The sequence below is a fragment of the Neoarius graeffei genome, chromosome 16 (genome assembly GCF_027579695.1).
Source record: "Neoarius graeffei isolate fNeoGra1 chromosome 16, fNeoGra1.pri, whole genome shotgun sequence".
NCBI lineage: Eukaryota > Metazoa > Chordata > Actinopteri > Siluriformes > Ariidae > Neoarius > Neoarius graeffei.
Window position 1 is genome coordinate 56,982,011 of NC_083584.1, and position 72,089 is coordinate 57,054,099.

At 42.4% G+C, this 72,089-nt stretch overlaps 1 protein-coding gene across 1 annotated transcript; it reads right to left on the bottom strand.

The window, feature by feature from the left end:
- Positions 1-15,826: 15,826 nt before the first annotated feature.
- scn2b (sodium channel, voltage-gated, type II, beta) lies at positions 15,827-25,624 on the bottom strand. The gene is made up of 6 exons (XM_060942267.1): positions 25,336-25,624; positions 23,997-24,187; positions 22,557-22,767; positions 19,316-19,511; positions 18,575-18,640; positions 15,827-16,062 (listed from the first exon to the last, which is right to left on the bottom strand). The coding sequence occupies exons 1-5, from the start codon at positions 25,622-25,624 to the stop codon at positions 18,631-18,633; spliced, it is 897 nt and encodes a 298-aa protein (XP_060798250.1). The 3' UTR covers positions 15,827-16,062; positions 18,575-18,630.
- Positions 25,625-72,089: the final 46,465 nt, after the last annotated feature.

Genomic DNA, 72,089 nt, shown 5'->3' on the forward strand with positions numbered 1-72,089 from the left:
TATTCATACGGAAACAGCAGCCACATGGTGCAGTGACATGCTCAGTGTGAGAAAGAGAGGATGAGGCTATCAGTCTTCTCATTCAGGGAAGCTGCATGTATGCACGGTGGAGGAACTGTGAAGGCAGCGATGAAGCACATGCCCGTACGGTATCTGAAAAAAAAAAAACAGAACAGCAAGTGCTGCTGCAGAAGCCTGGGGGGTAGAGGAGGTAGGGGGTCTTTTAGCTTGATCGCTTCTCAAGAGGATCATCAACACTGCCGGCTTTAATGTTGGCATATTGTTGGTGACTCCTGGAGCTGGTTTCATCTGGAATAATAAAAAGGTTTTGTTGCTTCCTTCCACTGTTTCTGTCTCATTTACAAATCCACACTCTGACTTCTGCACACGCTGACATGCAAACTATAATCTGAATTCTCGCTGTTCTATTTTCCTTGAGTCACAATTCACACTAGTGCTTCCCTATGTAACCCATGATACCGTCCAATCAGCCTGAGAAGAAGGCAAACACAATTATTTCCCTTCCAAATGTTTTCCTGCAGGCTCAAGCTCCAAGGATGAGAATATCACATCTCCTAAGCATTGCTATAGATAGCAAATGAGTTCCGTGGTCTTGTCTGTCTCTTCCTTAATGTCTATTAATGTCTACGCACAGGATATAGATCAGGCTATAATATGACACTATGTAGCATGCGAATGGCAATACACTGTAGTTGACACTGAAGCATGATATCCTGAACAGCTGTCCCAAGCCCCAAACCCCAAGCTAAGCTATGATTGAAGGCAGATGAACGTGTCATATTCTCTGTTCCCACTCTCCTGATCCTCTGGAGAGACCATCTGGCTGCTGTAATGCAAGGTGATCAGGAGAGGACATGCTGAATGTAAATGCACTGAGCAGCCCAGGGAATCAAGGTGTCGCTCGAATTGACGTAAAGCACACAAGGGACAAATGCACATCATGTCCAAAGAATTATGGATGCTATATTTCAGTCTCAATGTCACTGCGAGTGTACACTCGTGAAATAATCAAGTACAACTCGATCTAGATGCACTGTGTGCTTTCGGGTCAGTAGGAACCTTGTTCAGTGGAAATTTTCCTGGTGAGCTTTACACGTAGTTAAAAGACGGCTGTACACAGAGTTGACATGCAGCACAGTTTTTCAGCACAGGAATTGCTGGAGTTGGGCTGCATTTGCCTCACAGAAGCCAAACCCTTCAGAGACTCCATGCCGCACTGCTGAGTGTGCAATGATGCATGCGAAAATAACAGCCAGCACACAACAATGATATGCACACAAAGTATATCCAAAGACGGTGCTAATTATAACATGAATGATGATTTTTTTTTTCCTGTTATAACTAGGTTTAGACAGCACAGTCTGGCATATGCAAGGTCTATAGCCCAGTTATGTCAGAAATGTGTGTGTGTGTGTGTGTGTGTGTGTGTGTGTAATATATCTGACTAAAACACAGTGAACTCATTTTTGGGATGGTGATTTGATGAACTATGTTTCTTATCAACTGTAGAGCACTGTGTGACAAAAATAGACACGCAAACACATAACGCTTGAGTTTGTGTCAGTGTGACCTTGATCTGGAATACTATATCAAGTGTGTGTGTGTGTGTGTGTGTGTGTGTGTGTGTGTGTGCACGTATTTTACAGGGTTTTAGGAGGGGTTGTTCCTTGAGCACATGCAGCATCTGTAATGTAATATTTCATATTAAGACATTCCTGCACAGATATAAAACAGGAATTGAGGAAAATAGACTGAAAGGGGAGGGAAGAGGTTCTGAGAAACCATGAGAGATGGACAGGGAAGCACAGGGAGAGGTATAGAAACAACTCGGTTGGCACAACTGAAGGATGAGTACAAGAATTTATTTGATGGCCCTTCAAGCCATTAGACAAAGAGCTTCTGAATTTAAGACCTGAACCTTCATGTATTAGAGAAATCAATTCACAAATTCTCAAAATAGATGACTGTATACCTCAAGGGAAAGGAAAACGATCAGTGCATGACATGATAAAGGACAAAATAAAGGTAAAAGGAAATGTAGAGTTAATGGCTGGACTCCCAGAGACTGCACTGAAAAGATATGGACAGAGAGAATATCTGCATTTAAATATATCTTATAGAGCGCAGGAGTGTCTCTCTCTGTCTACCTTCAGTCTCTCTCTCTCTCTCTCTCTCTCTCTCGCCCTCCCTCCTTCCTTCTACCCCTTTCTCCTCTCCCGTTCTCCCTCTTCCCTTCACTGGGCTAAACACACACAGCGCATCACACAAGGCCTGAGAGAGAATATAACGAGACAGATTCACCTCCTTCATTTCATTCATGTGAGAATTTAGAAAGTTTTCAGGAAATTATTATTATTATTATTATTATTACACAACTTGCTTTTTTTTGCCATAAAAATCAACAAATGTCCTGGACTCAGCAAAAGTAAGTAAACCTTTTCTCTCATGGCTGATGTGTGCATGTATAAAATATTCACGTAAAAATATCTGTAGGTAATTATAACAATCACGAGTAACAACTAGAGAGAGAGAGAGACATAAAATATAAATAAAATAATTGTCCACTAATATCATTAATCATCTTTGGTGACTAATTCAGTTTGGCTTGATTCTTTTATCATGTTTAAAACTGCCTTTTCTTGGTTGATTCTGACTAAAATGCGCATTAAATAAGCTCAAAAATAAAATAGCAAGTTGCAAAAGTAATAGAAGCCACGAATAACTAATCTGCTTCGAAGAAAAAAAGAAAACTGTGGAACGTGGTCATGTCAAGATATAGTAAAGTAAAAGGAAGCCAATCGGGGATGAAATATCTTTAAAAATGAGCACAGGACTTTGTGGAGTTGATGTATCTTGTTCTGATGAAGGTGTATTGTGCATTTAGTCAAAAACTAAACTCCTTCATGAGCAACATGACTGAGGGACAGTAATATAAGGACATCTTTCGGTTGTTTTTCCCCTCACTGGAATCGCAGTATTGTGCTTTATTTAACTAATCTGTGCTGAGTTTTCCAAAAGCATCTTCACGCTAAGAGCATCTTAACTCAGAGAGAGAGAGAGAGAGAGAGAGAGAGAGCATTCACTGTGCTGCTCGTTCAACCATTTCACCATGATCTTTGTCCTGTGATACTTTTGGGAAACTCTGCTGTTCAGATGACTTGCTCGATGTGATTTTTGCGCATTAAGGCTCGGTTGCTGTTCAGAACCAGTCCCACCTTTAATGTTAACTCGATTACCGAATGAGAATCATTCCCTTTGCACCCACGGTGTTCAGTGTTCATGAATTCGCAGGATGTTGTTGTTAATTGTACAATTTGTTCATCGCTGTTTGCATTTGTTCATCAATTTATTAATCAGTTTGTTCGATGTGGTTTATCGTATTGCAGCAGTTTTGCCCTTTTGACCCATCTGTCACCTCTTCAACAAACAACCTATAGAACACCTGACCTACTGTACATACCCCACCTGTCTCAGATTGATCCCATCAATTACAGTATATCTTCTTTGATAAGTACATTTGAGCATTTTTTTAAAATGATTGTGTTATTTTTTTGGACAGACCTTTCCCTCAGGAAATACAGAGGTCATAATGATTTTGGGCGGCACGGTGGTGTAGTGGTTAGCGCTGTCACCTCACAGCAAGAAGGTCCAGGTTCGAGCCCCGTGGCCGGCGAGGGTCTTTCTGTGCGGAGTTTGCATGTTCTCCCCGTGTCCGCGTGGGTTTCCTCCGGGTGCTCCGGTTTCCCCCACAGTCCAAAGACATGCAGGTTAGGTTAACTGGTGACTCTAAATTGAGCGTAGGTGTGAATGTGAGTGTGAATGGTTGTCTATGTGTCAGCCCTGTGATGACCTGGCGACTTGTCCAGGGTGTACCCCGCCTTTCGGCCGTAGTCAGCTGGGATAGGCTCCAGCTTGCCTGCGACCCTGTAGAAGGATAAAGCGGCTACAGATAATGAGATGAGATAATGATTTTGTTCCAGCTTAAAAATGATTATGTTCTCGATTCCTTTTGTCCACATCGTGATCGGGGCTGCAGTAGATCCATAACCTGCCCTAGGAACAGTGGGTATGAGGCAACTGTATACATTTTGATTAATCTGTCTTCGGAGGGAAAATGGTGTGGAGATTTCAAATCTAAAACGCAATATGCATCCATCATATCAGTAAAAGTGTACCACTGTGACTAATAATAATAATAATAATAATAAAGCAGGGCGGCACGGTGGTGTAGTGGTTAGCGCCGTTGCCTCACAGCAAGAAGGTCCGGGTTTGAGCCCTGTGGCTGGTGAGGGCCTTTCTGTGCGGAGTTTGCATGTTCTCCCCGTGTCCGCGTGGGTTTCCTCCGGGTGCTCCGGTTTCCCCCACAGTCCAAAGACATGCAGGTTAGGTTAACTGGTGACTCTAAATTGAGCGTAGGTGTGAATGTGAGTGTGAATGGTTGTCTGTGTCTATGTGTCGGCCCTGTGATGACCTGGCGACTTGTCCAGGGTGTACCCCGCCTTTCGCCCGTAGTCAGCTGGGATAGGCTCCAGCTTGCCTGCGACCCTGTAGAACAGGATAAAGCGGCTACAGATAATGAGATGAGATGAGATGAGATAATAAAGCAACTAAATAAATGCAAGACAGCAGAATAATTTACTTTATAATTTATTTTAATACTCTCTAGTGTACATTTTGTCCAGTGCGAAAGCAATGACCCACATGACCTGAACAAATTTCTGACACGTACACACTTTCTCATTCAGATAAAATGTACGCAGGGTGATGCAGTACAGTTTAAGCATAATGACAAAATCTTATACAATATACACACAATACGTGGAACATCACATTCACATAAGCACTGAAAAAAAAATCGATCAGAGATGTGCAATATCAGCAAACCGTGCATTATATGGGTTTTAAGGGACTACTTTTATACAGCTGTGTATCATATCTTTACTGCGTCATGTAATCATCCTGCTCCTTCATTCGTTCAGGTTCGGGTTCGGTGTGTGAATATTGACAAAATTAAGGCTCGGTGCCGTGACATTCTCTCTGAATTTTTTCTGCATTCACAAATCAGGTGGATTACTGTGAATTAATTCAGCAAGCTGCACTGTGGGTTTTATCGAAGCCATTCTGTGAATTGAAACATTCCATCGAAAATAAATCAAAGATCCAAATCATTAAAGAAGTTTACGAAAACGTGAAATATCAAGAGAAAGTAACACATTTAAAGCATAATGAAACCCTGCAGAATCTCGTGATCGATGAAGCCTGAAGATTATTCTGAACTGGGCTTGGAACCTGAACCACTTTAGTGCCACTGAGTGCAACTCGGCCCAATGTTAATGCGTAAACGTCGGATTTTAAAAGCAGCTACGCATGCTCGCCAACACTGCAGCGCACACACCGAGACATGACAAGTCCAATGATTGCATTCTCCATGAGAGTCACGCCACTGGAAGAATAATATAATACATGACGTACCTTTATAAGGCAGCCTGACACTCAGCCATTTCACTCACAAAGAGGTTTTATATATTTGCAGTTTTTATGCAGTTCTAATAAAAATAGTATGCTCTTCACTATGGATTTGGTTTTCAGAGCTTTGAACATTTACAAGACTGAAGAAAGATAGAATTGTTCCTAGTACAGGAATGTGCAGTTATTTTTTTCTTTCATCCAAATTTTATATGTCAGTTGCACTGGATTTTCTTAGTACACTTTTCTTTGGCGGTCCAAAGTCAAAATACGGTGATTCTGGAGGATACAGGTGTCTCTGATTTTATAGCAACTGTCATAGTCACGTTAGCAAGCTAGTTTTTTGTTTGTTTGTTTTGTGCTGATGTTCACCGAGAATAACTGCAACCACGGTCAAATTCCTTTTTATATATTACTTTCTTTTCTCTTTTTTTTTCACTTGGTGAATATTAGTTCTGTTTGTGGCCCGAAGCAAGAGATAGTGGCAGCCTGGAAGAGAAGGAATGGTTTGATCCCAACAATTGGAGACAGTGTTTACTGTACATCTAATATATATATATTAGTGCTGTCAAGCGATTAAAATATTTAATCGCGATTAATGTCGCGACTGTCATAGTTAACTTGCGATTAATCGCAATTTAATCGCACATTTTTGTCAATTGAAAAACCATTGTAATTCTCTTATCAGCATAAAAAAGTGAATGGGCTTGCTCACCGTTCGAACTATGGGGGTACTCGGGGGATCCGAGATCCCCTGAAACAGACATGAGATCCCTTGAAAACATGATTTGGGAAATGTTGGGGGGTCTCTAAAATATTGGCAAAATGATGTTTATTGACATAGCAATCGTGTGTAACGGGAAGCATTTGCATATCCGAAGTGAGCGCGCGATGGAGAGCCGCGCTCTGAGACAAGCGCAAGCACCCCCCCAAGGGAAAATAAGGGACCCCCCGAAAATATCGGCATAGTTCGAACACTGGTTGTACCAATGTTTTTTTTTTATTGCAAAGCATGACACGTCTTGTCACAGCCACTGCAAAGTGGGGCTGGAGCCGCCGATGGGAAAACGAAACTTAAGCCGAGCACCGTGGCGCTTCGGGGGAGGGCAGAGGACTCTGGCTGTGCGGGGCGTTGCATCATGTCACAGAGCGTTAATCTCGCGATAAAAAAATTATCGCTGTTAAAATTGAGTCAAGTTAACGCGTTAATAACGCGACATTTTTGACAGCACTAATATATATATATACTCTCTCTCTCATATATATATATATATATATATATATATATATATATAGGCATCATCTTGGTAAATGAGCCATATCAAGAAATTTATTGGCATTTCTTTCCTTCTCCTGTTGCATGAGGGTGAAAAGAAACAGCCATGAAAAGCTGTGTCTTGCAAAAGTATTCATCCCCCTTGGTGTTTTCCTATTTTATCACATTACAAGCTGGAATTAAAATGGATTTTTGGAGGGTTAGCACAATTTTATTTACTCCAAATTTCTGTCTTTTCATCTTAATTATTGTTTGTGTCACAATAAAACAACAATTTTCACGTTTAAAGTGGTAGGCATGTTGTGTAAATCAAATGGTGCTCATCTCATCTCATCTCATCTCATCTCATTATCTGTAGCCGCTTTATCCTTCTACAGGGTCGCAGGCAAGCTGGAGCCTATCCCAGCTGACTACGGGCGAAAGGCGGGGTACACCCTGGACAAGTCGCCAGGTCATCACAGGGCTCAAATGGTGCTAACCCTCCAAAAATCTATTTTAATTCCAGCTTGTAATGCGACAAAACAGGATAAATACCAAGGGGGATGAATATTTTTGCAAGACACTGTATATATGTAAACAAAATTCTCAATAATCCAGAAACACTATTCTTGGCTACGACAAAGTCGATTTTTATCTCAGGGGGGTTTTCTTTACTAAGAGCTGAGGCAGTATCTATTGTTGAAAGCAGAATAGAAATAAAATGTGTAAGTGTATACCAACTGTATGTTGGCTTTGATCAAATATAAGGGCACACACATAAAACTGCTGCATTCTCTATGACCACGAGCTTGAGTGTGAGTCAGTCCTACAGTATGTGACCCTCCGAACTGTCCGGGGCAGTGAAAATCTCCCGCCTACTTTCCACATGCCATGGAAACTATGATGTCATATTTGCAATAAATAATCCCCATGCAGCCAGTTTTCTCTTTAATGTTCTCACTTTATACACATATTAAACTGTGTATAATCTCTGATCTCTCACTGGGTTGGGTTCGGATTTGACGACTGCTTGTGCTGCTCGGATAGTTAAGTAGCTTTCTTTAACCAGACCATGCGCTGAGCCTGATACATTATGTCTGGGGCCTGTATTGTGACCTACTCAAGTGCCGACCTTTGAGCATAACAAGGAGCAATCTTTTGAGATCAGTTAATGACTTCCTTGCATGACTAAAATGAATGTTTCAACGGTTCTGCACACAGAGTGCCATTTATAACTCTGAGAATAGTCACTGTCTATTCCGCTTTGGAGCAGCACAATGGCTACGTTCACACTGCAGGCTGAAGTGACCCAAATCTGATCTTTTCGCCCATATGTGACCTGTATCTGATCTTTTATTGACAATATGAACGACATAGATCCCATTTTTTCAAATCCGACCCAGGCCGTTTGGATATGTGGTCCTAATTCCGATCCCTATCCGCTCTTTTCATATGCGACTTCAGTCTGAACCGCCAGGTCGCATTCATCTGACTTACACGTCATCAACAAGCCACAAACGTCACTATTCTGCGCTGAAGTAGGCGGCGGGTCTCTCAAAAAAAGTTACAACAACATGGCGCATAATCACGGGCGCAGATAGAGGGTGGGACTCGTCCCACCTAGATTTAAATTCACCTCGTTCGGTCCCCCCCACTTATAGGGAGGAAAAAAACGTCTATGCTGTCTTTCTTTGCATAAGGCAAACCTCACGGAAAAATCAAAGGACTAATTACCATTCGGTTTATTGAGGTGCACAGCAGTGTATACATAGTTGCAACAATTCACATAAAACAAAGACTGATATTCGGTTGGTTGAGCTGTGCAGACTGCACAGGTTGCGAGCTCGAGCTTGGTTGCTATGGTTACTAACAACAAGTTTGACAGGCATATCGAGGTTGGGGTTGGTTTGCTGGCAGCTTTGTCCCCCCAGTTTTTTGTCCCCCCCAGTTCAAAAAACGTATCTGCGCCCCTGCGCATGACATCAATGCGAGGGACGCTTCGGGCTGTGAAGGTTCTGAATCTTCTCAATGGAAGGGCGCAGAGGTTAGGGAGCTGATTTCCATTTGGGGGGATACAGCTATTCAAGCTAGATTGGATGGGTCATACCGCAACCGGGCGGTTTTACTTCCGTAAACACTGGCCATGCTCACTGCGTGTGACGTTGTCGTATCCTGCAATGCGCATGCGGAACACTTTTAGGTCGCTTTTCGTTCATACTGAGGATCACATACAAGTCGCATATATTTGTTAATGTGAACGACCTCACAAAAAAATCGGATTTCACAAAAAAATCGGAATTGAGCATTAAGCCTTGCAGTGTGAACGTAGCGAATGATGCTGCATCTACAGCCACATCTGGAAGTTCTTCTAAGCTGATGATGTCACATTTAACCTGCCATATGGTGCAACAATAAGTCAGGTAGGTCATGCCAACAGGCTCCAAATTAGCCAGACCAGTCAGTCTTTAAATGGCAGCGGCCTGAGTGGAATTGGATTCTGGTATACAACCAGTGACACTGAAGGCTCTCTTTTGTCTGGAAGAGTCACAAGAAAGAAACCCTTTCTGAGAGCAACCCACGATACACAGCGCCTGAAGTTCTTGCTACACTGGGACTAATACAACTACAATCAATGTTTTGTTTGAGGTTTGGTCATTAGAGACATGAGAACCAAGTAGAACATGGAAAATGTTCTCATTTCCATAAGAGGTGCTGAGGAGTGATGGCCTATCAAACGTCAGATGTGAAGTCAAGCTTTAGTGTCATTCCTTCTCAACACAGCACAGCTTTTTAGGAGATATTTACAGCATGCAACGGATACAAAACATGCCAGTAACCGTCACTCAGTACTACAGTCAGTAGTCAGGTCAGGAATATTTCCTGACACGGAGATGAGAAGGTGTTATTTCCTCCACCAGCTGTGTTGGAGGAAGTTCTGTTTTTGCCTGTTTGTTTGTTTGTTTGTTTGTTTGTTTCCAACGGAACTTAAAACATAGTGATGACCTTTCCTTTTGAGGAAAGCTGAGCCATGGGCCAAAGAACAATTCATTAGACTTTGACGCAAATCCAAATATGTATCTATATAAACATTGTAAACATCTGGATATTCTAATATGTAGCCTGGTGGAGGTGTGTGATCTACCAAACGCCATTTGAGTTGTTTTTTGTTTTCCTATTAAACGCTGCACTAAAAAGTTTACTTTAAACTGCATGTAGAGCGAGCAGAGTGGCATATTACAGAGATCGTCATACCTGTGAAAGCCAAAGTTGTTCATAAAGATAACAATATTTTTGCCACAAAAATTACAGTAGAAATACCTTAAATAGAGACAAATGTATCGAGCATTTCCTTTTAAGATTAAAATAAACCAAATATAAGATTATTATTAATCATACTTTTCACCGTGTTTATTAATGTCAAGCTTGAAATAGTCTTTTTCAATTGGCAGACAATTTTCTCACTTTTAGCATTTCTTTCCAAAAAGAAGTACAATTATCTGCCAAAAGAAAAAGCATGAAAGTACAGAAATAGGTTTAATAACATTATATTTGGTTCGTTGTAAGGTTATAATCGGAAATACTGGATAAATTTGAGCATATTGAAGATATTTACACTTGCTAAGCTTTTGAACATTTTTGCACTGCACTGTTATTTGCATAAGAAATACAGTAGCTACAGATTTTTTCCCCCTATATTTGTGTTGCTAATAGTTTAGAAAGTGATTAGAAACTAATTTTGGTCTCAGCCCACTTCCAGGCGAACTCGAGTGTGGGTTGATTGCAGTGAAGAGAATTTCACCCTGAATACGAGAGATACTTTTGTGCATTAAATTACTTTTACTTTGCACATTTAAAAAAAATGACCCCATGTTTTTGTTTGATTGTTTGATTCATTTGATTATTTTAAAACAATATTTAATATCATATATATTATAAATAATGTACTGTAATAGTTTAGCTACATACTTTGACAAAAGAGAAATACTGAAAAAAGGAATGTTGGACAATACGTTTCACACATTCATTCAAGCAGACTATTAGATTTCACACATTCATACGAGCATCAGTTTTATCTCAATATATTATTAGAACATATTTTATCTCAGCAATTTTCCCTGAAGGACAATTTAATGTCATTATATGAAGATCAAACGGGAAAAAAAAAAACTTCAGAATTACTTGTTCCTGCTCAAATACTTTTCTGGGTGTGTTTCTTGAAACGTTTGTAGTGTGTCCGGTTCATCGAGTAGTGTATGAACTTCATCTTAAGTATGTTCTTGAATTCATGAGCATTTCTCAAAACCTGCATGCTTCACTGGTCTACAAGCCTGGAACAGTCAATGAGCTTGTCAATGAGCTTGTCTATCTACCACTTATGATGGTCATCCAAGCTGGGCTTTGCTGGTTTAGCTCCTCCACCAGTTTATGAGATTCATACTCGCTGGTCTTTTTGGTCAGCAATCTACCAACTCATGGTGTTCACTATACTGTAGCTTGTCTTTGCTGGTCATTTATCTACCAGCTCATGTTAAATAACACATCAGTCTCTTACAGAAACTCGGTTTTATTTCTCTTTCAACTATGGAACAGCGTCTCTATCCATCCTGCCAGAACCAGAGCTAGGCATGCCTTCAGCCCAGAGGAGGCATGCCTCATTATTCATACTGCCCTTTGGGGAATTGATTAGCAGCTATTCTAATGCACCGATAATTGGTCTTTCACAGTCTATAAGAACAACCCACTGAATGACCTCATGCCATTCCTTCATTATCACACTAGCTCAAGCCTGAGCTTTCATCCTTCCACTATAAGATTCCATCTGGCTGCTCTTAACCCCAAGAAGGTCTTTAACTGGATCCTTTCGCACTTCCTCCAATGACTTTGAGATCACACTTCCTGATCAGTACTTCTCCATGGGCTCATTTCCTCGGCACACCTCAACTTCATCCAGACAAAGATACAGGGCTGTAGAAATGACTCTCATAACACAGCATGCATAAATTTAACAATTTAGCACAAATAAAAAGTTGCCCAGAACGCTAATGCATGTTCTCAGAATTCTTCCCACAAAATCTCATCTCATTATCTCTAGCCGCTTTATCCTGTTCTACAGGGTCGCAGGCAAGCTGGAGCCTATCCCAGCTGACTACGGGCGAAAGGCGGGGTACACCCTGGACAAGTCGCCAGGTCATCACAGGGCTGACACATAGACACAGACAACCATTCACACTCACATTCACACCTACGGTCAATTTAGAGTCACCAGTTAACCTAACCTGCATGTCTTTGGGCTGTGGGGGAAACCGGAGCACCTGGAGGAAACCCACACGGACAACATGCAAACTCCGCGCAGAAAAGCCCTTGCCGGCCGTGGGGCTCGAACCCGGACATTCTTGCTGTGAGGCGACAGCGCTAACCACTACACCACCGTGCCACCCTCTTTCCACAAAATGGAGTTTGGAAATAACTGAAGAATGTCCATGCCCAAAACTCCAACTTCTTCTGAATACACTGCCTATAAACTCCAGTCCCTGTCTTTCTCCAACAGTGATGAGGCTTCTGCACCCATGAGCTTGCCGTCTCCTCTCTATGACTAAACATCTCGCTGTCTACTCTCCGCTACTGAACATCTCACCATCTTCTCTCTACTACTGAACATCTCACCAGCTCTTCTCTATTACTGAATATCTCACCATCTGCTCTCTATTACTGAACATCTCACCGTCTGCTCTCTATTACTGAACATCTCACCATCTGCTCTCTATTACTGAATATCTCACCATCTGCTCTCTATTACTGAACATCTCACCATCTGCTCTCTATTACTGAATATCTCACCATCTGCTCTCTATTACTGAACATCTACCATCTGTTCTCTATTACTGAACATCTCACCGTCTCCTCCCTGCTACTGAACATCTCACCGTCTCCTCCCTGCTACTGAACATCTCACTGTCTCCTCTCTATTACTGAACATCTCATCGTCTCTGCTACTGAACATCTCACTGTCTCCTCTCCGCTACTGAACATCTCACCATCTCCTCTCCGCTATTGAACATCACCATCCCAAGACTTCATTATCTGGGGTCTGACCATCCTGCATGCGCCAACTCATGTTCTTGGAGCTCACTCCTCGTGTTCCAGTTCCACAATCAAGATTAATATAATTTCAGTGACATGTTCATCACACATTAAATTATATTTTGGTGGCTGATATTTTACAGTTATTTTTAATAGTTTTGTTCAAACATATTTGATGTGTTTTAATTATTTTTAATAATCATTTTGTCAAATTCGTTTACGTATGAAAGATGAGGTATAATCCAAATAAAACAAATCTCACACAGGATTTACTTCATTATTTGTTGTACATCAGACTTTAGTTCACACAACTTCGTTACAGTTGTTAATGAACATAACTAACGCTTTAAAGTAAAGTAATCTTACTTAAACTACCTCAAACAAGTGCTAATGTAAATTACCTCAGATTTGCTAAGTCATGCTGATCTAAAATATCATTGATTAGCTTTGGAATGCTAATAACGTGACCAGACATCCCGGTTTGACCGGGACAGTCCCGATTTTGAGTTGCGTGTCCCCGGTCCCGACAAAGGTCCATCGGGACGCTGAAATGTCCTGGTTTACACCAAACACTAACAAACTGTCCCGGTTACAGCGATCATACATAGTCAACGAGATGTCAATAAAGCTTCTAGCAATTCAGCATCAATGTGTGTGTGTGTGCAGTCAACCTTATAATGTATCTATTTGTACAATGTTGCAATATAGAGGCCGCGTTATAACGTTTTTTTCGCTAGCGGCTGTCAACTACTACGCGACAATGCCGAACAGATGAGCGCTGGGCGGAGATGTTCACGCACTTCAAGAGTAGGGAGATTCCTTACAGCAATGTCAGCCAGCTTTGCCAGTTTGCCATGTGCCTACCTGGCACCAATGCCCCAGCTGAGCGAATATTTTCACTCATGACCAACACCTGGACTGACGAGAGGAATCTCATGACCGTGCCTACTCTCAAAGCCTTGCTCATTACCCGGGCCAATTTCAACGATACTTGCTCGCAGTTTCACAGCAGGCTCTCGGGCAATAAAGCGCTACTGGAGCAAATTCACTCATCATGTAAATATATGCAATAAAATGGCATCTTCTTTAGGGTGGGTGGGTTGGGTGGGGTGGCTGTGTTTCTGAAACATTTTTGTTGTCTTTCATCTGTTTCATCTGTCTTTAATCTGTATCACAGATTGTCTTGACTTGTTCGATGCTGTTGTCAACTCAGGGTTCACATTTTCAAAATAGTTAATAGCCGACACTGGTTAAGATTAAACAGAGGCATTTTGGGTAAAGGTTCGGAGGTGACAATGATTAGGCTCATGCGCTTGTTCCTGTTACACTGTAAACCCGAATAAGTTGAGTTTACTTAAAAAAAATTGAGGAAAGTGGTTGCCTTAAAAAAAATAAGTAATTATTAATGATTGAATTGAGTACCTTAAACTTACAATCTTCTGGTAAGTTTAAGGTACTCAATTCAATCATTAATAATTACTTATTTTTTTTAAGGCAACCACTTTCCTCAATTTTTTTAAGTAAACTTAACTTATTCGGGTTTACAGTGTACAATGCATAGCCTATTGTTTAAAAAAAAAGTTTATCACATAAAATGTTGATGTTAATATGCAAGCAATGCATTTTCTTGGCGTTTTCACAAAGTTGAAATAAATCAGTTGAAATTTAGGCTATTGGCCTATTCCCTATCATCACATCTGTTGTCTGATTTTCTTACTTTAACTGAATTGTGATAGAAGTACATGTAGATAACAAGAAAATACTTGATTATTCTCTGAAGTGTTGATAAAAGTGAGCTTCTACAAAATGATAAAAGCACCTGTCTGAGCCATGGTTTGAGCCGGCGCATGTTTACATCAAAACACGTGTGCGTGCGCGAGTATCATGGTCACGCGCAAAGTGTCCCGGTTTTAGACTCGGGAAATCTGGCCACCCTAAATGCTAACATACAGTACGTTACATCAGATGAACTAGTGAATTGTAATTTCATTTAAAACGGACCAGCTCGTGAATTCTGTGTTAAATGACTTGACTGAGGAGCGAGCAGATTCTGAATGAAATTGACTCCTACGGCTCACGAACGTTGACTAAAATGAAAACGTCATTAAATTTGACTTTCTTATAAATTACATAATTTATTTATCATATATTTATTGTAATAATTCTGAAAATATATCTCAATAACTAAGTGATTTTCATAAATGTCTATTAGTTACTATGGTAACATTATAAGCCTACAGTATTTGTATTGTTTTAGTTTCTGAGCCGTCTTTAGAATTTACCTCCAGTGTGAATCCAAAGTCTTTCAACGTGTGTTGCTTTTCACCAGACGCTGACCAGTGAGGTATCAACAACAACAACTACTACTACTACTTAGTTAAGTATCTGTAAACAAAGGTCTTCAAGAAATGCTCACAAAACAGACTCGTGTGTCAACTTATTTGTTTTCACAAAAATCCATCTTTTTCAGGAAACACACCCTTGATTAGTAAAGAAGGAGCAAAACACATTGAGATCATGGACTGTAGAAAACATGGACATTGTATCATCTCGAAAACGTGAAGCCACCACAGGTCTAGTGCCCCTGCTGGCTGGCTGCAGGATAACTTTTAGTGGGCGGACCTGACTTCAAATCGTCTCCATGGCGAAGGAATTTTGGCTTTATTTCTATCGAATGGGAGGTGATGGAGCCACGCCCTCCATGTTTTCTACAGTCAATGGTTTAGACCACAAAAACAAAGTGGCTTCATTGGAATGTTGCTGTACATATGAGTACATTTGGTTCTCAAAATAAGTTTTTTGTTTGTTATTTGTTTGGGTTTTTTGTATCAGATGAGACATAAAAATAAAGACAGCAGAAACATCTAGAAAAAAATCTCTTATCAAACTACTCCCATTTAGGCAACAGTAGGAATAAATTACCTTTAGCTATAGTCACTTTGTGAACACTGGCAGTGGTTTGAAGACACAAAACTAAAATATTTTAAAAGTGTTGTCGTTCCGATAAACACTGGGTGGAAGATTGTTAGCAATATAAAACTGCAGAGTGGAGGAGAGAAACCTGATCTGAAGCTTTACACTGGCTCAGGTGGAATGTACGGCAGGTTTAGCATTGGCTGAGATTTTCAAAAAATCCACTTTGTTTGTTGTTTAATGTTTATTGTCTGGGCGAATGAGGAAAGATCCATACCAAGGAAAACACTGCAGCCACAGCATGATGGCTCAAGCAAACGTCATTTCTGCAGGAAAAAGAAATAGAATAGAGAGTTTACATCAGAGAATAGACAAGTGATTGATCTGAATCGCCAAGCTGAAGAGAACGTTCCAGAATCTCACTGGAGAACTCGAATCAATTTTGTGTCTGTTTATTATTAATAGGCATATCAGGTGAAAATTCAAATCCAACCCAAATTGCTTGAAACTGCTCTCATTGAATTCAGAATTGAATGCAGAACAACATATTTTTTATGGAATTAAATGATGTTTATCCATGGGCCTCATTAACCAATGAGATCAAATGTTTTTTCTCCATAACTTTTTATTTTCCCAAGATATTTATGAGGAAATTGTCAGGCACATAGATAGTCGGATACTGAAAACAAAGTTTGAAACATTAGTAAAAACCAATTCTACAAATTAGTATTTAATTAGGATCAGGGCTTTGAACCGGTTCAAGGAACGAAAACGAAAACCGGGAACTTTTTCTATTTCACATGGAACAAAAACGAAACCAGAAACTTTATTATTTTTTATGTTCCGGAACAGAAACGCTTATTAAAAATAATGGTAACCGGTTAATACCGGTTTTTATTTCGTTCCTCAAAGTTTCCATAGCCTACAAATAAAGTCGTTCTTCTCCTGCGCAAGTTTCTATGACCCGCTGGGGTTCACTTCCTGTGTGACGTTCGCTGACTGAATGGAGAGAGCGGGAGGGTGGACTACTATCACGTCTCCACATCTTAAATAAGAGGTAAATATTGCAGTCTGTCGTTATTCAAAAACATCAATTTCAAACACGATATCAATATATTTGTCCACGTTAATGAGAGGCTCACGAACATTAAATGACGTTAACCTCTGTTAGCCTATCAATGCACAGGGCCTGACTAGCCTTTGGTAACGCACTAAACAAATTATCTTTCATTTTTGGCACTTTTTCTGTTTGTGTAGATGGGAAGACATACTGAGAATCCAAATCGCCAACATTTGAAATAATAATTGTTTTGAATTATTTCTTGTCTTATTTAATGAAGGTTGTAATAGAATTAGCCTACATTTGGCTTAAGCTGGATGAGACAGAGACATAATTTTATAGCCATTTGTTAAACAGCTGACAGGGAATGTAATTAACCGTTCCGGGAACGAAATTTTTTTTGTTCTAACCGGTTCGGGAACGTCTATTTAATGGTGGAACCCAAAACCGGAAACGTTAAAATTCCGTTTCTGTTCGGAACGAACCAATAGGAAAAAAATTCTGGTTCAAAGCCCTGATTAGGATTAATTATGCTAATTAGGTAAAACCGTTAAATCGATACACTCTCTTCTTCAAAGTTTCACCAAATGCCTTTATTTGTGCAATATAAAGCTGATCCTAACTCTCATTTATACATCACAGAGAAGGAGAAATCAATGTTAATTATAAAATATGCTTAAATAAGCACTGAATGTCTCACATCTACCATTCTCTATCAAAGTAAAAAAGTCATAAAAGATTATTTCTAATCCCCCTTTGTGCTCTGTAGGCCGTTGTATTTCTCAAAAGTAGCGCCTACTAGTATAACGTTATAGTGTTTATATGAAAGAATATACTGTAAATGATTATTTCGATTAATATTCACAGCTTTCAAGGCAAACCTCGAAAAAAACGTGATTGACATCCAATAAACAATTCACATGAACTGAACTGAAATTGGCACTCACGTTTCTGACTTCTGTTTTTTTTTTTTTAAATCTCATTCCGACCACTAAGATCTCAATATTTGTCATCAAAACAACTCCAGTTATATTCTAAAATAGTTACTTATTTACATGAATCAGTTTGATTTGAAAAAATAAGTAGGCAAAGCTCTGAAAACTCACTTCAAAGTCTCCTGTGAATCATAACATCAAAACTAGCAAACGGAAAATTTTGCTGAATCCTTCATCAGAAACAGTGAGAGCGAGAGAACATCCCTATAAAAGTTATCCGATTGATATTCACGAGTAATCCAGTCAGAAACCAATCAGAAGAGAGAGGGAGCCTGACTGCTTTCTCGTGACTCAAAAAGAAAATCACCGGCAGTTTCCCGAGCAGAGTTTTTACTCTGTTGTACCAACTTCAACCTGCCGTTACTCCCAAAGTACTGAACAGATCTTAACCAGATATATTTCTTTGGAAAAAGAGATTATAAGCTTTTTATTGACAGTATTCACGATAGAAAATATTCAAGAGTTAATCAATGACAGATTTGGAAACTCAGATGAGCATCTGCATGAAGAATTCTCACAGCATGGCCAGCGAGCGTCTGATACGCCTAATATTAATGCTTCATCTGTTTAGATTTGAACCTCTGAAGGCTGAAGAGGATCAAAATGCACAAGCTGCCAGCTGCTTCTGAAATCTTTGAAACATTGTTTTGTACAGAACGATTTTCACACTTTTGTTACAGATAAATGCGTTAATCTTTGTACAACTTCGTAACACATCACTCTCAGATGTCTATAAACACTACAGCGCCATTTAAGCAGAATGTATGTAAGTCAGATGTTTACCTGTGTGTGAAGAATGAGGCTCCATCAGAGTCCAGGCCCTGCAGCTCATGACCCCGTTAAATTTGTCTGTTTAATTGAAAGCAAAAACAAAAGAAGTTCATTCAGTGAGCAGTGTTCATGATGTGCTTTGTGTTGAGAATGAAATCTTTAAGTTTGGATATTTTAAGCCATCATGGAAGCTGCTTGAATTGAACTCAGACATAGGTGAGGTAAAGACAGGCATGGCATTCTCTTTTGCAATGCTGTATGTTGGGGTTGATATTTTTCAGTGGATTGATATCCTTCACGGGCGGCACGGTGGTGTAGTGGTTAGCGCTGTCGCCTCACAGCAAGAAGGTCCTGGGTTCGAACCCCGGGTCCGGCGAGGGCCTTTCTGTGTGGAGTTTGCATGTTCTCCCCGTGTCCGCGTGGGTTTCCTCCGGGTGCTCCGGTTTCCCCCACAGTCCAAAGACATGCAGGTTAGGTTAACTGGTGACTCTAAATTGACCGTAGGTGTGAATGTGAGTGTGAATGGTTGTCTGTGTCTATGTGTCAGCCCTGTGATGACCTGGCGACTTGTCCAGGGTGTACCCCGCCTTTCGCCCGTAGTTAGCTGGGATAGGCTCCAGCTTGCCTGCGACCCTGTAGAAGGATAAAGCGGCTAGAGATAATGAGATGAGATGAGATGATATCCTTCACATCACAGCTGTGTGTTCCATTAGAGCATAAAATAAAAAAAAGGAAAGAAAAAAATGTTCTCACTTGGTTCCTTCTTCTGTGCCTCCATCTCCATCTGTTTTCCCCTCCTCCTCCATTTTCTGTTCATCAGAGATGAGCTCCTGCTTCTTATGTCTGCGAACACACTTGATCACCACCATGGAGAGGATCACCAGCGCCAGCATCCCTCCTATAGATGCTCCGACTGCCACCGCAATGGTCGAGTCCCTGGGCGGAGGCACTGCACACAAAACACTGAGCGAGTTCATTTCACTCGAGATCATGACCAACACACTGAGTGAAAAAAAGAAACATCACATCAGGAAAGTCAGAAGTCAGGAATAAACCACAATGGGACATGTGGAGAGCTTTTACCATGGTGAACAGTACACGCCCAAGGTTTTATTCCTCTTATACCACAGCAATCTGCTCACAATTACATTTTTATTCATTCAAGAATGACACATGATACTTTTTATCAGTTTACATGACTTTCTTTTTACATTTTTTTATCCCCCGGTGGCCAAAAGGCCCGAAGGGGGATTATGTCGTGGCGAAGTCCATCCATCCGTCCGTACATGTCTGTCCATCTATCCATCCCAGAAAGGGTTCTCACCTTCTGAAATTAACTCCTTTCACAATTTTTGGAGGAATTTCACCAAACTTGGCAAAAGGCTTTGTTACAGGACAGTTACAGTGGTGCTTGAAAGTTTGTGAACCCTTTAGAATTTTCTATATTTCTGCATAAGTGACCTAAAACATCATCAGGTTTTCACACAAGTCCTAAAAGTAGATAAAGAGAACCCAGATAAACAAATGAGACAAAAATATTATACTTGGTCATTTATTTCTTGAGGAATATGATCCAATATTACATATCTGTGAGTGGCAAAAGTATGTGAACCTTTGCTTTCAGTATCTGGTGTGACCCCCTTGTGCAGCAATAACTGCAACTAAACGTTTCCGTTAACTGTTGATCAGTCCTGTACACCGGCTTGGAGGAATTTTAGCCCATTCCTCCGTACAGAACAGCTTCAATTCTGGGATGTTGGTGGGTTTCCTCACATGAACTGCTTGCTTCAGGTCCTTCCACAAAATTTCGATTGGATTAAGGTCAGGACTTTGACTTGGTCATTCCAAAACATTAACTTTATTCTTCATTAACCATTCTTTGGTAGAATGACTTGTGTGCTTAGGGTCGTCTAAGCACACAAGTGAAGGTTGTGACATCAACATCCCAGACATTCCAACATCCCAGAGTTGAAGCTGTTTTGTATGGAGGAATGGGCTAAAATTCCTCCAAGCCGGTGTGCAGGACTGATCAACAGTTACCGGAAACGCTTAGTTGCAGTTATTGCTGCACAAAGGGGTCACACCAGATACTGAAAGCAAAGGTTCACATGCTTAGGTTGTCTTGCTGCATGACCCACCTTCTCTTGAGATTCAGTTCATGGACAGATGTCCTGACATTTTCCTTTAGAATTCGCTGGTATAATTCAGAATTCATTGTTCCATCAATGATGGCAAGCCGTCCTGGCCCAGATGCAGCAAAACAGGCCCAAACCATGATACTACCACCACCATGTTTCACAGATGGGATAAGATTCTTATGCTGGAATGCAGTGTTTTCCTTTCTCCAAACATAATGCTTCTCATTTAAACAAAAAAGTTCTATTTTGGTCTCATCCATCCACAAAACATTTTTCCAATAGTCTTCTGGCTTGTCCACATGATCTTTAGCAAACTGCAAACAAGCAGCAATGTTCTTTTTGGAGAGCAGTGGCTTTCTCCTTGTAACCCTGCCATGCACACCATTGTTGTTCAGTGTTCTCCTGATGGTGGACTCATGAACATTAACATTAGCCAATGTGAGAGAGGCCTTCAGTTGCTTAGAAGTTACCCTGGGGTCCTTTGTGACCTCGCCGACTATTACATGCCTTGCTCTTGGCGTGATCTTTATTGGTCAACCACTCCTGGGGAGGGTAACAATGGTCTTGAATTTCCTCCATTTGTACACAATCTGTCTACTGTGGATTGGTGGAGTCCAAACTCTTTAGAGATGGTTTTGTAACCTTTTCCAGCCTGATGAGCATCAACAACGCTTTTTCTGAGGCCCTCAGAAATCTCCTTTGTTCATGCCATGATACACTTCCACAAACGTGTTGTGAAGATCAGACTTTGATAGATCCCTGTTCTTTAAATAAAACAGGGTGCCCACTCACACCTGATTGTCATCCCATTGATTGAAAACACCTGACTCTAATTTCACCTTCAAATTAACTGCTAATCCTAGAGGTTCACATACTTTTGCCACTCACAGATATGTAATATTGGATCATTTTCCTCAAGAAATAAATGACCAAGTATAATATTTTTGTCTCATTTGTTTAACTGGGTTCTCTTTATCTACTTTTAGGACTTGTGTGAAAATCTGATGATGTTTTAGGTCATATTTATGCAGAAATACAGAAAATTCTAAAGAGCTCACAAACTTTCAAGCACCACTGTATATGCATATTAAATTCCGTTTGCTATATATTGTAGTGGGAGATATTGTGCTCTCAGAGCACTCTTGTTTTCCAATACTGTGAAAAGTCTGTGAGACAAATTAGTTCCCGTGATCACTCGTGTTCCAGCAGCTCGAAACCATCATCCCAGAAAAGTCCTCATGACTCTCCTGGGGATGAAACCGTGCAGCCTGTGAACTGCTGACACTGGAGACTCCTTCCATCATCTCTGTACAGTAAACATCAATAACAGCACATTTATAAAATCTTCTGATTTTTATTCTCAGGTTGAGTCTCTTTCTCCTGCCTTTGTGCACGATGTTCCTGTGACAGACTCAGGATCCACCGCCATGCTGACGAGGATAAAATGCTGACTGAAAGTGAGTGAATGAGATTTTAATACATTTCTATGAAATATATCTGCAATTAGTTCTTTGTAGAATTCATTCATAATCTCAAACAAAAGAGGTTGCACTTTTTCTCATCGAATAAATAAAAACGATGTGATAAACTTCTCCTCTCACTGTGAGTTTTTGAAAGTGGCTCATTTTCCTGAACTATTTTTGCAGCTGCTTTCAAAAGTCCTCGAGTGATCGTGTATCTGTAAAGTCAATCTGAACTGGATTTATAATAACATATATATTTTTTCCATACTAAAACATGCAGATGTGTCACAAAAAAAAGCGGTGCACTGTAAGATATCTATATTCTCAAGTGCTTCATTTACGGGCAGCAAATTGTGGAGCTTTTTCTTCCTCAGTGGTGTGATAAACACTTACACTCAGTGACAACAGACAGCTGGATTCTCCCATGGCCCTCGACACGATCAGGAGGATTGCGAACATAACAGTTATAGATTCCTTCGTCTGTCAGCTGCACGTCTGAGATGGTGATGGAAAGGTCATTTTTGTCCAGGTTTCCAGCAAACTTTACCCTGTCCCCGAAACGCTCTTTCTTCCAAGGAGTTATTCTGTTCTTAAAGGATATTAACTACAGAAAGACAGAAAAAGGAAATAGTTAAATTGAACAGGAAATCAGAATTGTGCATGTGCACGCACACACACACACACACACACACACACACACACACACACACACACACACACAGGCTTTTCAAGCCTAACTGCGCAAATAATAATAAAGGAGCAGGTGTTTTTACATTAGTGTGAAGAGAAATAACACAGCTAAACATGTAGAGACAGTTAAACAGTGTCTGTTTGTGAAAATTATCAAGTTAATATGATCCTTGATGCAAGAATAAACAGCCCTCAATACACCCATACAGAATATAAGCATGGAACGGGGGGGGGGGGGGGGGGGGGCAGAGAGAGAGGCAGAGAGGCAGAGGCAGATAGAGAGAGAGAGAGAGGCAGAGAGAGAGAGGCAGATGGGGCAGACAGAGAGGTAGTGAGAGAGATGCAAAGAGAGAGAGGCAGCGAGAAATGCAGCGAGAGAGAGGCAGAGAGAGAGGGACATACAGAGAGAGAGGTAGAGAGAGAGGCAGAGAGACAAAGAGAGAGAGGAAAAGATAGATAGATAGATAGATAGATAGATAGATAGATAGATAGATAGATAGATAGATAGATAGATAGATAGATAGATAGGCAAAGAGAGAGAGGCAGAGAGAGGCAAAAGGAGACCAAGTCAGAGAGAGAGAGGCAGAGAGAAAGGAAGTGAGAGGGAGGCAGAGAGGCGCAAAGATGTGTATATATAGAGAGAGAGAGGAAGAGAGAGAGGAGCAAAGATAGAGAGGCAGAGAAAGAGGCAGACAGAGAGAGAGAGGCAGAGAGAGATGCAAAGAGAGAGAAGCAGAGAGAGAGGGACATACAGAGAGAGAGGCAGAGAGACAGACAAAGAGAGAGAGAGAGAGAGAGAGGCAAAGAGAAAGAGAGAGGCAGAGAGAGAGGCAGAGAGAGAGGCAAAGATAGATAGATAGATAGATAGATAGATAGATAGATAGATAGATAGATAGATAGATAGATAGATAGAGGCAGAGAGAGGCAAAAGGAGACCGAGTCAGAGAGAGAGAGGCACAGAGAAAGGAAGCGAGAGAGAGGCAGAGAGAGAGGTGCAAAGATATATATATATAGAGAGAGAGAGAGGCAGAGAGAGAGAAGCAAAGATAGAGAGGCAGAGAAAGAGGCATACAGAGAGAGGCAGAGAAAGAGGCAGAGAGAGAGAGAGAGAGAGAGGCAGAGAGAAGGTCATACTCTCCTTACCGTCACCTCGGAGTCATTTTTGGTCTCCTGGTAGGTCCAGTTCATAGAAAATCTGCTCGTATCCAGTTTATAGCAGGAGTTGAAAATGCATGAGATCTTCACCATGGTGCCGTTCAGTGCATTAATCTGCTGGGCCACAAGTACTTCCATCGAGGAGACAGAAGACACTAAAACAGAAACAAGGAACTCATCTGATTCCAAAGACACCATTATACACTCTTATTATCCGTAGTAAAGTTTTTTTTTTCTTTTGGTTGTGTCTAGGCCAGGGTTTCTCAAACTTCTTTGCTCTGGGGCCCAGTAATGTTAGGCCTTTGTGCTGCAAGGCCCTGCATAGGCCTATGCCTCTGTGCGCCCCCCACACACACACATCATGTGCACCTCCATAGATAGATAGATAGATAGATACATACATAGTTCATTATTTATTTATTTATTTATTTATTTATTTATTTTTTGTTAGTAGTACTTGTTACAAGTAGCGGGCTTATACCAGCATAACAATATTTTGGCTAAATAAGACCTAACAGGAGTGCATTAGCAGAATTGTAGAAAATTGCCAAATGACCAGTAACTGTCCAAAGATATGCCATTATTATTATTATTATTATTATTATTATTGCTTAGACCTAAACTATTATTAAACAAGGGAAACTAACAGAAGTGCTTTGACTTTGAAATTATTGCCAAATTACTTAAATATACTGATATGTAGACCCAATAATTTATTATTATTAACCTATTATTACCATTTGCGTAAGAACCATTAAACCAAGATTTTTTTTTTTAACTTTTGTGTTTTAGATTTTTTTTTTTAAACTACATCTTTGAACTTGAAGCACTGCCAAACAGTGCCTCAATAACATACACACGCTTATAAAAAGGTCTACCAGAAACATGGGACCTCAAACCGAGAAACCTAAAGACCCACTGTAGCCCTAATACTGACTGATTACACAGTCCCAGTATGAAGAAGGGAGAACTGAACGTAGGCTGCATGCTGACTTTTAACCTCAAATGACAGGCCCAGTCAGCCACAGAGATTTGGTAAAAGAAAAGTCAGCATTCTAATGCGAAGGATATGCCTGCTTTCTCGCCACTAACAGGTCGAAACGAGGAAGACAGGGTGACAAGGCCACTCGGAGTGTGTTTTCTGAGTTGAGCCTGTTTCGGTATTTTGTCTTTGTGGCTGTCAAATGTGAAAATGTGGTCTCGCAGAGGTATGTTGAATGGAAAGGCATCAGTGTTTTCACTGCCATCTCACTCAGCTGGGGATATTCATCACAGCATGACAGCCAGAATTCAGACAGAGAAAGTCGACCAAATCTCGACTGCAGACCAGCATCGCACGAAAGCTCCAGAGGTTTATCCTGCACCACAGGTGGCAGAGCGCTCGTTTCTGGGTTGGTGAACGGATCTCTTACCCATTGCTTTTCCGTGAGATGGGATTTTGAGGGGAAGTATGAATCAAAATGACGCAGTGTTTCGGTAAGGCGTTGCGCGATCACTACCGGCACCTGCCCCAAATCCACACCTTCATCAGCCAGAGATGACAGACAGCCGAACATGTCAAACACACCTCTATTAACTCTGTTGGTCCAGACTGAGAGCTTCTTTTTGAAAGCCATGATTTTATCATTGGCTTGAAAAATGTCACACGCTTGGCCTTGGATCGACAGGTTTAGCATATTGAAATGGTCCAGGATGTCAGAAAGATAAGCTACCTTTATAAGCCAAGACTGATCTCGCAGGTGATCGGCAAGACTGGACTGTTTATTTGTCAAGAATGCCTCAACCTCATGCCTCAACTCGTACACTCTGTTCACCCCGTGACAGCCAACGAACCTCAGAGTGCAAGAGCAGATGAACATGATCTGCACCCATCTCATCACACAGAGCTGTAAATAGATGGGAATTTGTCGGATTGGCCTTAATGAAGTTCACTATTTTGACCACTTGATTTCAAACTTCATGAAGCTCTGTGGACAGGCGTTTAGAGGCAAGTACCTCTCGATGAATAACACAGTGCGTTGCCTGCACTGATGGTGAAATGGCTTTTACCCGAGCAACAACTCCGTTGTGCCTGCCGGTCATAGCCGCTGCCCCATCTGTGCAGACACCGACACAATGCCCCCATATCAACCCATGCCCGGAGATGTACCCATCAAGCATACGGAACATTTCTCTAGCAGTTGTGGTCCCTGGAAGCACCTTACAAAACAAAAAATCCTCATGAAACCGGCCCTCATGAGCATATCTGATGTAGACCAGAAGCATAGCCAAGTTAGAGAGATCCGTGGTCTCATCCAATTGAATGGCAAACCAGTCAGATGACTTCACCCTTTCTAAAATTTTCATTTCGATGTCTGCCGCCATATCGTCAATTTGACGACAGACCATGTCATTTGACAGAGGAATCTCTTTTACTTTGGCTGCAGCAGCCGGACCCAACACCTCACTACAAGCAGTAACAATCGAAGGCATAATTAGCTTCTCCCCAATTGTGAAGGGTGCCTGACATTTGCAAATGTGGTGTGAAATCATGTATGATGCCTTTGTTAGCTTTTCATTCTCTGTCAAATTACTTTTCAACACTTTAGTTTGGGTGGCCAATTCATCACGTTTTCTTCTAAAAAAATCCTCTGATTTATCCTTGAGATGCGAATGTTTAGTTTCCAAATGCCGGCGTAATTTGGATGGCTTCATAGCTTCGTTGCTTAGCATGGTTTGGCAGATAACACGGATTGGTTTCGGGTGACAACTATCACTTGAAATAAAGCCGAATTGTATGTATGAAGGGTCGTAATTCCGAGTGAATGGGCGATATTTTTTGCCTCTGGCTCATGTTGTGTATCTGCACTGTCAGATGGGCGCTTTCCAAAGAAAGAGTCCAGAGTAGCTTGCTTTGAACATGCCATGATATTGCTCTCATAAAGCGTGTGCGCAAATGACTGGACTTGGGACAGAATGAATGAATAAGTGCAAGTGTGCAACCTTGCGCGGGCGGGAACGCTTAACATTCTAGAATGGGGGGCGGGACTTACACTACATGGCGCACAGTGACAAAAGCACTGAGAGCAGAGCCAGCCAATCGCTCTTCTACATGATCTGATTGACAGTTACCAGTAGTTTGAAATTATAATACTGACTACTAGTGCAGAGGCAGGCTTGCGGACCAACGGTAATCTTCTCATGGACCGGTACCGGTCCACGGCCCATAGATTGAGAAACACCGGTCTAGAGCACCATCTTTAAAAACAGACATCTTCCTTTAAGCCCCAAAAATCTGGGGAGAGAAAATGTGGACTGATGAAGCAGATTATATTTTCCCCTTTGCAATGTGATGTAACAAAACATAAAAATTATCTTTAAAAGCCTGATAATGGAGAAAAAGCGTATGTAATAATATATTACTCACTCTGATATATTATTAATATCTTAATGCTGTCTGTCATGAACTCGATACAGAAACGATCCATCACGATAATCATGATCAAGTTCACAATTTAACAGTATGGGTGTCACACACGTTTACTGGAGAATATCACGCCTTACAGCAGGCCCTGTGATTGCATGAGGAATATGAAGGAGCTTAATATTGTCTAGTGATTCTTTATTGATCATATTTTGTTTGTCAGTGTGAGAAAATGCAGAAGACTGAAAGCTGTTAATGAGGAATCTCTTTGTTGTGACATTTAAGTGTGATATTATGCTGAATATTGTCAAATTTGTAAAGCTTTGCTCCGATTGACGAACATTTTTTAACTGTCATCTGTCAGCCAATCAGAGTGAAGCTCATCTCATCTCATTATCTCTAGCTGCTTTATCCTGTTCTACAGGGTCGCAGGCAAGCTGGAGCCTATCCCAGCTGACTACGGGCGAAAGGCGGGGTACACCCTGGACAAGTCGCCAGGTCATCACAGGGCTGACACATAGACACAGACAACCATTCACACTCACATTCACACCTACGGTCAATTTAGAGTCACCAGTTAACCTAACCTGCATGTCTTTGGACTGTGGGGGAAACCGGAGCACCCGGAGGAAACCCACGCGGACACGGGGAGAACATGCAAACTCCACACAGAAAGGCCCTCGCCGGCCACGGGGCTCGAACCTGGACCCTCTTGCTGTGAGGCAACAGTGCTAACCACTACACCACCGTGCCGCTCCAGAGTGAAGCTATTTACATATTTAAATTTAAAGGCACAGCCTTGAGATTAGCCTGCTTTATCCTGGAGGATTTTCATACCATGCTAAAAGTGCATGGGAATAAAGAACCAAGGCGTGTTTTCAATTTAAAAATCTTGCAAAGTTACAAAAGCATTTCAGGGAATAATATAAACTGTGGACGGCACGGTGGTGTAGTGGTTAGCGCTGTCGCCTCACAGCAAGAAGGTCCGGGTTCGAGCCCCGTGGCCGGTGAGGGCCTTTCTGTGCGTAGTTTGCATGTTCTCCCCATGTCCGCGTGGGTTTCCTCCGGGTGCTCCGGTTTCCCCCACAGTCCAAAGACATGCAGGTTAGGTTAACTGGTGACTCTAAATTGAGCGTAGGTGTGAATGTGAGTGTGAATGGTTGTCTGTGTCTATGTGTCAGCCCTGTGATGACCTGGCGACTTGTCCAGGGTGTACCCCGCCTTTCGCCCGTAGTCAGCTGGGATAGGCTCCAGCTTGCTTGCAAACCTGTGGAACAGGATAAAGCGGCTAGAGATGATGAGATGAGATGAATATAAACTGATTGGAAAGTGTATGGCGCGTCCCCTTTAAACAAAATTACAGAAAGATCCTGACAATTTGCTGTAAAGAAACTCAGTGTGCTTCCTTTAGCACTGTTCTCCAGAAGCTGGACTGGTGCTAATAACCAGGAACGTGACAGCAATACTGACTCTATAGTACACAGTGTACAGTTCTAGAAGATAAATGATTGACACTGGAATGGCTCGGCTGAGAAGGGGTTCTTTTTGAGTCTCATTCTTCTCAAGGTTCCTTCCTCATGTGGTTTCCTGGGGTCCCTCACCGCTGTCACCTCTGACTTGATCATTCGGGACAAATTAAAAAATGATATCCAGGTTTGTGTCGAGCCGTTTTGTCACAATGTCCTAAATGTTCACTGTTAAACTGAATGAAACTGAATCGAATCGAATGTTTTAACAATGCAGCCCTGAAATTTCCCCCGCAGCTGCCCGAGCTGTTCTTCTGACCGTGATCACAGGCTGAAAAACGACCTGTCCTCATTAGTCCCTGTTCTAATTTCTTCCTCTGAACAGTTCACTAGATTCATACGCAGAAGCAAGAACTGGAAAGTCTCCTGACTGAAACTCGTTTTGAAGTTTTGTTTTGAATCAGGATGATATTGGATCAGGATGCAGCCACACCCAGTTCTGCAGTATAACTGCACCAGAGCAGGAGCCGACTCGCAGAAAGCAGCAGAGCTTAGACAGCACTTTTACAGTCCAGACAGATGACTGCATTGCTGCAGCACACACACACACACACACACACACACACACACACACACACACACACACACACACACAAAATCCTCTTTCATTTATCAGTGTGATGCTACTTCTAATATTATTCTGCTCTGAGTGTTTCATTATCTGTATGATACACACATCTAGTGTGAGACATTTAACACTTTTTTTGAGAGAGAGAGAGCATGTATATATATACACACACACACACACACATATACATACATATATATATATATATATATATGTGTGTGTGTGTGTGTGTGTGTGTGTGTGTGTGCATAATAGCATTACTGTATGTAGTTATTGATAACAGTACTCAGTTCTATCCCAATGCTTCACTTTGCAGTCAGGAGTAGTTTTGTGTTTATGGACAAACCTACAGTCGCTGCTGCAATTATTTTTCACTGGCCAGGTTTCCTCTGCAGGAGCAGCAGAAACTTAATCCTACCCCTCCCTTTTCATCTCTCTCTCTCTCTCTCTCTGCAGAACAGCTCAGCCCTTCCCTCTTAAAAGTGACCTTTCTTTTCAGAAGCGTGCACCTGTCCACACACACACACACACACACACACTACAGTTAGATATGCAGAATCGATATTCAGTGGGTGTGTTACACAATAGCATCATCCCAGCCACCACTTCCACTTTGTTCAGAACACATCTCTCTCCTGTCTCTTTTTCACAGCAACAAATCTGCAGAACTCCACCGTGACCTTGAAAAGGGAGAAAGACTCCTGAATATTTACGACCGTGTTTTTTTCTCTTTCAGCCTGTTTTAAAGTCTGGTGTGCTGGATTGTTCGTCTTCTCTCTATCCACGACTTTTACCCTGCACTCACTGACTGCATTATCCACACTCAACGTCACAGAGACACGAGTTATTAATGAATTAATTACATGGTGCTGTGGCCTTTAGTATGGCGTCCTGTTTTATTTAAGTTCAAATTCTATTTCAAAAATTTTAATCCAAGCACGTCCTGTTGAATTGTCACTCTCATTTCACCAGTGAGCACAAATAATACGAGAGAATTCAGATCCGCTCAGAGAGACGACGTGCTCATCTCTCATCTCATCTCATTATCTCTAGCCGCTTTATCCTGTTGTACAGGGTCACAGGCAAGCTGGAGCCTATCCCAGCTGACTACGGGCGAAAGGCGGGGTACACCCTGGACAAGTCGCCAGGCCATCACAGGGCTGACACATAGACACAGACAACCATTCACACCTACGGTCAATTTAGAGTCACCAGTTAACCTAACCTGCATGTCTTTGTCTTTGGACTGTGGGGGAAACCGGAGCACCCGGAGGAAACCCACGCGGACACGGGGAGAACATGCAAACTCCGCACAGAAAGGCCCTCGCTGGCCACGGGGCTCGAACCCGGACCTTCTTGCTGTGAGGTGACAGCGCTAACCACTACACCACCGTGCCGCCCACGACGTGCTCATGTTTGCTTGTTTTTGTGCATGGTAATGTCCAACGGCAGCTCAAGTTCAAATGCAAATACAAGTTCTAGTCGACACTTCAGTTTCAATGTCTAAACAACTCTGATTTTGTATGACGGTGGATGAGGGCCATTGCAGGTAAAAGCATTCTGAGAAAAAAAATCACAATTTTAGAGATTTTAAAGTCATAAATTTTCAAGAAAAAAATTCTGAAAAATAGTGGGGTGTTTTGTCAAGGAATAGGTCACTTCACTTTGGGAGGTTGATCAACATCACACCAAAAAGACACCACGGTGGAGCCGAGATTTACAGGAAATGCAGTCTTTCCTCCTTGATTTTCAACTCCATTTCCCAGAATGCACTGCAGCCAGGAAGCATGTGATTGTTGTCTCACAGAATATCCAAGTTTTTTTGTTTTTCTCATCTCATCTCATCTCCTCATCTCTAGCCGCTTTATCCTGTTCTACAGGGTCGCAGGCAAGCTGGAGCCTATCCCAGCTGACTACGGGCGAAAGGCGGGGTACACCCTGGACAAGTCGCCAGGTCATCACAGGGCTTTTTTTGTTTTTTCCATCATAAATTTGGAATGAGTTTCGATCCAGAATTAATCTGTTGGCAATTATTAAGATAAGATAAGAGGTGGTCAACATGCACATACCCCATGCTCAGAAATACAAAGAAAGAAAGAAAGAAAGAAAGAAAGAAAGAAAGAAAGAAACTCTTACATTTACTAAATTCACTGAAAGGTTGCTCTTAAAAGGGCCATTTTAACTCAACTTTTTATAAATTAATTTCCCTCTTGTGGAACTAAAATGAGAAAAGTGGAAATATTTACTCCTGTATTCAAAAATATGACATCTTAGTAAGAGAAAATATCTTTAATATGAAATGTATTCATTATTTCCTACTGCAAGATTACTAGATCATTAAACCTCTTTCTAGATGTTTTTACTCATTTCAAACTCATTTATTTCTCTTAAAGCTATCCAGCCTTTCAATTTCATAAAACCGGTGAAATTTATTTCCCTCTGAAATTTGGTCATTGTAATATATTCTTATTTCTGTAATATCTCACAAAATATCAGGCCATTCTGTGGCTGGGAAGTTATTTAATTTGAGGGGATTGGAGCAAATAATGTGCATGAAATCGCTTGCTTCACGCAGCCAAGCAGACAGAGGAAGTCCGTGTGTGTGCGCATGCGCAAGTTGACCTTTGAGCGTGCACTGACAGTTCCATCATTCTGTCGCTAAACGAACAGCTGATCACACTGAGGTGCTCGCTGAGTGCTGATATTTATTAGTTTGGTCCTGCGTTTCCTTCGTATATAACATAACATCTTTTCTTCTCGCTTTCCGTTACTGTAGTCGGTCTTTCACGTTTCATTCGCACACTCACGTCCTCCATTTTTCTCTCCTGTTTCAAATTTGTATCCCAGAATGCCTTGCACGAACGAAGAAAGCCCACCATGTCATGCATGACATACAGTAATATCTTGAATTGGGTCATGGTGAAGCAGGAAAAAATAGCGGAGAATTTTGGGCCATGTGGAGATAAATTTATTAATTGCTCTATTTTAAAAAAATAATAATAAAATTGGAAGTCTGTGATTCGAATTCAGTAGCTTTTGGTCCACTAAACAAAAATAATTGGGTGTCGGGGAAAATTCTTTTTATGTACTACACTTGAAAAATCTGAAAGGCAGTCTAGGTTTCAGAAAAAAAAAAAAAAAAAATAAATATATATATATATATATATATATATATATATATATATATATATATATATATATATATATATGCCACCAGGATGAGAAATTTAAAGCTTAACATAAGTAAAAGTATCTAAAACAGGTTAACTCAACTCTTAGAATAAACACCACATTATTTTATAATACTAGATATACAGTATTTGCCCATATTCATGATATTGTCACTTGTTAAGTGTCCAGCGAGCTTATTCCAGCGACTGTATCTCCTTTAGACCAACAACCTCTCGACCTTTAGCTAATTTGTATTCTGAAAGCTTGCTGAAAGGATTTTAAAAACTGGCTCCAGGAATTAAATCTAATAACAGAGAGATAACTGCAGATCATATTTATCTGGTAATTTTTCTATACAGTTGTTGTATTGTGTTGCTTCTGCTGTCTCTTTTCCTGATTTTGGAGTCAGACCGTGTCCCCGTGTTAAGGTACCAGATACATGAAAAGATCCTGTGACTTGCAACATGAGAATTCAACCACACTGAACTTTTCCCCTTTTTGTGATGTGACATGTCCGAGATATCTTCATGTCATATCACTCACTGGCCTTGTCCACATGCTGGACCACTGATAGACTTTGGAGATGATGATGATGGTCTGAGCCACAGGTTTTCTGTCCCCAAGGCTGAGATTGCCTCCTGTTTTCTCCTCTTGACCACAGCTCCTCCTGGACCCATTTCAATGTCTGTTGTAACCTCTGACTTGCGAGCTTAGAGTGTTCTCAACTTGCTAACTGATCTTTAACATGCACTCTGTGTTGTCTGAGAGAAATTCAAGTGATTTTGTTCCACATCATGCTCTGGATCACGGGACAGGAGCATGTGTGTCCCACCATTTCCCTCTCATCTACCAGAGCTAGCAGTGTTAAAAGTCTGTGTTCCTTCACTGCCCTTGTACTGATAACCACATCCCCACTGAGGTGCTCATTCTCCAGGTTATGGACCAGAAGTGTGAGTGTCCTTCAGTTTCCCACAGGAGCTACTGGTGCTAACTGGGACAGAGCGTGCAAGTCTCTCCCTTGCCCCATGCCGCTGACCGTATCCTTGCCAAGCTACTCACTCTGCACCAATTTCACTCCAGATCATGAAGTAGGAGCGTGAGTGCCCCTCCATTTCCCTCTCATCCCCCAGGACTATCGTGCTAACAGGGCTGGAGTACATGTGTCCCAACAGAGTCCCTCACTCACTACCAACAAGCGGGCATACATAGAGCTGGAGAATGTGTTTCCCTGTGTTCACCCTCAGCCCCCCCCTCCAAGCCCTAAATCCTCAGGACACTGACTCAGAAACTTCTCAATTGCCAACACCAGCTCAACAAGCCCAACTGGCAGACCCCAGTTCCATGTCCGCTCTGACTCAACCTCATCAGGCCACTCGCCATTAACATTCAGGTCTAGTACAGGCTGGCGTGCAGAAAAAAAGCCCATGACATACTTGGGCATATGGATGTCTTGACACCAGACATAGCTCAGTTAAAATCAAGAAAAAGATGGAACACGTACGGCTTTCATGGGCGAGCATCTGGGAAAAAGCCCCCTCTCTCCAAAAGCTCAGTGTTGGAAAATTGCATCTGAACAAACCACATAAGTTCTGGAACAATATCCATTGGACTAATGAGATCTTCATGGAGATGTCTGGTCATCATCCAAAGCGCCATGTCTGGCGAAAACCAAACAGTGCATCACCACAAACTCCTCATCCGATCTGCGAAGCATGGTGGTCAAAGGATGATGAGTTGGGCTTGTCCTGCAGCCACAGGACCTGGGAAACCTTGTAATTGAGACAACGATGAACTCCACTTTATGCCAGAATATCGTTGAGAAATATGAGACCATCTATCCAGCAGCTGAAGCTGGGCAAAGATTGGGTCATTCAAGAGGATAATGATCCCAAACACAGCAGCAAGTTGAAATCTGAATGGCTAAAGGGGAAAAATCAAGGTGTTGTCAAAGTCCAGACCTCAGCTCCAATGAAGGGCTGTGGTGGGATCTTCAGAGGGCTGTGCAGAAACAAATGGCATCAAACATCTATGAATTGAAGCAATGTTGGAAAGAAGAGTGGGACAAAATTTCTCTAAAATGATTAGTTTGTGGATGGCATGGTGGTGTAGTGGTTAGCACTGTTGCCTCACAGCAAGAAGGTTCTGGGTTCAAGCCCAGTGGGCAATGGGAGCCTTTCTGTGTGGAATTTGCATGTTCTCCTTGTGTCTGCATGGGTTTCCTCCAAGTGCTACGGTTTCCCCAAAAGACATGCAAGTTAGGCTAATTGGTGACACTAAATTGACCGTAGGTGTGAATGTGAGTGTGAATGGTTGTTTGTCTCTATGTGTTAGCCCTGTGATGACCTGGGAACTTATCCAGGGTGTACCCCACCTCTCACCCATAGTCAGCTGGGATAGGCTCCAACTTGCCCGCAGCCCTGCACAGGATAAGCGGTTACGGATAATGGATGGATGGTTATTTTGCTCCAGGAACGTTTACATCAAGGTATTGTTGCTAAAAGTGGTTCTAATGTTACTGAATTATAGGGTGTAGTTATTTTTTCTCACCTGGCTTCTGAATGTTGGCTTACTTTTTGGAAATAGAAAATGACGACATATTAAAAACCTGTTGTGCTTTTTTTTGTTTATTTACAGAAATTGGTGAGGACAACACAATTATTATCTCAGCCCTGAAAAATAAAAACATTCTAAATCATCCTGAAGGTCACTCAGATTCTTCACACCAACACTGGAGAACCATGTCTTCATGGACTTCGCGTCAGTAAAGGGACACTGTAACGTGGGAACAGGTTTGAATTCGGCCTGTTAGAGCCAGTGAAGGGAAATTATACTGTTACAGCGTGCAAAAACATTCTACGTAACAGTGTGCTTCGAGACAAATGGCCATTGCGAAGAGATGAATTTCCAGCTGCTTCTCGTGCTAATTTCTGTCTTCTCAGTGCCTGGAACAAGAAACGTCTTCTGTTGGCTTGGAGAGGTGTCTGATTCGATGGTATGTGGGAAAATTGAATGTGTCTCTCAACACATTTCCGAATCAAGCAACATCCAGCACACTACAACTTTTTATAAAATACTTCACGGCCTGCTCTCAAAAATCACTTCCTCTCCTGCTTCGTTTATGAAATCAGGAGGCTCCGTTGATGGCAGAGTGACACTAAGGTCTATTTCACTAATTTTCATTTGACTTCTTATTTTTCATGAAAAGTTAGAATTTAGATTGCATTTTTTGAAAAACTTAAAGTTTCATGGAAACCTAAAGCTAGAAACTCCTATGATTCTGGCGCTCAGCCTGAAGATCATTTCAACACAGGAGTTTGATTTTATAGTGTACAGTTATTTCCAAAATCCTAAGTACTTTAAATGTTTAAACTTTAACCTGTGTTTAATAATGACATTCTCATCTCATTATCTCTAGCCGCTTTATCCTGTTCTACAGGGTCGCAGGCAAGCTGGAGCCTATCCCAGCTGACTACGGGCGAAAGGCGGGGTACACCCTGGACAAATCACCAGGTCATCACAGGGCTGACACATAGACACAGACAACCATTCACACCCACATTCACACCTACGGTCAATTTAGAGTCACCAGTTAACCTAACCTGCATGTCTTTGGACTGTGGGGGAAACCGGAGCACCCGGAGGAAACCCACGCGGACACGGGGAGAACATGCAAACTCCACACAGAAAGGCCCTCACCGGCCACGGGGCTCGAACCCGGACCTTCTTGCTGTGAGGCAACAGCGCTAACCACTACACCACCGTGCCGCCCATAATGACATTCTAATACTGTGAATCAGAATAAAACAGTCAGCAGTCACAGTAGGGTTCGGTATAGAGTTCGGTTGTGGGATGAAAATATCTATAACTTTAACTGCATGTTCACTGCAGCATCATTAAACTGAAGCAAAGACAAAGGCGTGTAACTGAGGACGGTTTCACAGCGAGTCGGAGAGTTGGAGCGGCTCTTCTCTCAGTGGTCATTAGACGTTCAGAAGGATCAGTAAAGTGTTCTAAAAACTGAGCCACATCACAGACTGAAGAACAGGAATTCTGACCTTTCCAGAATATGATATCATCGTGCTCAGGTGTTTTACCTATATTTGATAACAATGTTTACAAAACCTTCCATTCAATAGTTATATAATGGAAAGTAATTCAAAACATTGCTTCTCATTCGACATGCAGTAGTGTTGATGTGTTCGAGTTGTGATTCCTTTACAATCTAATCATCTCTGTTCTATTAGAAAGATTCATGGGAAAAAAAACGAGGTGTTACATGCCCTCTAGTGGTTTTCTAGAGGAACTGCAATGGAAATGGTTTTGCTGTAATAATAATAATAATAATAATAATAATAATAATAATAATAATAATAACCCTACAACCTTTTTTTTTTTTTTTTTTGCTATCCACTGTTGGAGACACACTAAAAATTTCAGACTTAATCTTCTTGATTTGAAATAGAGATAAAAGAGATATAGTGAATAACAAACACCACATTCAATCTTTATTCTTCCCATGAGTAAATAAATCACAAAGCCCAGTATGAACAAATACATTTATGAACAATTAAATGCTTGCGATAATTAATGCAGAAAATTTCATAAATTCTCAGTCAACCTTAGGGACCTAAATTCAGTCTATTATAAATGTTTAGTAACAGGTTATGCACACTCATGTGTTTGTGTAATTTTGCATTAATTCGCTGGTAAGTCTTAATTAATGCACGTGTTAACTTTGTACCTTTGTTAATGTGTATAATGTGTGCTGAGGGAATGTAAAATTTTATTAACTCACGAGACATTTCTCCGAAACAAGGTTTGAGATTCAGGACAGACAGACAGACAGACAGACAGACAGATGGTTATCCATTTGACTGGAAGAATATTGGAAGTGGTGCAGTTTGGATGTTCCCTGACAGTTGAATATGTTGAAGTTCTCTCACTGCAGTTTGTCCTGATTAGAGACACGAATGATTTATAATGACAGCACACCAAAGGGTCACTTATTTTTCAGATCAAAAGACCAATGCCTAGGTACATAATAATAATAATAATAATAATAATAATAATAACGGGGAGCACAGTGGTGTAGTGGTTAGTGCTGTCGCCTCACAGCAAGAAGGTCCGGATTCGAGCCCCGTGGCCGGTGAGGGCCTTTCTGTGCGGAGTTTGCATGTTCTCCCCGTGTCCGCGTGGGTTTCCTCCGGGTGCTCCGGTTTCCCCCACAGTCCAAAGACATGCAGGTTAGGTTAACTGGTGACTCTAAATTGAGCGTAGGTGTGAATGTGAGTGTGAATGGTTGTCTGTGTCTATGTGTCAGCCCTGTGATGACCTGGCGACTTGTCCAGGGTGTACCCCGCCTTTCGCCCATAGTCAGCTGGGATAGGCTCCAGCTTGCCTGCGACCCTGTAGAACAGGATAAAGCGGCTAGAGGTAATTAGATGAGATGAGAAGAATACACAAAGCCAGGGAAATGTAGGGGGAGAGAGAGGGAGAGAGACTGATTTAATCCAATACGTGATGGAGCAGGAGGGCGGCACGGTGGTGTAGTGGTTAGCGCTGTCGCCTCACAGCAAGAAGGTCCTGGGTTCGAGCCCCGGGGCCGGCGAGGGCCTTTCTGTGCGGAGTTTGCATGTTCTCCCCGTGTCCGCGTGGGTTTCCTCCGGGTGCTCCGGTTTCCCCCACAGTCCAAAGACATGCAGGTTAGGTTAACTGGTGACTCTAAATTGACCGTAGGTGTGAATGTGAGTGTGAATGGTTGTCTGTGTCTATGTGTCAGCCCTGTGATGACCTGGCGACTTGTCCAGGGTGTACCCCGCCTTTCGCCCATAGTCAGCTGGGATAGGCTCCAGCTTGCCTGCGACCCTGTAGAAGGATAAAGCGGCTAGAGATAATGTGATGTGTGATGTGATGTGATGGAGCAGGGCTTTGAACCAGTTCAAGGAACGAAAACCGGGAACTTTTTCTATTTCACATGGAACAGAAACGAAACCAGAAACTTTATTATTTTTTATGTTCTGGAACAGAAACGCTTATTAAAAATAATGGTAACCGGTTAATACTGGTTTTTATTTCGTTCCCCAAAGTTTCCGTAGCCTACAAATAAAAAAGCCATTCTTCTCCTGCGCAAGTTTCTATGACCCGCTGGGGTTCACTTCCTGTGTGATGTTCGCTGACTGAATGGAGAGAGCGGGAGGGTGGACTACTATCACGTCTCCACATCTCAAATACAGTGGTGCTTGAAAGTTTGTGAACCCTTTAGAATTTTCTATATTTCTGCATAAATATGACCTAAAACATCATCAGAGTTTCACACAAGTCCTAAAAATAGGTAAAGAGAACCCAGTTAAACAAATAAGACAAAAATATTATACTGGGTCATTTATTTATTGAGGAAAATGATCCAATATTACATATCTGTGAGTGGCAAAAGTATGTGAACCTCGAGGATTAGCAGATAATTTGAAGGTGAAATTAGAGTCAGGTGTTTTCAATCAATGGGAAGACAATCAGGTGTGAGTGGGCACCCTGTTTTATTTAAAGAACAGGGATCTATCAAAGTCTGATCTTCACAACACATATTTGTGTAAGTGTATCATGGCATGAACAAAGGAGATTTCTGAGGACCTCAGAAAAAGCGTTGTTGATGCTCATCAGGCTGGAAAAGGTTACAAAACCATCTCTAAAGAGTTTGGACTCCACCAATCCACAGTCAGACAGATTGTGTACAAATGGAGGAAATTCAAGACCATTGTTACCCTCCCCAGGAGTGGTCAACCAACAAAGATCACTCCAAGAGCAAGGCATGTAATAGTCGGCAAGGTCACAAAGGACCCCAGGGTAACTTCTAAGCAACTGAAGACCTCTCTCACATTGGCTAATGTTCATGTTCATGAGTCCACCATCAGGAGAACACTGAACAACAATAGTGTGCATGGCAGGGTTGCAAGTAGAAAGTTACTGCTCTCCAAAAAGAACATTGCTGCTCATCTGGAGTTTGCTAAAGATCACATGGACAAGCCAGAAGGATATTGAAAAATGTTTTGTGGACGGATGAGACCAAAATCAAACTTTTTGGTTTAAAAGAGAAGCGTTATGTTTGGAGAAAGGAAAACACTGCATTCCAGCAAAAGAACCTTATCCCCTCTGTGAAACATGGTGGTGGTAGTATCATGGTTTGGGCCTGTTTTGCTGCATCTGGGCCAGGACGGCTTGCCATCGTTGATGGAACAATGAATTCTGAATTATACCAGCGAATTCTAAAGGAAAATGTCAGGACATCTGTCCATGAACTGAATCTCAAGAGAAGGTGGGTCATACAGCAAGACAACGACCCTAAGCACACAAGTCGTTCTACCAAAGAATGGTTAAAGAAGAATAAAGTTAATGTTTTGGAATGGCCAAGTCAAAGTCCTGACCTTAATCCAATCGAAATGTTGTGGAAGGACCTGAAGCGAGCAGTTCATGTGAGGAAACCCACCAACATCCCAGAGTTAAAGCTGTTCTGTATGGAGGAATGGGCTAAAATTCCTCCAAGCCGGTGTGCAGGACTGATCAACTGTTACCGGAAACATTTAGTTGCCGTTATTGCTGCTCAAGGAGGTCACACCAGATACTGAAAGCAAAGGTTCACATACTTTTGCCACTCACAGATATGTAATATTGGATCATTTTCTTCAATAAATAAATGACCAAGTATAATATTTTTGTCTCATTTGTTTAACTGGGTTCTCTTTATCTACTTTGAGGACTTGTGTGAAAATCTGATGATGTTTTAGGTCATATTTATGCAGAAATATAGAAAATTCTAAAGGGTTCACAAACTTTCAAGCACCACTGTAAGAGGTAAACATTGCAGTCTATCGTTATTCAAAAACGTCAATTTCAAACACGATATCAATATATTTGTCCACGTCAGGCCCGGCGCCGTGGGGGGCGAAAGGGGGCGTCGCCCCCTCGTGGCTACAGCCCCGCCCCCTCAACGGAGACTCAGATCACTTAATTGTTTTCTTATGAAAATATGTGTTATAGACGTATTAATAATTTGCATTTTCAAATACGAAATATTAAGTGGTTGCGCATTGCACAAAAATACATTTCACATAAATCACCTGTTTTAGACATAGATATGTAATGCTGACACAGCCGCGCACACACAGACCTGTGATAAGGACAGGGGGAGGGGTCGTGCGGGCGGGGGTTTTACATGTACACTTACGAGTGCACTGTCTCTGCAATATCCTGCAATATGCAGTCAGTTTACGGGAGTAGTCTTTCCCCCACCGAATTAAACGAATTCAATCACAATATTGTGAATCCATTTTCTTTCTTTGTAGGCTAAGTTTATCTCCGTTTATGTTGGTGTATGTGTTCATATATGGTCTGCTTTGTGCGCAAATAGCGTAAGAATATGTGTCGTTGACGTCATCCCCCATGCAGCGGGGGTGAAAATTCATCACTTCAGAGTGTTTAGTCCCCTACACGCCTAAACTGGGGTCGCGGATTAAGTGGTTAGTGTTGACTCGGTGCGAGTCAGGAAGGCTATTACTGGTGCAGCCGCGGGGTCTGTTGATTTTTTTTAAATTATGATTTTGGCCGCCGAGCCAAGTACCTTAGACTTGCACTGACGTTTTGTTTTCATGCCGCGGAGCTATTTGTATGTATTTTAAATGTAAAGGACTTGCCTGTAGGTTTGTGTGTGTTGTTTTATGTTTGGCATCTTTCCGGTTGTACCGCGTGTCTGTGAGAAAATTGGAGGGGAGGGTTAACAGGTGGGCACGGGGGTTGATAAAGCGCAACTGCCCTGGTAATATGTCACATGATTTTCCCGGACTAAAGCAACCTTCGGGGCCGTGGTGGTTTTGCGGTTGGCGCAGTTAATTGTTTGAAACACGTTGTCAGACCGCCATCACTACTACACACTATATGAAAAATATTTGCCCCCTTGAGATTTCTAATTGCCCCCTTAGTAAACTGTTCCTGGCGCCGGGCCTGCTCCACGTTAATGAGAAGCTCACGAACATTAAATGACGTTAACCTCTGTTAGCCTATCAATGCATAGGGCCTGACTAGCCTTTGGTAACACACTAAACGAATTCTCTTTCATTTTTGGCACTTTTTCTGTTTGTGTAGATGGGAAGACGTACCGAGAATCCAAATCGCCAACATTTGAAATAATAATTGTTTTGAATTATTTCTTGTCTTATTTAATGAAGGTTGTAATAGAATTAGCCTACATTTGGCTTAAGCTGGATGAGACAGAGACATAATTTTATAGCCATTTGTTAAACAGCTGACAGGGAACGTAATTAACCGTTCCGGGAACGAAATTTTTTTTTTGTTCTAACCGGTTCGGGAACGTCTATTTAATGGTGGAACCCAAAACCGGAAACGTTAAAATTCCGTTTCTGTTCGGAACGAACCAATAGGAAAAAAATTCTGGTTCAAAGCCCTGTGATGGAGAAGAGGGGAAGGGTGAATGTCTGACGCTGGATTTCAGACGAATCTAAAGACACCGAACTTCAGACTTTGGATAAAATGCCTCGTCACCAGTGCAGGCCACAGGAACAGGAGAGGAAGAGATGGAGAGATGGAGAGAGAGATGGAGAGAGAGATGGAGAGATGGAGAGAGAGATGGAGAGATGGAGAGAGAGATGGAGAGAGAGAAGGAGAGATGGGGAGAGAGATGGAGAGAGAGATGGAGAGAGAGAAGGAGAGATGGGGAGAGAGATGGAGAGAGAGATGAAGAGAGAGATGGAGAGATGGAGAGAGAGATGGAGAGAGATGGAGAGATAGATGGAGAGAGAGATGGAGAGATGGAGAGAGAGATGGACAGAGAGATGGAGAGAGAGATGGAGAGATGGACAGAGAGATGGACAGAGAGATGGAGAGATGGAGAGAGAGATGGAGAGATGGAGAGAGAGATGGAGAGAGAGATGGAGAGAGAGATGGACAGAGAGATGGACAGAGAGATGGAGAGAGAGATGGAGAGATGGAGAGAGAGATGGAGAGAGAGATGGAGAGATGGAGAGAGAGATGGAGAGAGAGATGGACAGAGAGATGGAGAGATGGAGAGAGAGATGGAGAGAGAGATGGACAGAGAGATGGAGAGAGAGATGGAGAGATGGAGAGAGAGATGGAGAGATGGAGAGAGAGATGGAGAGAGATGGAGAGATGGAGAGAGAGATGGAGAGATGGAGAGAGAGATGGAGGGAGAGATGGAGAGAGAGATGGAGAGATGGAGAGAGAGATGGAGAGAGAGATGGAGAGAGAGATGGAGAGAAATGGGGCTTTGCCTCCTGAAGGATTGTGTAACTCGTCAGCGCGCGCGCGCACACAGCGTTTTTAAAGAGATCATGTGCCTTTCTTATTCTGTCCGTCTCTTTGTTTGTTTGTTTGTTTGTTTGTTTGTTGACTCACCCATCAGTAGCAGCAGAGCTGATGATGTATAAACGGATGCTGAAGCTCGCTGGGGGTCACGCGCCCGCACCAGAAGGGACATTGTCACAGCACAATAATCCTATAATAATAATAATAATAATAATAATAATAATAATAATAATCAGATTATCACACAGAGCTTTTTACTCGGCAGATAAATTTAAAAAAAGTGTGATCTAATATGGATTATTTTCGGGGCTGTGAGATGGTTGGCAGTGCTGCAGCTGTAAAAATGGTTGGTTTTATGGTTGGGGTTTCATTCCTGTACATGCAGGAAGAACTTTTTTTTATGATCATGATGATTTTGTATATTAGTCTAGACACATTTCACAATACGAGTGTTCTCAGATTTAAATAAAAATAATAAATGGATATAATAATGCATGCTGATGATCCTGACAGAAGTGTTTCTGTGATGAGCACAAAGCAGCCACACACTCAGCTTGTGTCAATAATAATAATAATAATAATCTCATCTCATTATCTCTAGCCGCTTTATCCTGTTCTACAGGGTCGCAGGCAAGCTGGAGCCTATCCCAGCTGACTACGGGCGAAAGGCGGGGTACACCCTGGACAAGTCGCCAGGTCATCACAGGGCCGACACACAGACACAGACAACCATTCACACTCACATTCACACCTATGGTCAATTTAGAGTCACCAGTTAACCTAACCTGCATGTCTTTGGACTGTGGGGGAAACCGGAGCACCCGGAGGAAACCCACGCGGACACGGGGAGAACATGCAAACTCCGCACAGAAAGGCCCTCGCCGGCCACGGGGCTCGAACCCGGACCTTCTTGCTGTGAGGCGACAGCACTAACCACTACACCACCATGCCGCCCAATAATAATAATAATAATAATAATAATCTGAACTTGTTAATGTTTGATGAAATGTGAAGGGGAAATGTTTGTATCATATTCTGAAGAAGCACCCAAACCTTTATGACATTTCACTACTGTGTGTTTTCAGTGGTTTAACCCTTTACTTTCATTCTGAATGAAATTTAAACGTTCTTCATTTGTGTAATATTTATTGATAGTGTCGTGTTATTAGAGGTGTACAGGAGATGAGAACAGTATTAGTGTGTTTTATTTCATTGGAGATCATTTTTAACCCCCAAAAATCTGATTTGCTGAAACATGAGCATCAATGTAAATTTGAGATTACTTTTTTTTTAAAATTATGAACACACTGAAACCGTTTGTTAAAAAAAGCAGAAAAAGAAAAGAAAGGAAGGAACAAAGAAAGAAAATCGGTGTTGCCGTTGCAGATAAACATAAGAAGGAGGCTGTCTGAAGAGGGAGGGATCAGGAATGATGGACTTGTGGAGATACCAAGAGGCTTTAAGATCTGTGCAGGCCACATTCACTGCTGCTTGCTAGAATTACTTTATTACATAAGAGCCTGGGGGGGTCCTAACCTCTCACCCGTGTGTGTGTTTCTTCAAATGTCAGTGTGGTGCTGTATTCTTCCTTCCACCTCCTCTATGTGTTCCAGAACACACATACACACCTGACACTTGAGATTTCTGTTCTTTCTGTCATTCTCTTGGTACAGTAGATTACAGTTTGCCTTTAATTTCCCAACACGGTAAACACCAGAACACTGCCAGAAGCACAGACTGTAAAAGTGACAAACAACGTAATTACAGTAAACAATTACAGCCATATCTTATACAGTATCAAACACATAATGCACTGTATTTTCTCAAGGCAGGATGTAACTACGGTAAGCTGTGGGTTTTGCTCAAAGACACAACCATGGCAGTTCGATGGTGCTGGGATTTGAACACATGACCTTCTGACCTAGAACAGAAAACTTTAACCACTGAGTCAGATGCGGTGAATCAATGTGAGGAAGCTGCACTAGTTGTGGTGCTGTAGTGGTTACAGGTCAGAAGGTTATGTATTCAAATCACAGCATTGCGAAACTGGCCTGGTTGTGGTTGTATCCTTGAATGCAACCTTAAAAATACAAACAGAAAAAAAAACCTTTTAACTCCCCTTAACTTTAATTCCCAAGTCAGAGCCACTCAGACCAATCTGGTGATGTATTGGTTCAATATTCTCGTCATGATGTTCACATTCCAAAGAAAAACACCTTCAGTCACTGAGATGCAAGAGACCATTGGGACTGAGCTGAGTGGAATGTTTGGGATGAGCTCTACAAGATATTGGCTTTAAAAATCAAAAGCAGTATTTCATCGACAATGTGGCAGCACAATGGGAAAATTTAATAAGAACAACGCACATCATGTTCTCTGACTTTCCATCCAATTCATTTCAGTTTTTTTGACAAATATCTTTATTGATTTTTCCCTTAATTAACAAACAAACACATACAAAAAAACAAAGCAACAAGAACAATAAGGCACATTAACGGACACAATCACCAAAGACAACAGTAAGTAAATATCTCATCTCATTATCTCTAGCCGCTTTATCCTTCTACAGGGTGGCAGGCAAGCTGGAGCCTATCCCAGCTGACTACGGGCGAAAGGCGGGGTACACCCTGGACAAGTCGCCAGGTCATCACAGGGCTGACACATAGACACAGACAACCATTCACACTCACATTCACACCTACGCTCAATTTAGAGTCACCAGTTAACCTAACCTGCATGTCTTTGGACTGTGGGGGAAACCGGAGCACCCGGAGGAAACCCACGCGGACACGGGGAGAACATGCAAACTCCACACAGAAAGGCCCTCGCCGGCCACGGGGCTCGAACCCGGACCTTCTTGCTGTGAGGCGACAGTGCTAACCACTACACCACCGTGCCACCGTAAGTAAATATAAAATCTGGAAATTAACATTAGTGAGAAAAGTAAAAAGAACAACATGAGCAAAAATGGAAATTAAACTACACAGTCCCAGACAAACCCTCTCCCTCCAAAAACTCCATAAACGAATCCCAGATCTTAACAAATCTGTTATATTTCCCCTTGATAATGTATGTCAATTTTTCCATGGCTATACAGTGTAGTCCTTCAGCCCACATTTGCTTACTTGGCCTATACATAGATCTCCATGACAAAGCAATTTTATGTTTTGCTTCAAGTAAACAATATATGACCATTGATTTCTCATACTTACTGAGTGCACAATTTTCTGGGAAAAGTCCCAGTATACAGAGCTTAGGCCATAGTGGAAGATGTGCATCAGTAATCTTAGACAAAGTTGTAATTATTTCCTTCCAAAATTCTTGGATAATGGAGCATTCCCAAAGACAATGAAATAGAGTCCCTTTATGTGTACCACATTTAACACATAGATCAGGTGTGTTAGGATCAATACGATGTTGTACTACTGGAGTGATATATATTCTCATCAGCCATTTGTACTGAAGTAACTTAAACCGTGTATTTATCGTTTGAACTTGGCTCTGTAAACATACATACTTCCATTCTTCAACAGTAATATCTTCCTTAAGATCTAAACACCAGGCACGTCTTTTATCATCTGAGGATTATTTTGATTTTGTAATGATGATTTGGTAGAACTGAGAAATAAGTCCAGGTGTACCACAATAATTCACAGCTATCATTTCAATAGAGTTCAGGGAGGGCAGGCTTAGGGAATTTTGAATTTGTGTTATCTCATCTCATCTCATTATCTCTAGCTGCTTTATCCTTCTACAGGGTCGCAGGCAAGCTGGAGCCTATCCCAGCTGACTATGGGCGAAAGGCGGGGTACACCCTGGACAAGTCGCCAGGTCATCACAGGGCTGACACAGACACAAACAACCATTCACACCTATGGTCAATTTAGAGTCACCAGTTAACCTAACCTGCATGTCTTTGGACTGTGGGGGAAACCGGAGCACCCGGAGGAAACCCACGCGGACACAGGGAGAACATGCAAACTCCACACAGAAAGGCCCTCGCCGGCCCCGGGGCTCGAACCCAGGACCTTCTTGCTGTGAGGCGACAGCGCTAACCACTACACCACCGTGCCGCCCTGAATTTGTGTTATGAAATGTCTAATCTGTAAATATTTGAAAAAGTGCTTGGCATCAATGTTAAACCTTTGCTTGATATCAGTAAAACTTAAAAGGACATCTCTATCATAAAGATCTGATATTTTGTTGATACCCTTATTAGCCCATATCTTAAAGCCAAGATCATAGGTACCTGGTGTGAAATTTCTATTTCCCCAAATGGGAGTAAATTGGGATAGAGCGGCATTTTCTTTTGAGTAATTCAAAACATCATGCCACACTATCACTGTATTTCTAACAAAAGGGTTCAAGGTAAGTTTTTTCAAAATAGAAAGTTTAGCTGAATGAAGATATAACTTGAGGGGGATTTTAGAGGTTGTATTCTCCTCAATCCTTGCCCAGTTAGGGAATGATGTAGTATCAAACCAGTATGAAGCTGCTCTCAATTGTGCAGCCCAATAGTATCCTTGAAGAAAAGGGACTCCTAACCCACCCCTATCATATGGTAAATACAACAGAGTCATGCGTAACCTGGGGCGTCTATCGTTCCAAATAAAATTACAAAAGATCTGCTTCATTTTGGCAAAAAAGTTGGTAGGAGGAGCAAGTGGAATGGTTTGAAAGAAGTAAAGGAGCTTAGGAAGAGTGTTCATTTTCAGAACGTTAACACTTCCAATCATGGACAGTGGCAGGGATTTCCATCTGTTTATAAAGCCTATCACAGATTCAACTATGGGGTCATAGTTAGTGGGTATCAATGATTCTATTGTTGGTGTAATTTTAACACCAAGATAAGTAAAACTATCCTGGACATTCTGGAAGGGAGTGTATAGCGGTGGAGTTAGTCTTTCTGAGTCTTTCAGAAACATAATCGTAGATTTTGTTGCATTAACTTTATAGCCAGACAAATTCCCAAATGTTTCTATACATCTCAATAGGGCAGGTACAGATTGCTTCAGGTTGGTCAGGAAGACAACCACATCATCAGCAAAGAGTGCTATTTTATTCTCAATATCATTTATATTAATACCGGTTATCTCAGAGTTGTTTCTGATTGCAATAGCCAAGGGTTCTATAGCCAATACAAAAAGGAGGGGTGATAAGGGACATCCTTGTCTTGTGCCTCTGGAGAGAGGAAACTGTTTTGACACTATGTGATTTGTCAATACTGATGCCCTTGAATCATAGTACAAAATCTTAATCCAATTAAGGAAATAACCACTTATACCAAAACGTTGAAGAACTTCAAATAAATATGTGTGTTCCACCATATCAAACGCCTTTAAAGCATCAAGACCTATCATGGCCATGTCAGGTGTCTCTTTTTTAGCATGTATAATATTTAAGACCCTACGGATATTGTGGAAACCTTGTCTACCTATTATAAAACCATTTTGGTCTGATTCAACAATAGATGGCAAATGTTTCTCTAATCGGCGTGCAAGAACTTTGGCTATTATTTTAGCATCATTATTGATTAAAGATATTGGGCGATATGACTCACATTTTGTAGAAGGTTTGCCAGATTTTAATATTAAGGTTATAAGTGCAGTCTTTAGCGTTGAGGGTAATTCACCTTTCTCTAATGATTCCTCACACATATCTAATAAGGGAGTAAGTAGCATACCTTTAAATTCTTTATAGATGTCAATAGGAATGCCATCGGGCCCTGGTGTTTTCCCTCCCTTCATACTATCAATGGCCTCTGATATACTCAACAAAAATAAAAACTTTACACTCGTTTCAAAGTCAATAATTTGAACATTTTGGAAAATAGGTTTGAAATAACGATTGTATTCAATTATCTTGTCATTAAAGATGCTATAGCATACAGATCATGTTTGTCATGGAATCGGTTCCACCGGAAATGCGACGACAATGTCCATGATCAAAAACTGTGAGTCACAACTTAATGAAATCATGTCAATATCGTGTGTGTCCTCCATGGGTGTTCACAACTGCGATACAACGTCTCCTCATGGATTGGATGATGCGTCTGAACACAGCTTGGGGAATGCGCCGCCATATTTGTACCAACATGGCACCAAGCTCCTGCAAGTTCTGTGGAGGGTTCCTTACGGTCGGCTGTGGTGCCAGTTTGATGGAGACGTGTCTGGAGATTATGGATGGTCTGTCGACTACATCCCATAACCCTCGCAACGTCAGTGACGGATGTTCCCGTATTCAGCATGCCAATGGCACGTTCACGCTGAATGTTTGACAGTCGTGGCATTGCAAATTAACGAATAATTAACCATAAAACCTTGTTTTTCTGAGATGACACTCTACTCTGCTACCGTGAGATCAATTGCACGTGTATCAATAGGTCACGTCACTTGTGTCACGTGGAAACGTGATTTTAGCGTGCAGTGCTCTCGCACGTGCTACGTAGGCCCGACCAGTAGAATGAATGTGTGACGTAATGCCCTTGACAATGCATTTAACCATGATCACAACAAGAACTCTTTCAAGAAAAGGTTCTAAACACTATTTGAAAATAATGAGTGCCAAGTTTTTATTTTTGCTGAGTATAGTTCAGACCGGGATATTGGGGAGTTAAGTTCTTTTTGAGCATTATCATCCAATATAGGTATGTCTGTTTGGTTTAAAAAATTGTCAAGTGAGTGAGGAGTTGCTTTAGTTTCTGATGTATATAGTTTTGAATAGAATGACTGAAAATTATTATTAATATCTTGTAAATTAGTAATTGGTTTCCCTAGTTCAGACTCAAGTTCAAAGACTGCGCTTTCATTCTGTAATGATTTTATACGTCAAGCTAATAGCTTCCCTGCTTTTTCCCCTTGGTCATAGAATGTCTGTTTTAGTTTCATTAGACTAGATGCTGCCTTATTTGCTGACAACTCATTATACTGAGCTCTAAGAATGTCCAGTTTTTGTTTGGTCTCGTTCATATTGAGAATATTAATTTCTTCTTCTAATTCCTTAATATCTTTTTCCAACTCTATCAGCTTTATATGTTGTTTATTTGAGATACTGCTTGTATAGCTGATCATTTGTCCTCTGATATAGGCCTTGAACACCTCCCATCTAATAGACGCTGATGTCTGGTTGGTGTTCATTTTAAAGTAGACATCAATATTTGCCTCCAGAAATGTCAAAAACTCACTATCATGGATCCATCGTGGGCTTAATCGCCACACTGAAGGTCCTTTGGAAGCTCCAGTGACAGTATAGGAGAGCAACAGTAGTGCGTGATCTGAAATGACAATACCTTTGTATCCACAGTCATTCACATTTTCTATAAGGGATTTAGACAGAAGGAAATAATCAATACAAGAGTATGAATTATGAGTAGCAGAGTAGCAAGAGTATTCATGTCTAGACGGGTTATTGTATCTCCAAATGTCACAGAGACCTAGTTTATTCACATGATATTGAATTGTTTTCCTACTTTGAATGTGTGTGACATCCATACCTGAGGATTTGTCAAGAGCTGGATCCAGAGTACAATTAAAGTCCCCTGCTAGGCAGAAGTCACCATATAGTGATGATAGGGTTAAAAATAAATTGTCATAGAAAGAGGTATCATCATCGTTTGGCCCATACACACAAACCAAGTTAATATCCTGACCCAATAAGGAAACCTGTACAACACAATATCTGCCCACTGAGTCTAACATGGTATTATGAATTTTTAATGGAATAGAAGAGTGAATGAGTATTGCTACCCCTCTTGCATGAGAAGAATATGAGGCTGCTATGATCTGCCCTGGCCATCTCCTTTTTAAGGGTGTAAGTTAAGTTGAGAGTAAATGAGTTTCCTGAAGAAAGGCAATCTGTGTTTTTAGTTGTTTCAATCTGGATGTTACTTGTTTCAGCTTCACCAACTTTCTAAGACCCCTAACATTCCATGAAATCATCTCTCTCTCTCTAGCCGCTTTATCCTTCTGCAGGGTCGCAGGCAAGCTGGAGCCTATCCCAGCTGACTATGGGCGAAAGGCGGGGTACACCCTGGACAAGTCGCCAGGTCATCACAGGGCTGACACATAGACACAGACAACCATTCACACTCACATTCACACCTATGGTCAATTTAGAGTCACCAGTTAACCTAACCTGCATGTCTTTGGACTGTGGGGGAAACCGGAGCACCCGGAGGAAACCCACGCGGACACGGGGAGAACATGCAAACTCCGCACAGAAAGACCCTCGCCGGCCATGGGGCTCGAACCCGGACCTTCTTGCTGTGAGGCGACAGCGCTAACCACTACACCACCGTGCCACCCTCCATGAAATCATATTTATCCTTAAATCTTTGCTCATGATACCATCTGTAAATTAAACATTACCATTGTCGTCTTTATAATCAAAACATAAAACATTACCAATAATGTGCCTTCAAAACAAACACACAGAACATGGGCCTAAACAAGGCTAAACACCACCCCCGTGCGGACAAAAACGCACACCCCGTCCTCCCCCCACCTGACCAGTGTCCCGGCCAGGCTCCAACCTGATCCTATGAAAGGAGCAGTGAGCAACCAATCGTCACAATAGAGAAAACTAAACCGTAAACAACAAAATAAAACCTTGGACATAAACTCCGCCCATTTTTTAAAAATGAAATATAATATTCTTTTGTGACAAAAAAATTTCCACAGTCCACAGTAGCCTAGACCACACTTTCAGTATCTCTGACAGACATTATAATGCCACAGCAGCTACATAATATTATGCATTTAGCAGGTTATTATTGACAATCTAGATTATCAATCAGAGCTATTATTATGTTTACTACCCTTGTTCCTCGGAAGATCCGCCTCGGGTGTCTTGCGGATTGCAGCGCTCCAACTTATCAATGAATTTCTCAGCCTTAGCAGGAGAATCAAAGAAGTGCCAGGTGTCTTGGTGCCAAATCCGCAATCGAGCAGGAAATATGAGTCCATAGTTTTTATTCAAGTCTCTCAGTCGTAGTTTTACACCATCAAAAGTTTTCGTTGTTTCTGGACTCTTTGTGACAGATCCGGGAAGAACACAACCCGACTGTTCTTGAGTTTAACCTCCTTCAGACGTGCCGCATTCATCACCCTGTCTCTGTCACGGTAAGACAGGAATCTCACAAGCATAACGCGCGGCTTTGTCTCACTCTGTTGTTGGTGGTTTTGTGCTGTCGGCGTCACACCCAGGCGATAGGCTTGCTCGATGTTCAGGTGATCCTCGATACCCAGCACCTGCGGTAGCCATGCCATCAGAAACGCACGTCAGTCTTGCTTTTCAAAGCCCTTGGGAATTCCAACCAGTTTTAGATTGCAGCGTCGGCGTTGATTCTCAATCTCCTCCATCTGCATAGCTAGGTTTTGGACTTTCTTCCGTGTGGTGTCCGTGACTTGTGTGAGAGAGGAAATCTGGTCCCCCGCCGCACTGATGCGGCTCTCAGCTTCAGTGAGTCTTTCAGAGAAGGTCCCTATAGCTTCTTTAATCTTGCGGTTGGAGGAGACCACTTCATGCAGTTGCGTGGAGAAGCTGTTACTGACTTCATGCAGTTGCGTATTAAAGTCGTTTCTGAGTAATTGTATAGCTGACAGGATTTGACTCACATTGCTAGCTTCGTCCTGATTTAGCATATCTTCAACCCTTTCGGACTCGTCCTCGCGTGACATTCCAACGTCGTGTTTTTTAAGATTAGTTGTCCGTTTTCTCCCTCGATTCTTCGACATAATACGACATTCAGACCTTAGGATTGATTTTGGTCACAATATGCACGATATAAACTGTTAAAGCTTACAAGTTATTTCAAATCAGGCAGAGCCCTCTGCCCATGCGACCTCTCAGCTGCGCGCCATAACCCGGAAGTCCGGTCATTCATTTCAGTTTTATTTGCACAGAGCTTTTCACGAGCTTGAACCACTCGGTCTGAAAGTCAACATCTACAAGTTGAATGCCACAATAATGGTGGAGATAGCCATGAAAACCACTCGAGTTCCTGACCATGATGGTGTAAGTAATATCTTTGTATGACAAACAGGAAGGAAGCTATTGAAGAAAAACTATCAGATATTTGACCTTGCTGTGACCTTGATGCTGTTTCAGAATGTAATCAGTTCATCTGCCGGTTACAATGAAAATCTCATAAATCCGGCAGAAATTCACTTGACTCCTTTGCAGACTGTTCGGTACAGTAGCAGGATGTCGACTTGCATGCAAGGTTTGAATTCTTGATTAAATAAAGTACATCTCAATTATTAAAGCTAGACGGCCTTTCAATTTCATAAAATCGGTGAAATTTATTTCCCTCTGAAATTTGCTCATTGTGATGCATGTTTATTTCTGAAATATCTCACAAAATATCAGGCCATTCTGTGGCTGGAAAGTTATTTAATTTGAGGGGATTGGAGCAAATAATGTGCATGAAATCGCTCGCTTCGTGCAGTCAAGCAGACAGAAGAAGTCCGTGTGTGTGCGCGCACACAGGTTTACCTTTGACCGTGCACTGAGAGTTACATCATTCTGTCACTAAACGAACAGCTGATCACACCGAGGTGCTCACTGACCGCCAATATTTATTAGTTTGGTCCTGCGTTTCCTTTCTTTCATATATAACATAACATCTTTTATTTTTTTCGCAGTCCAAATCCTGCTCTCTGATTGGCTGGCGAGCGGGTCTGTATCCTATGGTATGGACCCCAGTTACGGACCCCGGTTACAGACCTCTGGCGACTTGCTCGTTCATAACAACAACAAACATAGCAGGATTTTTTTGTCAACATTTATCTTTTTTTATAAGATTTATTTATAAGATTATCAAAAATCTTATAAATTTTTGCCAGCATTTCTCAGGACAATAGCATTAATTTTACAACATGGATAGCGATAAAGACAGTCTTCACAGCGAAAGCGAGTTTTACTACCCTGAGGAAGAAGAAATAAAATAAAAGAAAACATTTCAGGAGAAAGCTAAAACCTGTAATTTTTTCTTTTTAACAACTTTATTGGGCTACTTACAAAAAATCACAGCAATAAGAAATTAACATTTACAAAAATATAAGCAATAATAAAGAAAAAAAACAAAAAACTAAAATTAAAGTTAGCCCAAAAGGGTGAGCACGAACGGGAACAAGTCCCACGCTGGGTGCAACCCTTAGCCTTACAAAAGCAGTAAAATTATATAAAAATTCAATTAATATGTCTAAAACTAGTTACAACCTGTGACAGGAACAAGTTGGCGCAAGCGTTCATGTACATGGCCAGTCCGGGTCAAAGAAAGTATCCAAGTGCTTAAACATTAATTTCTTGACACTTAAAGTGAAAGAGGCAGAGCTAGAAAAGGCAATGGAAGTATCCACTGCGCTACAGACACGGTTCCATAATTTAACAATACGGTTAAAAAAAGATGCCTGGTAGGTACTTGTCTTACATAGCGGCAGCTTTAGATTAAAGGAATTACTGGCTCGTGTCCTCCCATGCGATACAAAGGTGACAAAGTTGCTTACGTCTAGATCAATCTCTTTGTACAAGCATTTAAAGAAAAATACAAGATCTTTAAGTTCACGGTCTAGTGCTAGTGGCAAGATGTTTAAAGCCACCAGCCTGTCCTTGTATGACATCTCACCTATCTTAACTTGGAGAATCCACCTAGTGGCGCACCGCTGGACGCGCTCCACTTGTCCTTTCAAGGTGACTTTATCTGGTGACCATACTTGAGTTGCATAGCTCAGTTGAGATTTAACAAGGGACAAGTAGAGTGTGCGCCTGATTGCCCTATCTGTCAGCAGCGGGCAGGTCCGTATCAATAGGCCCAGCAGCTTATTTGCCTTTGCACAGATGGAATGAATATGAGAATTCCATGTTAGATCACTACAGATGATGACTCTGAGATCCTTTTCTTTGCGCACCTGATCTAGCTTGAAGATACCCAGACGGTATTCATGTACCAGGTGGGATTTCTTGCGCGTAATACTAAGTGATTTTGCTAACACCGAACAAAAACATGGCTGAATCTTGAATGACTCCTATTTGTATAAATAGGGGACTACATAGATGGCAAAATGTAGTTTTTTTCCTGCCATGGAAGTGCACTTGTATACCGAGGAGAAAGCAATTTGCATTATAGCCGTGAATGAGGATTCAAAATGGCGGCTCGCCTCGGTTTTCCCTTTCAGGCGCTCTCATTTTCTGTTAGAATTTGGTAAAGAAAAATATAAATATATTATTTCTCAGGAGAATAGCATTAATTTTATATCATGGATAGCGATAACGACAGTGTTCACAGAGAAAGCGAGTTTTACTACCCTGAGGAAGATAAAATAAACATTTCAGGAGAAAGCTAAAAACCTCTAACTTGCTAACAGTTTGATCTCATTAGTTAAATGAGGCCCATTTTGGACCATGTTATCCTAATACATAATATTACATTAGGTAAAAACTTTAAACCAGTACAATCTCTTCAAAGTTTCACCAAATGGCTTTATTTATGCAATATAAAGGTCATAATACTGTATAACTTTGGTCGAGCAAAAACATGGCTGAATCCTGAATGACCCCTATTTGTATAAATAGGGGACTGCATAGGCGGCAAAATGTAGTTTTTTTTCCTGCCATGGAAGTGCACTTGTATACCGAGGAGAAAGTAATTTGCATTACAGCCGTGAATGAGGATTCAAAATGGCGGCTCAGCTCGGTTTTCCCTTTTGGGCACTCTCATTTTCTGTTAGAATTTCTCATCTCATCTCATTATCTCTAGCCGCTTTATCCTTCTACAGGGTCGCAGGCAAGCTGGAGCCTATCCCAGCTGACTATGGGCGAAAGGCGGGGTACACCCTGGACAAGTCGCCAGGTCATCACAGGGCTGACACATAGACACAGACAACCATTCACACTCACATTCACACCTACGGTCAATTTAGAGTCACCAGTTAACCTAACCTGCATGTCTTTGGACTGTGGGGGAAACCGGAGCACCCGGAGGAAACCCACGCGGACACGGGGAGAACATGCAAACTCCGCACAGAAAGGCCCTCGCCGGCCCCGGGGCTCGAACCCAGGACCTTCTTGCTGTGAGGCGACAGCGCTAACCACTACACCACCGTGCCGCCCCCTGTTAGAATTTGGTAAAGAAAAAAAAAATTATTTACTAGCTTAAGGTCAGTCTGTATGGTGAAATACCGTGACCTCGGCCTTGAATACTGACCTCGGCCCAGAGGGTCTCGGTCAGTACTTTCAAGACCTCGGTCACGGTATTTCACGATACAGACCTCCCAGCTGGTAAATAACATATATTTCTTCTCGCTTTCCATTACTGTACTCAGTCTTTCGTGGTTCATTCGCACACTCACATCCTCCATTTTTCTCTCCTGTTTCAAATTTGTATCCCATAATGCCTTGCATGAATGTGGAAAGCCCACCACATGATACATGATGTAGTATCTTGAATTGAGTCATGGTGAAGCAGAAAAAAATAGTGGAGAATTTAGGGCCATGTGGCTCTAAATTCATTAATTGTTTTATTTTTAAAAAAAAAATAAAATTGGAAGTCTGTGAGTCGAATTCAGTAGCTTTCAGTCCACTAAACAAAAATAATTGGGTGTCGGAGAAAATTCTTTTTATGACCTACACTTGAAAAATCTGAAAGGCAGTCTAACTTTAATGCAGGAAGGAATTTTCAGAGTTGCTCCACATTGCTGTAAAAAATAACCCCAGTAATAAAAAGTAGGAATGCTACACATTTACCGTACATCACACTGTTAATAATGGACATCGTCACAAAGCAGCTTTACAGGAATCTAGATATAAAATATTAATTTATCCCAAATGAGTGAAGGAAAAACTCCCTGAGACACCAAGAGGAAGAAACCTTGTGCAGAACCAGACTTGAAAGGGAACCCATCCTCATTTAGATGATACCAGAGAGTGCGATTATAAAATTGCTCCACTTCTATAACTCTGACTGGAAAGTCAAGCAGCGCCAAGTGTGTTAAAAGGTGCTTGACTATGAGCATCATGAGAGTTTGAACTTTGTTTCTCGTATCAAAAAAAAGTTCAATGACACACACTTGAGTGTCAGGATGTGTGTGTCATCCCATCCACAGTATAGCCAAGGTGATCTGTAGCGTGTCCATGCCTTCCATCATCATCATCATCAGCAGCAGCAAGTGGTTTTCAGCTGAATACAGCTCCAAGAAGAAGTGGGCCATCAGGAGAGATCAGGCAGGTCCCCAGGGCAAAAGGATCGCTGGTAACTCAGAAGGAACATGTGGAGCTTGACAGAGATAGATAGAGAAAGTGGGGTGGGGTGGGGGTTAATTGGGTATGCCTTTACTGGAATGGTTTAAGATTCTCAGCACTGTGCAGAGTGCAAGCAGGTACTTCATCAAGACTGGTGATGACAGTGTAAAAGGTCGAGCCAGAAGGTAACAGAGACATGAGGACACCCTGCATGAATGCATTTATTATCCATATCACAGAAGCATGTGTCATTTGTCGTGACAAGGCATGCACATGCATTTGTCTTTCTCTTGCCTTAAGACAGCTTTATTGCTGGCAGTGACGACAGCCAGAGGAATCGAGTAGGTGGCTCAAGGAGGTGGATCGCCTTTCTGATCCGTCAGCATGCAGCATTTGTATTGGGGATGGCTTGCAGCTAAACCCAGCAAAGGTGTTTTTACATCACAGTAAGTTCCTAAACGTATCGATTCATTAATAAACCCCACTGTTTAGAGACAGGTTTACATATTGGGTAAAGAAAATGACTGCACAGGCAGCTGAATATAGTTCAAGGGGTGTCCTTCCCTTAGCCCCCCCAAAGCACGAAGAACAGTGGCACTTCTGAACCTTTGCCAGGGTTTCCATGGGCATTAAAAAGCTTTAAATGGATTTTGCAAAAATTAAGGCCTTAAATGGCATTAAAAAGCGTTAAATTTGATTCTGGGGTGGCATGGTGGTGTAGTGGTTAGCACTGTCGCCTCACAGTAAGAAGGTCCTGGGTTCAAGCCCAACGGCCGACGGGGGCCTTTCTGTGTGGAGTTTGCATGTTCTGCCTGTGTCTGCGTGGATTTCCTCCAGGTGCTCCGGTTTCCCCCACAGTCCAAAGACATGCAGGTTAGGCTAATTGGTGGCTCTAAATTGACCGTATGTGTGAATGTGAGTGTGAATGGTTGTTTGTCTCTATGTGTCAGCCCTGCAATGACCTGGCGACTTGTCCAAGGTGTACCCTGCCTCTCACCCATAGTCAGCTGGGATACTGTAGGCTCCAGCTTGCCTGCGGCCCTGTGCAGGATAAGCGGCTACAGATAATGGATGGAGGGCATATTTGGTGCAGAATTGCTGTAACACCAGATGTTTGGATGGTGGCAGGCTGGACCGGGAGGAGGAAAACTTAGAGCAGAGAAGAAATGGGGAAATGGAAATTCCAGTTAAAGTGGCTGGAAAATGAAGAATTCAGCACATGGTTGCGGCCTGTTGATGGTCAAGACGGAGAAGGATTTTGCAGTGTTTGTGTAAAAAAAAAAAATCAAGTTAGGTACAATGGGTGTCAACGCTATTAAATCTCACATGCAGTCCAATAGCCACAAATTGGCTGTAAAAGGCAAACAACAGTTAATTGTGTCTAGATACTTTGCCATGACCAACAAAGTAACACCCTTAACAATGACTACAACTACAACTGCTGCTGTAGTGACCACCGTTTCCAGCGGAGCCACTACCATCAGAAAATCAAACAACCTTCGAGCATCATTTGGCTCGAATGCGACGCGGCAGGCAGAGGTGCTCTGGTGTCTGAACACTGCCGTCCAACACCACTCCTACGCATCTAATGAAGGTGTTTCTGAGGTGTTCCAGTCAATGTTTCCAGACTCAGAAATAGCCAAATCTTTCACCTGTGGAAAGGACAAAACCAGCTACCTTTTAAAGTTTGGACTTCCCCCACACTTCAAAAATGAACCGATTTCTGCAGTTAACAATGCAGGACCATTTGTACTGATGAGCATTTCAACCATCCATCCATCCATCCATCCATCCATCCATCCATCCATCAATCCATTATCCGTAACCGCTTATCCTGTGTAGGGTCGCAGGCAAGCTGGAGCTTCTCCCAGCTGACTATGGGTGAGAGGCGGGGTACACCCTGGACAAGTCACCAGATCATCACAGGGGTGACACACAACCATTCACACTCACATTCACACCCACAGTCAATTTAGAGCCACCAATTAGCCTAACCTGCATGTCTTTGGACTGTGGGGGAAACTGGAGCACCCGGAGGAAACCCACGCAGACACAGGAAGAACATACAAACTCCACACAGAAAGGCCCACATCAGTTGCTGGGCTCAAACCCAGGACCTGCTTGCTGTGAGGTGACAGTGCTAACCACTATACCACCGTGCCACCCAGAGTTTCAACCAGTCAACAAAAAATAAACATCTAGATGTCCACGTTCGATTTTGGGAAGCTGGTTGATGATTACAAAATCTAATACTCTAAGGAAGAGACACAAGGACAAATGCAGTGAACTGAAAAATGTCAAGAGTTTAAATCAAAAGCTAGTGAACTAAGGCACATGCATTAATCCTCTTCTGTACAAAACCCGTGTAATTGCTGTAGCATGTTCTGTAGCATGTAACATTCTGTGTAATTTCTCTAGCACTTGATTTTGCACACACTACATTTCAGACTTTAAATTTTTCAGTTCAATTTTATTTGTATAGCACCAAAATCATAAAATACATTTATCTCAAGGCACTTTACAACAAATTAAGTTTCCAGAGTCCCCCCCCCCTTTTTTTATCTGTGGATTGTCATGGGTTGTTGATGGCATTAAAAATGGCATTAAAAGGGCATTAAAATGCATTAAATTAGATTTGCTGATTTCTGCAGAAACCCTGTTTGCAAAACAGCAACATGGACCTCTGTTGACCTTCACTGGACTTTTCAGACTGAATTGCTTTACTCTAGTCGAGCTGTAAGATATGAGCTGGACTAGGTGACTTCTAATGATGTTTATTCTCAACAGAAAATGATCTCAAATCCTTGAGTGATTCTCTTCCCCAGTAGAGTATACTGTTAACACTTGAGTAATGTTCACGTCATGATCTGCCCCGGACTTTCACTCCGGAGATTTACTATCTCCCAGTTCAGCGCAATCCGGATCCAGGATGGGACTTCCATCTTGCCAGCATTCACTTCCTGGTCTGCTCTGCTGTCTATAAATAGGCCGTTCTCAGAAGGGGACTTTGCCAGAAACGTCTTGTCTGTTTCTCATGTTGTCTCTGTGCCATTTTTTGCTTCCTGGATTTTTGCTCTTTGTTTTGCCTAGTCTTAACCACAGTTCTTTGCACTTACGTTTTGTCAGTTTTTCATGTTTTTTTTTTGCACTACGTTTTTTATCTCCAGTTTTTGTCAGAACTATTTTTCATGTTTTTTTTTCATATTAGCACTTTGTCTTTGTCTACCTTGTTGTTGTCTGGATTATTTTTGCTATTTTTGTTCATTGACTCTTTTTGGACTTTAATTAAATCTTTTTTTTATTCATTGGATTTTCTGGTTTGTGTTCTGCTATTGGATCCTAACTCACCACATCTTGCCACCCTTAACAGTATGTTCTAGCCAACATGGATCCAGCGGAACTTAACCATCTGAGAACGGCTATGCAGCAGCAAGGAGCCCTCCTTGAGACCCACCAACAGGAACTCAGGCAGATCACTCAGAACCTAGCCACCCTGCCTGACTCACTCAACCTCCTAGCCACACAACTCCAGCACTCCCAAGCCGTGCCTACCCCTGCCCAGCCGTCTCTTTCTTTACCTCCCACCACTGCCGCTCTCCACGAACCAAGACTTCCTTCGCCTCAGCCCTACAGTGGAGAACCAGGTACCTGCAGATCTTTTTTGTCACAGTGTTTGCTGATCTTGGAGCTTCAACCTCTGGCTTTCCCTACAGAATGCTCCCGGGTAGCCTATACCACCACACTCCTCACTGGCAAGGCAGGGAATGGGGGACGGCAGTCTGGGACACCGACGCGCCCTGTTCTTCCAGCTTCAAGGAATTCTCTGAGGAAATGAGGTGAACATTCGACTGCTCTCTGTGCGGCCAGGAGGCGGCAAGAGAGCTCATGGAGCTGTGGCAGGGGTCCTGATCTACCTTGGATTATGCTATCGGGTTTCAGATGTTAGCAGCGTCATGTGGTTGGAACAAGAGTGCCCTGGTCGATGCGTTCCTACATGGCTTATCCGACACCTTCAAGGATGAACTCGTCTCGCGGGAACTGCCGTCAGATCTCTCCAGCCTGATGGACCTTGCCAATCATATTGATGTGTGGGTCCAACAACGGAGGAGAGAGAGGAGCCACTGCAACTTCAACCCCTCTCCACCACCCACCTCGTCCATCGAACCCATGCAGGTAGATCGGGTACAGGTGTCAGCTGAGGAACGACTGCGCCGATGGAGCATGGGGGCTTGTTTCTACTGCGGTCAGCAGGGACACATCTGCCGAGCCTGCCTGCTAAAAGGACGAGCCCACCAGTGAATCGAGGGGCCCTGGTGGGCAATGCTTGGAACCAGTCCCCTGCTGACCGACCATTGCTCCCCGTCATCATCACTCTCAACAATCAGCATCACCATCTTCAGGCGCTCATCAACTCTGGGGCGGACAGGAACCTGATCTGCTCTGCCACTGCCAAGGATCTCGGAATCCCCTTACTTGCCCTCGAGGTCACTCTCATCATCCTGACACTCAATGGTGCTGGCTTGACCACCATCACTCACCTCACCACCCTGCTCACCCTAAGGATTTCAGGCAATCACTCCGAAACTATACAATTTCAGGTCATGAACAACCCTCATGTTCCCATTATTCTTGGATTACCCTGGTTGATGCAGCACAACCCCTACTTAAACTGGACTGACCACACCATCTTAGGCTGGAGTCCTTCTTGCCTGGCCTCCTGCCTGAACTCTGCTCTGCCTCCCACCAAACCACCTCAGCCAGCAAGTTTCCTGAACTTTCTCATGTGCCTCTGGAATATCTGGACCTCAAGCCTGTCTTCAGTAAGACCCGAGCAGTGTCCCTTCCCCCTCATAGGCCCTATGACTGTGGTATCGACCTCCTACCAGGGACAGCGCCACCCAAGGGACGTCTCTACTCTCTTTCCCCTGCCGAGAGACAAGCCATGGAGAAATACATCACTGAGTCTCTGGCAGCTGGGATCATCTACCCTTCCTCCTCCCCAGCAGGGGCTGGATTCTTCTTCGTGGAGAAGAAAGACAAATCAGTCTGCCCCTGCATTGACTGTCGAGGTCTCAACACTATCACAGTCAAGAACCCCTACCCACTACTGCTCATGACTACAGCCTTCGAATTACTCCAGGGAGCTAAGGTGTTCACTAAACTGGACTTACGCAATGCCTATCACCTAGTTAGGATCAGGGAAAGGGACAAGTGGAAGATGGCCTTCAATGCCACCACAGGCCACTATGAGTACCTTGTAGTCCCTTTCAGCTTGACTAGTGCGCCCACGGTATTCCAGGCATTGGTTAATGATGTCTTGAGGGACTTTCTTAACACCTTTGTCTTTGTTTACCTGGATGATATATTAATTTTCTCTCACTCCCTGGAGGAACATCGGGGTCATGTCCAGCAGGTTCTTCAACGCCTGCTGGAGAATAAGCTGTTTGTTAAGGCAGAGAAGAGCAAGTTCCACCAAGGCTCTGTCTCATTCCTGGGGTTCATCATTTCACCAGCCAAGATCCAGATGGACCCCCTCAAGCTGGAGGCAGTCACTGACTGGCCCATCCCATCTTCGAGATGAGAGCTCCAGCGCTTCCTGGGGTTTGCCAACTTTTACAGGCATTTCATCCACAACTTCAGCATGGTGGCTGGACCTCTCTCAGCCCTGACCTCGATCAAGACCAAGTTCAAGTGGGGGGAGGAAGCAGAGAAAGCCTTTTCCAATCTCAAGCACAGGTTTACCACAGCACCCATTCTCACCATACCTGATTCTACCAAGCAGTTTATCATTGAGGTTGATGCCTCCAAGTCAGGGGTCAGAGCCATCCTATCCCAGAGAGCCAACGACAACAAGGTCCACCCATGCTCCTTCTCCTGCCAGCTATCCTCAGCTGAATGAAACTATGACATCGGTGACCGAGAACTACTGGCCATGAAACTAGTTTTGGAGGAGTGGAGGTACTGGCTCGAGGGGTCTGACCTCCCGTTCCTAGTCTGGACTGACCATAAAAACCTGGAGTACCTCAAGTCTGCCAAACGTCTCAGCTCTCGTCAAGCCCGTTGGTCTCTCTTCTTCTCCCGATTCAACTTCACGCTCTCCTACCGCCCAGGCTCCAAGAACGGTAAACCTGACACCCTGTCCAGGATGTTCTCTTCCCACCAAGAGGAATCCGAGCCACCCAAGACTATCCTTCCTCCATGCTGCCTGGTGGGAGCTGCTATTCTAGAAGTTGAGATGCTTGTGCAGAAGGCCCTGGAGCAGGACCCTGGTGAAGGTAACTCCAACAATATTCCTCATAACCATCTGTTTGTTCCCTGTCACTCAGGTACTACAGTGGGGTCATGGTTCCAAGCTGGGCTGTCATCTGGGAGCTGCCCGAACCCTGGCTCTCATCCAGCAGTGCTTTTGGTGGCCATCCATCAAGGAGGACATCCAGGAGTTCGTGGCAGCCTGCAACACATGCTCCCTGAACAAGACAGCCAATCAACCCCCTGCCGGCTTACTAAGACCCCTTCCTACTCCGCATCGACCTTGGTCTCACATCGCCCTGGACTTCATCACAGGACTCCCCAACTCAGGTGGCAATACATGCATCCTCACTGTCATTGACCATTTTTCTAAGACCGTCCATTTCATTCCTCTGCCCAAGCTCCCCTCAGCCAAAGAGACCACAGAACTACTCATCCACCACATTTTCCGCCTACATGGTCTGCCTACCAACATAGTTTCTGACCAGGGTCCTCAGTTCACTGCACAGTTCTGGAGAGCCTTCTGTAAACTCATCGGGGCCACCTGTAGTCTCTCCTCAGGCTTCCACCCACAGACCAACAGCCAGGCAGAACAGGCTAACCAGGCTTTGGAGATTGCACTCAGGTGCATGGTGTCCAGGGATGCCAGTTCTTAAAGCAAGTACCTACCTTGGATCGAATATGCACATAACTCTCTCTCCCTTCCTCTGCCACAGGTCTCTCTCCATTACAGTGCTCACTAGGGTACCAACCACCACTGTTCCCCAGCCAGGAGGAGGAGGAGGTCGCCATACCATCAGCCAAGGCCTTTATACACCGCTGCAGGAAAATGTGGGCATTGGCCCGGAGAAGTCTCCACACTCCCATCCAAGAAGCAGGCCGACAAATGTCGCTCCAAGGCACCAACCTACCGAGTGGGTCAACGAGTTATGCTCTCCACACGCCACCTGCCACTTAGGGCCATCTCTCGCAAGCTGGCACCCAGGTTCCTTGGACCCTTCCTCATCAAGAAGGTAATCAACCCATGTTCCATTAGACTGGCATTCCCACTCACCATGCGACATGTTCACCCCACCTTTCATGTATCACAGCTTAAACCTCTGGTTTCCAGTCCTTTGTTCATTCAGTTCTCCATTCACTTCTTCCACATAAGGGCGAGATATTGCTGCTGAGGCAAGCATATCCAGTGGAGAAATCAGACGGCTGGTCCACTCATTCTCCATACGGACTCCACCATTACTGCTCAGCTCAGGCAATTACTAAAACCCAGGATGGAACATCACTGGTTTTAGCAACAACCATGGGGAAGTCACTGCCCGAGTGATAATATGTCATGTCCCATCCTGGGTTTTAGCAACAACCCTCGGCTCGCACTCCGGGAGAACTGGTGCAACTGAACTTACTTTCCCTTTCTTGTAGTTTTTCTTTAATTGTTGGTACTGCACCCTCTTTCAATGCGGGCTTATAGCCAATGCTCCTCAACAGATCAAAGGTCTCGTACAAGTCCTCAGTAAAATGTGCAGAGCAGAGGAGAGACCACTTCATAGGCGCCCAATGTGCCCGTGAACTTCTCGCAAAACGCATCCAAATCTTTGCAGTTTGAACATTCTTGGGCCTTGAATGCAACATAAATCCACCTTCTGTCTTGTTGCAGCACCGGCCAGCAACACATCTACGTGGCATGGTGATAAATTAGCTCAAAACGGAGGATGGGAGTTGCAGTCAGCTCTGTGTTTTAGTATAGCGGAAATGGTGATGAGACTGATAGACTTCCTGCAGTGACCTCACAGATGTCAAGGTCATTCACTCAGACTGCTACCTCAATGAATCATTTTAATTGTAAAAATTACTATATCAGATTTATTGTTAACGCTTAAAACTATTCCTATGCCATTCTTGAGGTCTCAAGGCAATTATAAACAAAAAGTGAGGCCATGGTTCTGCGTATCTCCTTTAAAGCACCATACCGTATGAGCATCCACGACATGGCCAAAAGTTTATGGACACCTGACCATGACCCCCATACATATTCTTTCCTCAAACTTTTCTAGACAACCACATGGAGGCATGTAATTTTCTAGAATGTCTTTTTATGCAGTAGGATTACGATTTCCCTTCATTACAAAGGGGTCCTGTTTCAGCATGACAAATGCACCTGAGCACAAAGCAAGGTCCAGAAAGGCACAGTCTGTTCAGCTTGGTGTGGCAGCACTCAAGCATGCACAGAGCTGTGACCTCAACCTCACTCCACACCTTTGAGATGAACTGGAATTCCAACTGCGCACCAGACCTACTCACATGACATCAGTGCCTGACCTCACTCATGCTCTTGTGGCAGAATGGACAAATTCCCAGAGCAGAGCCATGCTTAAAAATCTAGTGGAAAGCCTTTGCAGAAGAGTGGAGGCAACAGAGGGGGTTGGGCAACTCCATTTTAATGGAGCCTTATAATATATATGATGTTGAACAAGCACAGCGGGTGTCATGGTTAGATGTCTACATACTTTGGGCTATATAATGTAAAAGAGTATATGAGAACACGATGTATGAGTTCTAGCTCTTATTATCTGGCAGTGTGCACCATCAGGTCATGATAGGTCACGTCATAAATAACTGCTATGCAGGCTCCACAAGTTCCAAAGATAGACTGGACCTACTGGAAGGAAGGTTTCTGATATAACCACGGCTCTACAACGAAGAAAGACCACTCAGACATGACACAGGAGGGTCCTTCTACTGGCTCGCCATGTGGGGCTATGGTCACGAGGTGACAACATCGTTATTTATACTTGGCAAGGAGACAAACAGTGTGTCATTCGAGGTCATTATCCTGAGAAATAGTGAAGCTTCATGGTGAGACAGATGTTCCAGAAATAATTGCACACAAAACATATAATGTGCATTAAAATAAACCCACAAAATTAACTTTATTATCTGTCTCTGAGAACAGAAAATGCTCTAGGAAAAAGGACAAGCAAACTATTAAAGCAGATGCACTCTTGCATATTAACATTTATTATACTGATATTTTAAAAAAGAACATATTCCTTTGTTTAATCCCATTTTAATGGACGCCAGCTGCTGTGATTAGAAACAGAATGAGCCAATTAGGAGGATGCATTTTTCCTGTTTCTGTTTGAAAGCTATTAACCAGACAGGTACACTATAATCACAGAGATATGGAGGTGCGAGAGGGAGAAGCAGAGAAAGCAGAAGAGAGAATGAGAGAGCAAAGACTGGAAGACAGAACAAGAAGGAAAGGATTTGGATACAGATACAGCAACAAAAACAGGAGGAGATTAGAATAAAGACAAAGGATAGAGAGCAACAGGATAAGATCCGAGGAGACGAGAGCTGAGGACAGGGGACAGTGAAAGTCAGAGACGGGGAGAAGAACACACTCGGAACGAACAGATCAGCTGCAGAAGTAATGAATATTTAAATCTGAAATACTGACTGTGAATTCAGCTATGTGTGTGTTGCCATGTGGGGTTTATTTGGGATGTATAACAAATCAGAGATAAGGACCATTGAGATGAGAGGAGACTACAAACAGAGAAAGAAGGAAAGGGGAGTAGAGGAGAGAGATGTTTCAGGGAAGATTATAGGGAGATGGAGAGAGTGACGCAAGTACACACTTCAGTATACTTTTACCTGCTTGATGGAGTTACTTAAACACATGGCTCAAGTGTGTGTGTGTGTGTGTGTGTGTGTGTGTGTGTGTGTGTGTGTGTGAGAGTGTAGAATGGCAGAGATCATTCAGCAGGATACTGAAAACATGGCCGAAAGGAACACTCATTATTAGGTATGAACATGAATTTAATTATAGAACTAAAGGAATTAAATGTAGAAGAGATTCACACTGTCCCAGTTTCATGTGAAGGTTATACTCTGCTGGCTTCATTTTTCTCCCAAATTGCCTAAAAATGATGTGCGAAACGAATATTGATTGATTGAGAAAATTATCAATTCTCAACAAAAATCATCCTCACAGATACCATCTCCCTTACAGAAGAGGTCTGGGTTAAGCTCCCAATGTGCTTGCCTTCCCCCCCAATGGAAGTAAAAACAAAACAAATCCATTATCCCTAACTGCTTATCCTGTGCAGGGTTGTGGGCAAGCTGGAGCCTATCCCAGCTGACTATAGACAAGAGGCGGGGTACACCCTGGACAAGTCACCAGATCATCACAGGGCTGACACATAGAGACACACAACCACACATTCACACCTACGGTCAATTTCGAGCCACCAATTAGCCTAACCTGCATGCCTTTGGACTGGGGGAAACCGGAGCGCCCGGAGGAAACCCATGCAGACACGGGGAGAACATGCAAACTCCGCACAGAAAGGCCCCCATCAGCCACTGGGCTCGAACCCAGAACCTTCTTGCTGTGAGGCGTCAGTGCTAACCACTACACCACCACGCCGCCCACAAAACAAAAGAAAGAAAGAAAGAAAGAAACAAACAAATAAACAAAAGAAAGACTAGTCGACTAAATCTGGTTTAATAATTCCTACCACAGTTCATTTTTCAGTTAATTTCCCCTTTTCTGCTTTGTCCTTTTCTCTTTCCCAGATAGATATGAACACTTCATGAGCTCCACTTCATGATAATTGGTTACGGTTTCTTTTCACACCACAAGGGGGCGCCCTGTGACTGCATGATACATAAACCCTCTTCACCAAATGACAGGGAATTGTACATTTTTTTTTTAGATCTATAATAAAAGTGACTATTGTTCATGGACACCCCCCCTCCTTCATGCCAGGAGCACACAGAGACAGACAGTAACATGGCAAATGTAAAAACTGAAGATGAAACATTGAACATTGCTCACTCAAATTGGTAAATTCAGTGTTATTAATTAATATGGATGTAAATGTTGCTAATCTGTGCGCATTATGATTTTACACAGAAAAATATTTTACAGCTTTGAGCCATGACTACCTGAGCTTCCACGTGCTTCCATGTGCTCGCGAGCTGACATTAGCGAACCCATCATGTCCATCAAAGTAATGCCAGTATAAGTAGCTAATGTTATCCATCAATAACAAAACATCCTGTTCAACAGCAGTCAATATTCCTACACAACAATACAACCTATTTTTGAGGAATAAAATACATTATTTTTTTCGCGGTCTGGTTTCCATCAAATCCTGCGCTCTGATTGGCTGGCGAGCGGGTCTGTATCCTACAATACGGATCCTAGTTACAGACTCCGGTTACAGATCTCTGGCGACTCGCTCGTTCACAACAACAACAACAACAACAAACATAGTAGCATTTTTTGTCAACATTTATCTTTTTTTTTATAAGATTTATTTATAAGATTATCAAAAATCTTAGAAATTTTTGCCAGCATTTCTCAGGACAATAGCATTAATTTTACAGCATGGATAGCGATAAGACAGTGTTCACAGCGAAAGCGAGTTTTACTACCCTGAGGAAGAAGAAATAAAAGAAAACATTTCAGGAGAAAGCTAAAAACCTGTAACTGTTGCTAACGCCAAGCAGAAACATGGCTGAATCCTGAATGACTCAATTTTGTATAAGTAGGGGACTACATAGGCGGCAAAATGTAGTTTTTTTTCCTGCCATGGAAGTCCACTTGTATACCGAGGAGGAAGCAATTTGCGTTACAGCCGTGAATGAGGATTCAAAATGGCAGCTCGCCTTGGCTCGGTTTTCCCTTTTGGGTGCTCTGGTTTTCTGTTAGAATTTGGTAAAGAAAAAAATAAATATATTATTTACCAGCTTAAGGTCGATCCATATGGTGAAATACCGTGACCTCGGCCTTGAATACTTTCAAGACCTCGGTCACGGTATTTCACGATACGGACCTCCCAGCTGGTAAATAACATATGTATTGCTCTCTGACTTTCATCTCGCTCTGCCATCTGCTGTGGGGACGGTGTGATGAAGTGCGATCCTTTACACTCTTTCTGTTGGTAGAGTGGGTTTAATTTAGATAGATAGATAGATAGATAGATAGATAGATAGATAGATAGATAGATAGATAGATAGATAGAATGTTTAACCTTTCATCTTTCTTTCTCTGTGTTTCAGTTTGCTCTTGTTATCCATCAGCTAACTAACGAGTTGCTTAGGCATCAAAACAAGCCACCTCCTGGAAAAAATGTAAAAGGGCTGTGATAATTTACATTGGAGCAAGATATGGCTTTTCTATCACAGTGGCTCAGCCCACCCCACAACCATCAATCATCTCATCAACCACACTCTTTTACTGATCATCAGATAACTTTGATGAAATGCATTCATCGAAGGAAAATTATTAGGGAGATACAGAGGTCATCTAAAGTTGTAAAAATAACAGAATGGATTTCCATAAATAAGCGAATCAAATTCATCATAAACATCTCATCTCATTATCTCTCGCCGCTTTATCCTGTTCCACAGGGTCGCAGGCAAGCTGGAGCCTATCCCAGCTGACTACGGGCGAAAGGCGGGGTACACCCTGGACAAGTCGCCAGGTCATCACAAGGCTGACACATAGACACAGACAACCATTCACACTCACATTCACACCTACGGTCAATTTAGAGTCACCAGTTAACCTAACCTGCATGTCTTTGGACTGTGGGGGAAACCGGAGCACCCGGAGGAAACCCACGTGGGCACGGGGAGAACATGCAAACTCCACACAGAAAGGCCCTCGCCGGCCACGGGGCTCGAACCCGGACCTTCTTGCTGTGAGGCAACAGCGCTAACCACTACACCACCGTGCCGCCCATAAACATTTTAATAATAATTAAATGATTTAGATCCCTGGAAATGTTGCATATATTTAGACACAGAAAAACCACTCTTATTTATGTAAACATTCATTCATATTGCACTTTATTAATGAGGTTGGTTTCAGGAGGAATGTTATTTCATCTCGCTGTGTTCTGCACATCACCACCGAGGAGAAACCACCACCGTTTAGTGTTTATATATGTGCAGAGGATATTTCTGTGGATTTCTAAATGTTTCACTTGTTTGATTAACTGCATATGTCTGAAATATAATTTACAGTCTTAGTGTACAGCACATTTTATAAACCCCAACACAGTGGATAGAAAATGAATATGCCCCTTTAACCATGTTCACATTTACTTACCCTCAAAGCTCAAATTAAGATATTTTTTTCCTTGCTAATGCGCACACATCATTTAAAGTCAGTGAAAAGCAAAGAATTAAATAATTTACATTATTTACAGTGTCTTGCAAAAGTATTGATCCCCCTTGGTGTTTGTCCTGGTTTGTTTCATTACAAGCTGGAATTAAAATGAATTTTTGGAGGGTTAGCACCATTTAATTTACACAACATGCCTACCACTTTAAAGGTAAAAATTGTTGTTTTATTGTAACAAACAATAATTAAGATGAAAAAACAGAAATCTGGAGTGTGCATAGGTATTCATCCCCCAAAGTCAATACTTTGTAGAGCCACCTTTTGCTGCAATTACAGCTGCAAGTCTCTTGGGGTATGTCTATTAGCTTAGCACATCTAGCCACTGGGATTTTTGCCCATTCCTCAAGGCAAAGCTGCTCCAACTCCTTCAAGTTAGATGGGTTGTGTTGGTGTACAGCAATCTTCAAGTTATGCCACAGATTCTCAATTGGATTGAGGTCTGGACTTTGATTAGCCCATTCCAAGACATTTAAATGTTTCCCTTTAAACCACTCCAGTGTAGCTTTAGCCGTCTGCTTAGGGTCATTGTCCTGCTGGAACATGAACCTTCATCCTAATCTCAAACCTCTGGCTGACTCAAACAGGTTTTCCTCCAGAATTGCCGTGTTTGGTGCCATCCATCTTTCCTTCAGTCCTGACCAGCTTTCCTGTCCCTGCAGATTAAAAACATCCCCACAGCATGATGCTACCACCACCATGCTTCACTGTAGGAATGGTGTTCTCAGGGTGTTGGGTTTGCACCACACATAGCATTTCACATGATGTCCAAAAAGATCAATTTTAGTCTCATTTGACCAGATAATCTTTTTCCATGTGTTTGGGGAGTCTGCCACATGCTGTTGGGCAAACTCCAAATGTGTTTTCTTCAGCAATAGCTTTTTTCTGGCCACTCTTCCATAAAGCACTGCTCTGTACAGCTTAAAGTGGTCCTATGGACAGAAGCTTCCATTTCTGCTGTGGATCTTTGCAGCTCCTTCAGTGTTATCTTTGGTGTCTTTGCATCTCTGATTAATGCCCTCCTTGCCCAGTCTGTGAGTTTTGGTGGACGGCCTTCTCTTGTCAGGTTTGTAGTGGTGCCATATTCTTTCCAATTTGCTATAATGGATTTAATGGTGCTCCGTGGGATATTCAAAGTTTGGGATATTTTTTATAACCCAACCCTGATCTATACTTCTCCACAACTTTGTCTCTGACCTGTTTGGAGGCTCCTTGGTTTTCATGTTGCTTGCTTAGTAGTGTTGCAGAGTCAGGGTCCTTCCAGAACAAGTTGATTTATACAAACATCATGTGACACTTTGATTGCACACAGGTGGCTCTTAATCAACTAATTATGTGACTTATGAAGTGAATTGGTTGGACCAGCTCTTATTTAGAGGTTTCATACGAAAGGGGTTGAATA

Coding starts and splice junctions, on each gene's coding strand:
- scn2b (XM_060942267.1), bottom strand. CDS start 25,624: ATGGCTTTCAAAAAGAAGCTCTCAGTCTGGACCAACAGAGTTAATAGA. Junction 24,188..25,335: donor GGAGCTTTCGTGCGATGCTG/GTCTGCAGTCGA, acceptor CTTTGGAATCAG/ATGAGTTCCTTGTTTCTGTT. Junction 19,512..22,556: donor GCTGTCTGTTGTCACTGAGT/GTAAGTGTTTAT, acceptor TTTTGTGTGCAG/TGCCTCCGCCCAGGGACTCG.